Source organism: Bos taurus, chromosome 22, assembly GCF_002263795.3.
Source record: "Bos taurus isolate L1 Dominette 01449 registration number 42190680 breed Hereford chromosome 22, ARS-UCD2.0, whole genome shotgun sequence".
Taxonomy (NCBI): Eukaryota; Metazoa; Chordata; class Mammalia; order Artiodactyla; family Bovidae; genus Bos; species Bos taurus.
This window is the reverse complement of record NC_037349.1, coordinates 27,712,224-27,784,312: the sequence shown is the minus strand read 5'-3', so window position 1 is coordinate 27,784,312 and position 72,089 is coordinate 27,712,224. Positions and strand designations below refer to the sequence as shown.

At 39.1% G+C, this 72,089-nt stretch overlaps 1 long non-coding RNA gene across 1 annotated transcript; it reads left to right on the top strand.

Annotated features, from left to right (window-relative positions):
- Nucleotides 1-35,905: 35,905 nt before the first annotated feature.
- Nucleotides 35,906-46,235, top strand: LOC132343494 (uncharacterized). The gene is made up of 2 exons (XR_009492359.1): nt 35,906-36,618; nt 45,903-46,235. It is a non-coding gene; the product is annotated as an uncharacterized lncRNA (long non-coding RNA).
- The last annotated feature ends 25,854 nt before the right edge of the window (nt 46,236-72,089 follow it).

The window sequence follows — 72,089 nt, the reverse complement described above, 5'->3', positions numbered from 1 at the left end:
CTTCAGACTATACTATAAAGCCACAGTCATCAAGACAGTATGGTACTGGCACAAAGACAGAAATATAGATCAATGGAACAAAATAGAAAGCCCAGAGATAAATCTACACACCTATGGACACCTTATCTTTGACAAAGGAGGCAAGAATATACAATGGAGAAAATACAATCTCTTTAACAAGTGGTGCTGGGAAAACTGGTCAACCACTTGTAAAAGAATGAAACTAGAACACTTTCTAACACCATACACAAAAATAAACTCAAAATGGATTAAAGATCTAAATGTAAGACCAGAAACTATAAAATTCCTAGAGGAGAACATAGGCAAAACACTCTCTGACATAAATCATAGCAGGATCCTCTATGACCCACCTCCCAGAGTTATGGAAATAAAAACAAAAATAAACAAATGGGACCTAATTAGACTTAAAAGCTTTTGCACCACGAAGGATACTCTAAGCAAGGTGAAAAGACAGCCTTCAGAATGGGAGAAAATAATAGCAAATGAAGCAACTACAAAGAATTAATCTCAAAAATATACAAGCAGCTCCTGCAGCTCAATTCCAGAAAAATAAACGACCCAATCAAAAAATGGGCCAAAGAACCAAACAGACATTTCTCCAAAGAAGACATACAGATGGCTAACAAACACATGAAAAGATGCTCAACATCACTCATTATCAGAGAAATGCAAATCAAAACCACAATGAGTTACCATCTCATGCTGGTCAGAATGGCTGCTATCAAAAAGTCTACAAAAAATAAATGCTGGAGAGGGTGCGGAGAAAAGAGAACTCTCTTACGCTGTTGGTGGCAATGCAAACTAGTACAGCCACTATGGAGAATAGTGTGGAGATTCCTTAAAAAATTGGAAATAGAACTGCCATAAACCCAGCAATAACACTTCTGACATACACATCGAGAAACCAAAATTCAAAGAGACACATGTACCCTAATGTTCATGGAAGCACTGTTTACAATAGCCAGGACATGGAAGCAACCTAGATGTCCACCAGCAGATGAATGAATAAGAAAGCTGTGGTACATATACACAATGGAATATTACTCAGCTGTTTAAAAGAATGTGTTTGAATCAGTTCTAATAAGCTGAATGAAACTGGAGCCTATTATACAGAGTGAAGTAAGTCAGAGAGAAAAACACCAATACAGTATATTAATGCATAGATATGGAATTTAGAAAGATGGTAATGATGACCATATATCCGAGACAGCAAAGGAGATACTGATGTTAAGTACAGACTTTTGAACTCTGTCGGAGAAGGCGAGGGTGGGATGATTTGAGAGAACAGCACTGAAACAAGTCTGTTACCATATGTGAAACAGATCGCCAGTCCAGGTTTGATGCATGAGACAGGGTGCTCAGGGCTGGTCCACTGGGATGACCCAGAGGGATGGGATAGGGAGGGAGGTGGGAGGGGGGTTCAGGATGGGGAACTCGTGTACACCCATGGCTGATTCATGTCAATATATGGCAAAACCACTACACTATTGTAAAGTAATTAGCCTCCAATTAAAATAAATATATTTAAAAATGCTTTATATCATTTCATCTTTATGACAAACCTACTTCTTAGAAGTAGGCACTATCACTATTCCCATTTTATAGATGGAAAACTGAGGCCAAGTTAAAGTCAGCTGTCCCATATCAAGTAAATGGAATAAATGTTATTTCAAACTAAGATAGGTTAATTAAAATTACACACACACATATACGTATGCTGCTGCTGCTGCTGAGTCGCTTCAGGCATGTCCAACTCTGTGCGACCCCATAGACGGCAGCCCACCAGACTCCCCCGTCCCTGGGATTCACGTATGAATAGATATATATAAACATACACACATATCTATACACTTACATATATGTACACAAATATATTAATGTAACAACGTGTTTGGTTGTGGAAAACCAAAATCTAGAATCTGTACCTCTTTCCTATTGTACCTTCATCACCTCCACAACTTTTCCCACCATCATTGTTTCTACTTTTATTATATGCACACACTTGACATAGACTATATCATTTAAATGTCTCTAAACCCTATGACTTATGGAAACAGTGTCAGACTTTATTTTTGGGGGCTCCAAAATCACTGCAGATGGTGACTGCAGCCATGAAATTAAAAGACGCTTACTCCTTGGAAGGAAAGTTATGACCAACCTAGGTAGCATATTCAAAAGCAGAGACATTACTTTGCCAACAAAGGTCCGTCTAGTCAAGGCTATGGTTTTTCCAGTGGTCATGGATGTGAGAGTTGGACTGTGAAGAAAGCTGAGCTGTGAAGAACTGATGCTTTTGAACTGTGGTGTTGGAGAAGACTCTTGAGAGTCCCTTGGACTGCAAGGAGATCCAACCAGTCCATTCTGAAGGAGATCAGCCCTGGGTGTTCTTTGGAAGGAATGATGCTGAGGCTGAAACTCCAGTACTTTGGCCACCTCATGTGAAGAGTTGACTCACTGGAAAAGACTCTGATGCTGGGAGGGATTGGGGGGCAGGAGAAGAAGGGGACGACAGAGGATGAGATGGCTGGATGGCATCACTGACTCGATGGACGTGAGTCTGAGTGAACTCCAGGAGTTGGTGATGGACAGAGAGGCCTGGCGTGCTGCGATTCATGGGGTTGCAAAGAGTTGGATACGACTGAACAACTGAACTGAACTGAAACCCTATGACTTAGGCACTATTATTACTTCATCCAACAGGAGAGGAAACAGAGTCTAAGGAACTTACTCAAGGTCACAGAGCTGTTGAGTTACAGCATGTATGATTCTAGGAAGTAAACTCTAAATTACTCAACCGTAGCACCATGCAATGCTGAAAACGAAGCACAGTTTCCTCCAGGAGGCACTGAGGAGTCACAGAAGGTTTTAAAGCACGCGCGTAAGAAGATGCAAGGATGCTGAGTGGACATGGGCAAGCACGTGCTAGAAATCATTAACTGAATTGTTGAAAATGTTCTGTTCCCTGTTTTAATATTTCTCATGGCTGACAGCTGGTGTTCTCATTATAGGATTGTTAATACATCATTGAGCCTGGAAAAATGCTGGTCTCTGTTGGGTAGAAGCCAGTTGAAGTTTTGCCATTATCTGTATGGAAGACAGTTAGTTATTTATGTATCTGCTTTTTCTAACCAATAGTGAACCATCTGACACAGGGCCCTTTCCTTATTTGTGTTTGCATGCCAGGCCTCACTAATGTCAGGCAGAATTCGGAGCTCTGGAAATTTGCGGAAATTGAAGGGGGAAAAAAAAAGATGTAAAATTCATTCTTAGGTGACAAAAGAAGGGAAAGAACATTTTATGAGCATCTGTTGGCGATTTGGTCATATGCACGTGTCTTCTGAATAGCAGCGTTACCTACTTGCCAGGCTGGCAGATTTTTCATTTGTTCTAGAATCCTGGGAGACACGACTCATCTCTTTTCTTTTCCAGCCTCACTGTAGAAATAATGCAATTCTCGGATGAAAAGGGTGGAGAGTTTTTTTCTTAGAGAAATGTAAGAGGATCTGATTTATGTCAGGCTACCTCTTACCGATGCATCAAAGTCACTGCCTCCCTAAATAACCAAATTAAATGGCTGGAAAAGGGCAATCAAGGTGGCTGTCACAACCCAGTGAGTGGAAGTCAGGGCAACATCTGTTTTGCTGCTGTTTTGGAAGTCACTGGAACATTCTACAGTCTGGGATTAAATTTCTACTTTTTTAAAATACCTTATTGGTGGAGACTGTGTGTAAGAACTGCAATTACTTTGTGAAGATGTTCTTTCATAAGCTAATGTGGAAAGAGGAGAATAGTAACAGGCACATGAGAAACCTCCAAAAACTGTGATTGCTGTTCCTGCCATGAATTACGGCACATCCATATTTTGGCACTGGCAAAAATAAAGTCACCAGCATTGGCAGGCGGGTTCTTTACCACTAGCACCACCTGGAAAGCCCCCAAAAAATAAAGTGACCAAACTCAACAGCCAAGGCCACACTTGTATTTTTCACAGTTAGCTTGCATTTTCTTGCCTCTGTCCTCCTACTTAACTTCTCTCCATTTAGGATCACTTCTGTTTTCTTGAACAGTGTGCTGTCTGTGTGTTAGTCGCTCAGTCATGTCCAACTCTTTGAGACCCAAAGAACTGTAACCCACCAGGCTCCTCTGTCCATGGAATTCTCCAGGCAAGAATACTGGAGCGGCTTGCCAGTCCCTTCTCAAGGGGATCTTCCTGACCCAGGGATCGAACCTGGGTTTCCTGCATTGGAGGCAGATTCTTTACCATCTGAGCCACGAGGGAAGCCATTAAACATTTTTACTTACTTTTATTTCTTCGAATACAAAAGGATCAACAACTTATTCCTTCAGTGTTCACTGAATATCTACTTTGTGTCAAGTTCTAAGGTAGCAGTTAGGTATACAGTAATTAAAGTGGATCCTTAAGGAGTTCATAGTCAAATGCAGAGGGGAGACTTGGAAATAAGCAGTAGCAAGAGACTGTCCAAGTGCTAGAAAACTGATTTCATTTGGTTTTTATTAAGCAAAGGGAGATAACATGGGTCAGTGGGAGAGATTTCCCAACGGAGATAAAAAATATTCTAAGCTTTAAATGGTGAGTGGTATTTGAGTAGACTGAGATAGGGCACTTCAGGCAAAAAGCACTGTATAAGCAAGAATATGTATGCGGTGTGACCAGAGGTGCTCAGGAACTGTGCATACTTGAGAACGTACAAGGCAGGGCTTTCCCAACTATATTATGGGGAATTTTAGTATTAATCAGTGTTCCATGAAAGAATAATTTCCATGGTTTGGTAACTTTGGGAAATACCAGGCAAAAGAAATTGGACAGGCTTCTAACCTGAAGAACCTTGTGAATATGATAACATATTCCCAAGCAGGATAACACAAAAGATATAAAGTTCACTGAGCTCTTTCTTATAGAAAAAGGATAGTATTAATCTTTACTGGGTTTTATGTATGAAGTTAGTTAATGCAGTTAAAGTGCCTGCTTGGCACAGTTCATAGTGCACTAAAGTATTCAATAAATATTTGTCATTCTTTTTCATTTCACATTATCCTGAAATAACAAAATACTTAAAGAAAGTAGATTTATAGATCTGGATGAGATGAACTATTCTCATCAAAGTAGATCACTGGGGTTTGATACTCTGTATCAAATTCTGCACCATAAATCATTCTTTTCTTCTTTGAAGAGAAACAGGCAACGCTAGCTACATATCAGATATGACAGACCAATGAAAACTGCAGTGTATCAGCTCCCCCTCCCCCCACATTCAACCTTTTTACCCAGAGAAAATTTTTTAAATATTACAAAATGTTTAAAAAATATACTTCAACATAATCACAACAGTAAACAATGAAAGATGAAAAAAAAAAAAACCCTTTCTATGAAATCAAGTGTATATTAAGGCATTTGAGACAATTCTGGAGAGCACAGAGAGAAACTCACAGTCTGAAAACTGTCAGATTTCAAATTCAGGGAGACCATTCAACATCATCTCTTTGGATGAACAGTACAATGTCAAAGGACTACAGCAATAATTTCCTCTGCAAAGAGACCTTTCAAATCCTAGTGCGGAAGATGCACTGTAAAGTCATTAACCCTTGCAATACCTCAGAGGTGGAGAGTGACTATAATTTACTGCTCCCTGTGCACAGATCAGTAGGGAAAAGGTCAGCGTCTGAACCTGGAAGAGACCCCTAAGCTATCTCATATGGTGCCAGATCCGAAGCTTGTGGTCATTTAGTCACTAAGTCATTTATGTCCGACTCTTTGTGATCCATGGACTGTAGCCCTTCAGGCTCCTTGCCCATGGGATTTCCCAGGCAAGAATACTGGAGTGGGTTGCCATTGACTTCTCCAAGGGATCTTCTCGACCCAGGGATCGAACTTGGGTGTCCAGTATTGCAGGTGGATTCCCTGGTGGGAAGCCCCCAAAGCTCATGATCACTTTTCTAAAGCAAGATTATGACAAGGCCTCTGTTCTTTGGGCATATTCTTAATTTTTCTCCCTTCTGTAGTTCTTTACGCCATTTCTCACTTTCAATAAAACCAATTTACAAAATTCAGTCCCCAAAAGTCAAGGCTGATTCTCATTAACTGACAGGAGATGCTTCTCTGAAAATTGCCAATTTAACACAGTAGGAAGCAATGGGAAAGGGGGAAAAAACTCTTTCCACCAGGTCTATGGGACATAAAATTGAGGGTCAGTTGACAGATTCCTGCTTAGTTAAAAATTATCTGATCAAGTGACAGAAATAGAGAGTTGTATTTTTGACAGGACCCTAGAATTTAGACTGATTCTTATGGCTGCCTCCCCCATCAATTGTTTGAATTGCTCTAACAGGAGGTATATTATGAATACAAAGATACCCCTGTGATGATCTAGAAAAGGAGAGAAATTAGCATGCTAAGTTTTATTTAACTAGCCTGCATAATCACTAGGCTACATTTGTACAGCCTGCCTCTGGCATAATTTTGACAAGGTTGTAAAGGCCACCCATGATGTCCCAATCTCTGTCTACTCCCCCTGTCCCTCTGCCCTAACCACTGTTGTGCTGTGAATACACATCTTTACAATCTGTATGTTTTAGAGAATTTGCTAGGTTTAACCAAACCACAATTAATAGCCAATCTGGGCACTTGACTGAGGTGTCAATTTCAAGGAAGTGATAAACTATCACTGGAAAAGTAAAGGCATGGAAAAAATAAAAATCTACATTTACTAGACTGTCTCTTGGGGAAGTTCTGAACATCAGGATTGCAAACTTAAGTAATGCCAGGAGCAGTGGAGCAGTGAGGTCACAGAGAACCGAGATGCTGTGGGCAACAGGTGAGCATATGCACGTTTATGCATGAATCCTTTAAGGAGGTGATCATGACTAAATGAGGTCTCAGTGGTGGGGCCTCAGTGGTGGCCGTTTAAGAAGTGGAAGAGCTACCAGAGGTGCAGGAGTGCAGAGGAAAGGCCATTTGAGGACCCAGCAAGAAATTGAGTGTCTGCAGGCCAGGAAGAGAGGGTCTCCCCAAAATCAAGGCTGCTGGCACCTTCACGTGGGATTTCCAGTCTCCAGAATTATGAGAAAAGTACATTTGGTTGCTTAAGCCACTCAGTCTGTGCTAGTCTGTTGCGGCAACCAGAGGGGCCTAATACATGTTCTTTGTCTTTTTTCATTCCCTGAAGTAAATATTTCAGTAGAGGGAAGTGGGTCGTACTTTATGTCCATGTGGGTCAATGACTGCAAGGGTCTCTGGTCCCAGCTTTATTTCTGTCTGCGTCTAAACAGGGGATTTAATCTGAGGTCCACACCTCTGCAAGTTCATGGTGAAAATTCAGTGCCTGTGAATTTGGCCGGGCCCAAATGCCCTTGCCATGTTCACCAAATTTTAACTGAAATGCAGCATTTCTTTGTTGACAACAAACCACAGTAAGATAAGCAATAACCATGACTTTGTCACTGATGGAAATCACAATCTTTTTCCAATCATATTACAATTGTTTCTAATACCTCAAATAATCATTTATACTCAACACTATTTTGAAATGATGGTAATTATCGCATCCACAGCTAGTCCTCATTATTTTATTCATTAAAAAGCACATATTATTTTATAAATAGAAATTTATATATTTTGATAACTGTTTTGCTATAACTGGATCCCTTTACAATTTTTTGTATTTTATTTTGGTCATTTCTAAATATTATTCTTGGAGAAGGCAATGGCACCCCACTCCAGTACTCTTGCCTGGAAAATCCAATGGACAGAGGAGCCTGGTGGGCTGCAGTCCATGGGGTTGCTAAGAGTCGGACACGACTGAGCGACTTCCCTTTCACTTTTCACTTTCATGCATTGGAGAAGGAAATGGCAACCCACTCCAGTGTTCTTGCCTGGAGAATCCCAGGGACAGAGGAGCCTGGTGGGCTGCCATCTATGGGGTCGCACAGAGTTGGACACGACTGAAGCAACTTAGCAGCAGCAGCAAATATTATTCTAAGGGGGATTTATGGGCAGAGCTGTACTACAAAGTACCCATGGCACAGAAAATTTCAAGAGCTCTTTGATCTCAACTCTTATTTCCAGGTGACTGAATGGCCAGGCCTGTGTCACAGAGTAACCTGAACTCTATCCTCCAGGCACAAGGTCTCATAATGAATAAATTCATCTGAGCCGCCTGAGCAAGTGTATTTGACAATCTGGTATTGCCAATACTAGTTGATGGCACAGCACCCCTGGTAACAGCACCATAACCAGGAGAGTCCAGGAAACCAGGGCTTTCCATCCAACAGCTCACCAGGCTCTGAGTCATCCCTTCTATGACATGTGTAAAGGTTTCCTGGCTAAGTCAACCTCCCCTTTGTCCCCTCATTGCTTATTCAACTTTTCCAGCAGCATCATCAGCTCCAATAATGAAGGCAAAAATGAGACTTCCTTGTTTTTAGCAGATCTCTCACTGCACAGCAGAGTTCTAGAACCCAGCAGATGCTTAGGAACTGTAGATGTGTGAGTGAGAAGACAGAAAACCAGAGACAACTCAGCAGAGCACGGTGCTTGTCTGAATCTTCTTCATTCTGAGCTCATGTCCATATTTCTCTTTCCTCATCCAATACCTTGATTATCTTCTTTTCCCTGCCTCTCCTGTCTGGCTGCATGTCCTATTGGGTTCTAGGCCATATCCTGCTTCTTACCATAATTATAGGGTATTTTTTATTTTACCAAAAATGTGCTGCTCATTACTTGTCAAGCACTGGGCTAACAAGTCTTGCCCATAATACCTCAGTGTATCCTCCTAATAAACCTGTGAGTTATTATGAATATATCAATTTTCAAGAGGAGAAAACTGACTTAAAAGACTACCTAATTTGCTCAAAATAACATAATTAGCAAACTGGAGAAAGAGAAATCTACCCTAGTTCTCTCCAACTCAAGAGCCCATGTCCTCTAATCCCCACTCCAACTTGGAAATTTGAATTCATCACCTATTAGATGAGGAATTTCACTCATTTCACACACTAGCAAAACAATGCTCAAAATTCTCCAAGCCAGGCTTCAACAGTACATGAACTGTGAACCTCCAAATGTTCAAGCTGGATTTAGAAAAGGCAGAGGAACCAGAGATCAAATTGTCAACATCCGTTGGATCATTGAAAAAGCAAGAAAATACCAGAAAAACATCTATTTCAGCTTTATTGATTACGCCAAAGTCTTTGACTGTGTGGATCACAACAAACTGTGGCTAATTCTTCATGAGATGGGAATACCAGACCACCTGACCTGCCTCTTGAGAAATCTGTATGCAGGTCAGGAAGCAACAGTTAGAACCGCACATAGAACAACGGGTTGGTTCCAAATTGGGAAAGGAGTATCTCAAGGCTGTATATTGTCACCCTGCTTATTTAACTTATATGCAGAGTACATCATGTGAAATGCTGGGCTGGATGAAGGACAAACTGGCATGAAGATTTCCGGGAGAAATATCAATAACCTCAGATATGCAGATGACACCACCCATATGGCAGAAACTGAAGAGGAACTAAAGAGCCTCTTGATGAAAGTGAAAGAGGAGACTGAAAAGCTGGCTTAAAACTCAACATTCAAAAAATGAAGATCATGGCATCCAGTCCCAATACTACATGGCAAATAGATGGGAAAACTCTGGAAACAGTGACAGCCTTTATTTTTTTGGGCTCCAAAATCACTGCAGATGGTGGTGACGGCAGCCATGAAATTAAGACACTTGCTCCTTGGAAGAAAAGCTATCACCAATCTAGACAGCATATTAAAAAGCAGAGATATTACTTTGCCAACAAAGGTCTGTCTAGTCAAAGCTATGATTTTTCCAGTAGTTATGTATGGATGTGAGAGTTGGACTATAAAGAAAGCTGAGCACCAAAGAATTGATGCTTTTGAACTGTGGTGTTGGAGAAGACTCTTGAGAGTCCCTTGGGCTTCAAGGAGATCAAACCAGCCAATCCTAAAGGAAATCAGTCCTAAAAATTCATTAGGAGGACTGAGGTTGAGGCTGACTCCAATACTCTGGCCACTTGATACGATGAGCTGACTCATTTGAAAAGACCCTGATGCTGGGAAAGATTGAAGTCAGGAGGAGAAGGGGACAACAGAGGAGGGGATGGTAGGATGGCATCACCAACTTGATGGACACGAGTTTGAGCAGGAGTTGATGATGGACAGGGAAGCCTGGCATGCTGCAGTCCATGGGGTCGCAAAGGGTCGGACACAACTGAGCAACTGAATTGAACTAGATGAGGAAGGCTAGATGTCTCATTCGGAGAAGGCAATGGCACCCCACTCCAGTACTCTTGCCTGGAAAATCCATGGACGGAGGAGCCTGGTGGGCTGCAGTCCATGGGGTCGCTAGGAGTCAGACACAACTTCACTTTCACTTTCACTTTCATGCATTGGAGAAGGAAATGGCAACCCACTCCAGTGTTCTTGCCTGGATAATCCCAGGGATGGGGGAGCCTGGTGGGCTGCCGTCTATGGGGTCGCACAGAGTTGGACATGACTGAAGTGACTTAGCAGCAGCAGCAGATGTCTCATTAGATAATAGTCAATAGTCTGTAGCCTTCTAACAGGGAGAGACATTATCCTTTGTCATAACCTCCATATGTAAGCATTTTTTAGAGTATTTTTTGTTTGTTCAACACTTATAACAATACGATGAGTTGGATTAACTTATAACAACATGGGGAAGTGGGTTCAGAAAGACCAGGTGACTTACCCAAGTTTGTACAACTCATAAGCAAAGGAACTCAAATCCCCGGCCAGCCCTGTCTAACTTGAATCTACTATACTTGGATTTCTTTATGGGTCCATCAGTCTCACTTAGCCAGACCAAGCGCAGGATTGATGCCAATAAGCAAACAAACCAAAAGAGATTCTCCAATGTGCCCAATTTCCTGCTTCACTTTAGAAAACCAGCATGCTGGGCTGATGTTCCTAACTTTAGGAGAACGGGGTGGTTTCCTCAACATGTGCTATACTGGAGTGTTGTTTGCTCCAATTCTGTCCTGGGCTCTGTGCAGATTCTCACAGAGGAAGCCATGTGGACACAATCAATAACCAACTCAGTTTTCCATCTCAGACTTGACTCCTTGTGTTCTCAGGAGTACCACCCAGTTAAAACGACTCTTTCATGAATGCATGCCATCTAAATCTGCCCTGGGATTTGGTCCCTTGGTTTTCCTCTGGCACGTCTCCAGTCTGAAGAAACTACCCCCTGGACGGTTTGGTATCACTGCTGTTCTGCACCCTCTGAGCCTCCTCTGAGGAGGGCTAGATTTTATTAACAGTGTCCATCTAGTGAAACATCAGTGGGATGCCAACACTTTGTGCTCAACTTGTGATTAAGGAATCTTCGAAAGATCCGAGTAATTGTCCCTTTTAAAAGCTATCTACTTCCAGCAGGATTTTATCTATATGCTTTAACTGGCATCAGAGTAGAAGTTAAATAATCATAATCATTATTTTGTAGGGAAGAGGAAGGTAAAGAAATGCTTTATTTTCTTGAGGTTGGCGGGCCTTTGAGAAAGAATTTCTTTCTCCTCTGTCACTTCTATAAAAAAGAAAAATATATAAAAATCTTGTCAGGGAGAGCATTTCACATCCTTTTTGGCTATCCTCATGGTTTGAAGTGGTGGGTAGGGATTTAGATACAAAATTTCCCCAGATTTTAAGGCAAGTTCTTTCAGTTACACTGTAAGAATTGCTTACAAACCTGGTGTCCAATACCTGTGATATAAAGGGAACTGTTTTCCAGTGTCATTCCCTTTTATCACTTTTAATTAGACAAATAACAGGCATGCTCAAAAAAATGAAATGCAATTGTTAACTTCAGCCATTTTACAAGCCTCTGAATTTCTCAAAAGTTTTTTTTTTTTTTTTTTTTAAACTAGAACAACAACAAACAAACAAACTTGAGGGCAACATTGTGTGATCAGGTACTGCTCTCTGTGGATTTCTCCTACACTCTCATGAGATCCTTGGGGCACTTAAAAGTGACTCACTCATCTCCCTTTTTCTCTAATTTCTCATACAGTGTGGCCATTACTGGAATTTGAAAAGGAGTCTTGCATACTTCAGGGCTTCTCTGGTGGCTTAGACAGTAAAGAAACTACCTGCCAATGCAGGAGATGTGGGTTCAATCCCTAGGTTGGGAACATCCCCTGGAGATGGAAATGGCAACTCACTCTCGTACTCTTGCCTGGGAAATCTCATGGACAGAGGAGCCTGGTGGGCTGCAGTCCAGGGTGTCACAAAGAGTCAGACATGACTTTCTAATTAAACAACCACAACTTGCATTCGGTAGACAGCCTTACTCTAGCTATCCAAGGCTGAGGGTGTGAATAGAAGACGCATGTTAAATACTGCAGCGTAGACCACTGATGAATACCTGGCACTGGGGCCAGGCAGATCCAGTTTCCAAATTCTGCTGTCACTAGCAAGCTATGTCACTTTGGGCAAAGCCCTGGATGACTATAGTGCTCAGTATCCTCGTCTGTTTTGCCAAGATAATTCAGCCCCTTTGTAAAAGTGCTTTTCTGCACAACAGAAGCTCCATAAAAATCAAGGAATATTGTTTGCTTTGTTTGCTTTTACATCCTGGTGCTGAGCACAGGGTGTGGCACATAGCACTCAATAAATATTTATTTAGAACAGTGAATAAATAATTTTATATCAATTTTAGTTAATTCATAAAGTATGTAATCACTATAATTTCATCAAGATATTAAAATATTAGTGATAAGATTTAATGAGTAGTTATATTTGATAATGAATAAAAATTTATTTAGAATGAATGAATAAATATCCATTATTTAGAATAAATGAGAGATGATAGTTTTTAGTATAGTTGCTAGTCTATTAAGGCCCAATAAATAGTATTACTATTATTTTTTCCTCCGGGAGTTTCAGATTGGTCTCATACAGACTAAAGAGGTCACATAATTTACATCCCTTTCCTTCTTTCACCTGGAGATTTATTCTCTGTGTTTCAAGTCTTTGTGAGTTATATTTCAATGACAAATGCTAAATACTTCCTGAGCACAATCATTACGTTCAATGTCAGCAGTTATATATAAAAAGTAGACGAAAAGCATGTTTATATTTTAAATGGGAAAAATAGATGCTGACACTTCTCACCTTGCTAAGCTTTAATGATTCAAATAATTTCTTCATTGGGATTTTAACAGCTAACATAATGGAGGGCTTTAAAATTTCTTTAAATAAATAAATTCCTTACTCCAATTCACCTATTTTTCTAATACTGTTTCATTTAGGTTCTATGCTATGCTAAGTCACTTCAGTCATATCCGACTCTGTGCGACCCCATAGACAGCAGCCCGCCAGGCTCCCCCGTCCCTGGGATTTTCCAGGCAAGAACACTGGAATGGGTTGCCATTTCCTTCTCCAATGCATGAAAGTGAAAAGTGAAAGTGAAGTCGCTCAGTTGTGTCCGACTCTTAGCGATCCCATGGATTGCAGCCTAATAGGCTCCTCCATCCATGGGATTTTCCAAGCAAGAGTACTGGAGTGGGGTGCCATTGCCTTCTCTGCATTTAGGTTCTACTTTATTTATAAAAGATTTGCAAAACTTTGCTGAAATTTAATGGGAATTTCCCCCTATTTAGTTAGCTACAACTCAGATCTTTATAGCGTTTTCATATTCTCTGATTCATCTCCTATGTCCTATTTAAGTTCTACTCTCTGCTTACAAAGGAATGATTCTGTACTGATCCAGAGGCTTCAGTTAATTAGCAGTGACCAAAAGTGAGTTGAAGGCAAGGTGATGGCTGGGAGAAGGGAGGAGGCTAATGAAGGTGTTGGGGGAGTGAGACAGGTGGAGAGACTGTTTTCAGTCTGGCCCTCTCCAGAAAGAGACAATAGCATTGGATCAAGCTTCAGACACCAGGACTCTGCTTCTTAAAGTGTATTAGGAAGAGCCCTCATCAAGTACCTGTTAAAACTGCAGATAACCTGGACCATAGAGCAGGCATTTGGGGATACAATACAAAAATCTATATTTTTAAAGTAAGTCTTCATGTGGACACTTTCAGTACTAATGTACACAAACTTAAGACAACCTAGATGAGTGCTGGGACTTGCAGCCACTGGATCCCAGACCCCTTTTAATAGGAACAATTTTGTAACACTTCCTTGAGCCTCTTAGATCATCAACGAAAAATCTAACCTACCCATTCAAGCAGTGCCAAAAAATCCACATACTTTCCTAAAGTAATAAAAACTAGAAATGAAGCAAAAGTAATTTATATCAAATCAACACTTTGATATTTAAATGTTCATATCCAACTATGCCAGAAGACAATAGAGCAGTTTGTGCTTGCATTCAGACACAATAGTACCCTGACTATTACAGCAAGAAAAAATGTTGCTCCAGGTATGTTTTGTTGGGAATTCAAAAGTTAAGGCACCACTGCCATTAGTGATAGAATTTTCCAAAACAGTGAACAACTTTTAGTAAAATTTTGAACGAAAGACCATCTTCCCTAAAACTGCATTGTGGTTGCATTCTTGGCAAAATCAGTGATATAAAAACGGTGCTAGGAAGACTTTGTAGATCATATGGAGTTATTTTCGTAGCTCAAATAATTACAAAAAGGCTTTCAGTTACAAAAATGTCCAAGAGACATTTGAAGCTCATGCCAAATGCAGTATAGAGAATCATTTTTGTGTGGTTTCTCTCTCCTGTGCAGGAAATCCAACACCTACGGCTCCCATCTTTTAAATCCAAGAAGGATCACCTTCATATACCAAGTTCTGTAACAACCCAAAACAGTCCTTCCCCCAGTTTGTACAATCCTCTCACTTAGAGCCACTGAACTAGAAAGCTATGAACCAGGAAGAGACATCAGCGAGCAGAGTGCAAAGAAGACCTGTCATTCGGTTCCTGAGCCATGACTGACCAGTCTCTGCTCAGTGTCTAAGAGTCACCAGAGATTCAGGGTGCTAAGCTCTTTATACTCAGTAAGTCCCTTCCTTGTCATAAAAATCCTTTGAAGTAGGTTTAAAGCCCTTAGTTCACATAAAGAAACTGATGTTTGGAGTTAAACAGTGTGTTCAAGGTCCCTGGGTGGCATCGTTGACACCTGAACTAAAGTGTCTGAATCGAAGGCATGGTCTTCCCATGGCACCTGCCACTGCCTGGAAAAAAGGAGCAATGCTGACCATCAGCAGTGCCAGTCTATGGTGCAGGAGTCCAGGGGAAAAAGAGCAACAGGTGTAACTTGTAGCAATGAATGTGATAGCATTTAAGTCTGGAACTGAACATCAATAACAAGGTTGGAAATGGATATAACTTCTCTTCACTAAAACTTCCATTTCTGGGCCTGAATTAAGTTAGACAGGAGTGTCCCCTGAATTTAGGGTTTGATTTTTCTGGGGTTGCCTTTAAACACCCAAGTGTCCAAACTCTTGCAGCATTACTTGGGCTTTAGAGTGGGTGTTGGTTTGCCAGAGGGTCTTCTCAGTATCTGGTCCACCTGCAGCTTGACAAGTTTTTACACCTGTCCCTTGAAGGGCCTTTTCTCTCTGCTTTTGTTCTTGCTCCAAAGATAAGACTCTTATTTGTAACTTGACACTTGCTTGGTCCTGATGGTTGGGGCAGAGGAAGGGTATACCCTGCCTTTCAAGTTCAGCATCAGACTAAGCAGATGCTGGTCTTCTGTTGGCCTTTGCTAGCTTCCTCTTAACGGCTTGCTGGCTTTCTCATTTGCCATGAACTGAATGCTCAGATGTCATGTCTTCTTTAAAAGGCTTGTTTGTCTTTAGATTTCAGAAGATTGACAGCTTTCTGATGGGTTCAGGTAAAGTTGTGAGTTGGGTGAGTATCTGGTATTTTTTAGTATAGTGGCAAAAATGGAAGGGACACTTCTTTTCTGCTTTCTACATCCTCAGTAGAGGTGAAAAATTGCTTTATGAGAAACATGAAATATTTCAAATGATCACATGCACATGGATAGAACTTGAAATGCTGCCTAAGAACCCCGTGTGAAACATTAGTCCTTTGGGCAACTCTTTATCCTCTACATGCTATAACTCAGAAGGAATTATTTTTATTTAATTCAACTCTTTCTGGTGTTATTTCTTCTATTATTTAATTGGTAATGCTGCCAAATACATGTACACACAGATATTTCTTGATTAATTAATTTTCAGTTCATTTCAGTCACTCAGTTGTGTCCAACTCTGCGACCCCAAGGACTGCAGCATGCCAGGCCTCCCTTCCATCACCAACTCCTGGAATTTACCCAAACTCATGTCCATTGAGGCAGTGATGCCATCCAACCATGTCATCCTCTGTCATCCCCTTCTCCTCCTGCCTTCAATCTTTCCCAGCATCAGGGTCTTTTCCAATGAGTCAGCTCTTAGCATCAGGTGGCCAAAGTATTGGAGTTTCAGCTTCAATATCACTCAACATCAGTATTTCCAATGAACACTCAGGACTGATCTCCTTTAGGATGGACTGGGTGGATCTCCTTGCAGTCCAAGGGACTCTCAAGAGTCTTCTCCAACACCACAGTTCAAAAGCCGCATTTTTTGGCTCTCAGTTTTCTTTATAGTCCAACTCTCACATCCATACATATGATATATGGAAAAACCATAGCCTTGACTAGATGGATGTTTGTCAGCAAAGTAATGTCTCTGTTTTTTAATATGCTGTCTAGGTAGGTCATAACTATTCTTCCAAGGAATAAGCGTCTTTTAATTTCATGGCTGCAGTCACTATCTGCAGTGATTTTGGAGCCCCCCAAAATAAATCTGTCATTGTTTCCACTGTTTCCCCATCTATTTGCCATGAAGTATTGGGACTGGATGCCATGATCTTCGTTTTCTGAATGTTGAGTTTTAAGCCAACTTTTTCACTTTCCTCTTCACTTTCATCAAGAGGCTCTTTAGTTCTTCTTCACTTTCTGCCATAAGGGTGGTGTCATCTGCATATCTGAGGTTATTGATTTTTCTTCCGGCAATCTTGATTCCAGCTTCTGCTTCCTCCAGCCCAGCGTGTCTCATGATGTACTCTGCATAGAAGTTAAATAAGCAGGATGGCAATATACAGCCTTGATGTACTCCTTTTCCTATTTGGAACCAGTCTGTTGTTCCCTGTCCAGTTCTAACTGTTGCTACCTGACCTGCGTATAGATTTCTCAAGAGGCAGGTCAGGTGGTCTGGTATTCCCATCTATTTCAGAATTTTCCACAGTGTATTGTGAATCAATAAGGTCTAATCAATTTTAGACCTTTTCTATTGATTACTGATGTGACAGGTGAGGACTTAGCTCAGTAATACAATATTCTACCTCCCTTCCCTAAAATATAACCATATTTCTAGATTTAGTTTCTATCTGAGCAATATTTGTAATTATAGGCTTTGTACTTTGATTCCACTTTTATTTATCATTTCATTCACTACATATTGCTTTGGATCACCCTGTTTACATTAAGCTTTCTGATCACCTCTATTTCTTTCCAGTTTCCTCTCATCCTTCTCTTTTCCTTGTTTATCTGTACCCACTCAAATTATTTTTTAGTTTGTGTTTTTCAGAACCTTAATGAAGATTTTCTTGTTTTACAGGTAGCATGAATCCAATCATTGCCAACCAATGAGCAGGGATTGCATTATTATGGTGTTGCAGATATTTGTTACACAGTCAAGTAGTGTGTTATGACTATATTTCATTTCTTTTAGAAGTTTTTATAATTTCTATTTGTCATTCTTTCTTCAAGCATCATCTGCTTTTAATGCAGCCTATGTTCTTGTAGCATCTCATGGGTGGTACCAAGTCAATGACTGCTCTCCTGATTTCCTGAATCTTTGGCCTCAGGAAAGATTATAGTATTGTGCGTATGTTAGTTCCAGCCTTCCAATTTATCCCTCCTCCTGGAAACCATAATTTTTTTTTTAACATATGTGACTCTATTCCTGTTTTGTAAATAATTTCACCTGTGCCATTTTTAGAGATCCCATCTATCAGTTCAGTTCAGTTCAGTCGCTCAGTCGTGTCCAACTTTTTTGTGACCCCATGAATCGCAGCATGCCAGGCCTCCCTGTCCATCACCAACTCCCGGAGGTCACCCAGACTCATGTCCATTGAGTCCGTGATGCCATCCAGCCATCTCATCCTCTGTCGTCCCCTTCTCCTCCTGCCCCCAATCCCTCCCAGCATCAGAGTCTTTTCCAATGAGTCAACTCTTTGCATGAGGTGGCCAAAGTACTGGAGTTTCAGCTTTAGCATCATTTCTTCCAAAGAAATCCCAGAGCCGATCTCCTTCAGAATGGACTGGTTGGATCTTCTTGCAGTCCAAGGGACTCTCAAGAGTCTTCTCCAACACCACAGTTCAAAAGCATCTATAAACCATATCATATTATATTTGTCTTTCTCTGTCTGACTTCACTCAGTTTGACAATCTCTGGATCTGTCTATGTTGCTGTGAATGGCATTTGTGAGTTTATAATGGTATCCTCACTGTAGGGGGTTTGTACACTTCAAATTTCTTTACTACAGTTGTAATGGAGTCTTGGGAAGGGGAAATACATAAATGCATGGACTCAGTCATTATCCTGAATCATATACTATGGTACTGTTTCATGAGCTTGTCTGGTCAACATCCCAAGGGAAGAGCAGAAGAGCGTTTGTGTAGAGAGATGGAAGCAATCTGAAACTGTGTGCCATAAATTAGGCAGAGATACTTGTGATGAGCCTGGTAGGATGTAACGAAATGTTGTTTCTTAACTTCAGTTTCAGAGTTCTCAAAAATCTGTATTTACTGCTCACATAAGAAGACATAGACTATCCGCTGATAGTCCGAATCCTGAAGGAGACCAACAGAGGCGTATGTATCAAGTAATCTAGATGCATAAGAGCTACTGGAAACAAGAAAGGGCGCATATACAGGGAGCAGGTCGTTCACCATTAGATCTATCCATCCCATCAAAACTGATGAGGTGATAGGGCTGATTTATGTTGATGTATGGCAGAAACCAAGACAATTTGTAAAGCAATTACGCTCCAATTAAAAATAAACAAACTTAAAAAAACTGATGAAGTGAATCTTGATAGCAGACAGGTAATATTTCTTTCTGTTAAATTGGATAACAAATTTATAAGCCCTTTCACCTCAACTACATCTAGTTCCTTAGCTCATCTATTGCCTTTAATGGTCACTGGACACAAGTTGATCCCTTAAGAAAGGCACATGAGTAGAAAAGCCTTGTCAGCCATGGGGACATGAACAGTCACCCGTGGGGCTCATTCTTTCCTTTGACATTCACAAGATACTTATTGAACAACTACTCTCTTTTCAATACATCCAATTAGGAGAATCTTGAACAAGTTAAATTCTCATTGAGTATCTAATTGCTTTTCTGTGAAATGAGGGTTAAAATAGCATCTACTTCACAGAATGGATATGTGAATGAAGTGAATTTATTCTCATGAAGTGTGCAGCAATGTGTCTGAAATGACTAAATGCTTAGCTACTTTTATTACAAAGATTAACCAAAACACCTGGCCTTGAGGATCTCAAGTAGGAGAGAAATATATATGTAAACTAATATTGCCATTTAAGTATAGAATAAACTATTTGCAGGGAAGGAATAGAGACACAGAATAGAAAAGATGTACAGCATGGACTTGTGGATGCAGCAGGGGAAGAAGAGGCTGGGACAAGTTGAGAGAGTAGAACTGACCTGTATACACTACCGTGTGTAAAATAGATAGCTGGTGGGAAGCTGCTGTTAGCACAGGGAGCTCAGCTTGGTGCTCTATGATGAGCTAGAGGGGTGGGGTAGGGGAGGAGTGGGAGGGAGGCTTCAGAGGGAGGGGATACATACATATATATATATATATATATAGTTGATTCATATTATTGTATAGAATAAACACATTATAAAGCAATTATCCTCCAGTTTAAAAAAATAGGTGTTATGAACATTAAACAGATGAGTTAAATAGAAAATAATAATAAGATGGTAGATATAAGCCTAAATATGCCAATAATTATATTAGATATAAAAATTAAAAGACAAGATTGCCCAAGTGGATGAAATAATTCAAAAATGTAATGCTTATGAGATAAAACCTTACATATAAAGGATGCAGACAGGCTGAAGAGACTGGAAGAAGACATACCATAAAATGAGTAACAGAAAGAAAGTTTACAGTCAAAGAAGTATTTCTTCTTCACACCTAGTTTTGCAAAGGTGAGTGTAAAGAGCTGGGAGAGTGACTCAGCTTTCATGAGCCCTGTTCCAAGCTGGATCTTCCAGGTGCTCCCATTTCCCAGCCATGGGAAAGAAGGCAGAGTGTGCCTTCTTTGTACAGAGTGTGCCAGAATGTACACACTCAACATTTTCAGGTTCCAGGCACAGAACACCCATTACTTCTGCTCAAATCGCACCGATTGTACCTCTACCACATGGCTACAGCTAACCTGTAGGAAGACCACAGGATCTGTTCACTCTATCAGCAACCATGTACCAGGATGAATTTGTGGTGAGGGATAATTCTTTTAGAAAATAAAGACCATTGCATTTCTGTCTTAAATACAGGAAGGAGAATGGATATTTCAATGTCCCATTTTATAGGAGAAGAAATGGGGTTTCAGAGAAGTTCCTCACAGCCACTCTCACAGAGCTAGTAACAGTGCATGCATGTTAAGTCAGTTGTGTCCAAATCTTTTGTGATGCTATGGACTGTAGCTCGCCAAGCTCCTCTGTCCCTGGGGAATCTCCAGGCAAAAATACTAGATGGAATTGCCATGCCCTTCTCCAGGGGATTTTCCTGACCCAGGGATGGAACCCATGTCTCTTATGTCTCCAGCATTGGCAGTCGAGTTCTTTACCACTAGCACCATCTGAGAAGCCCAGCTAGTAAATGCAAGGCCTCAAATCCTTGGCTGTTCAATTCCAGGGCCCTTGCTCTTATACAGCCCCCTTAACTCCTTTCCACATCTTTTCACTTGTGCATCTCTCAGTTTCTCACCAAGTTTGGGAGAAGACTTGAAAGCCAGGAGAAAAACAGGACAACAAGAGAACCCATCAAGGTTAAGAAAGATCTCATCCCATCATACAGCCCACCAAGCACACCACAGGAATTACAAAGAGCAAGGCTGTTGGCATCCCGCCCGATTGGGTCCCACATTGGGTAACACTTTTCTGGTCTGGGTAATACAAATCCAGTTCAGACAAAGAATGATGTGCACCCTACTGTCTCAATTTTTTGTGGGAGACTAATTATGCAGAAATGTAGCCAAGATTCAAAGAGGAAATTTTCCTTTCTTATTTCACTATTATTATAATAAATTCATTTTTTCAGAAGCTTTATCATTTGGAAAGCATGGGGAAAAACAAAAAGGAAATCTGTTCAACCCGAAAGAACATATTGAATTATTACAGAAGAAAGAGCCCTCAAATTTTGAAAATATCCAGAAATTTCAATTTAATTCCAAAGTAGTGACAAAAGTAAAAGAAAGAAGCAGGAGAAGAGAAAAGAAAAAAAAAAAAAAAAAGGAGCGGTGAGGTGGGAGAGGCAGGGGAGGGGAAGAAAAGAAAGACCTGTCTTCCTATCATATCCTAAATTTCAAACTACCTTGATGTGATTCACCAAATTAAAACCAGTAGGTTTTCCTACAGACTTTTGTTGTAGTGATGATTATATTTCAAGTCTCCACAGAAGCCCCTAAATCTGAAAAGACTCCATGGATTATTTTGGTTGCCAGGGAAACTGCCTGGATTTGAATGACTCTCAGTGATTCCTGAAGACAAGCCCTGGCAGTTAGAAGGGCCCATGGTAGTACTAGTTTTCAAGGGCCACGGCTCGGCACCATCAGTCCTCATTCTATTTCTATATCCAGCTACTTGCCTCTCAAATTCTCTGAAGTCTGAACTTTTCCTGGGAGGCAGGGGGTGGAAGGGACATACACTGCAGGGTTGTATTATGGCATGATAATTCCAGTAATTTACAAGGGCCTTAATTGCACACTCAGGAATCTTCTGTTACCAATTTTGCTTTTGGTTGGATTTATTTTGTACTTTTTAAAGCACATCAACATGATGTCACAACTAAGAGATAATCTGAGAGAATAAAACTAAAGTGGATGATTGAAGTAGTAACAACTATTTGCTCTGTGTCTTCTAAGAATGATATATTTTAGTCATTATTTATTTAGTCATGCTTAGTCATTATTTTTTCATTATCAGTATAAGTAAAAGTCACTCAGTTGTGTCCAACTCTTTGTGACCCCATGGACTGTAGCCCACCAGGCTCCTCTATCCATGGAATTTCCCAGGCAAGAATACTGGAGTGGGTTGCCATTTCCTCCTCCAGGGGATCTTCCCGATCCAGGGATTGAGCCTGGGTCTCCTGCTTTGCAGGTGGACTTTTTACCATCTGAGCCACCAGGGACTCTGTTCTTAAAATCAGCCATAGAATACAACAGATTAGAGGGAAATGATGAAATAATTAAGTGACAAAATGTAGATGGATATGGTTACCGATCTGTAGGTCTAACTGATTAAAAACAAAGCCAATATCCATGAAGGCCCTCTTGAGGTGCAGGGATCAAAACTCTAATGTACATATTTATATTTAAATTCTATTTGTGTTAAATTCTCCAGATGTTGGTTTTGAAGGAGCAATGGAGAGAAGAATATTTTATTGCTTTGAGCTTGTTCTATGAATTCAAAGATGGAAAATGTTAAAATTACATTGGTTAATTAAATCAGATGAAGGCAATGTGGCTCCAAATACTTTATCATGTAACTGCTTAAGGGAATGAATTTCCTCATCAGTGAAAGATGAGAGAAAGGTTAACTTTCTAAGTTCTTTTCACTCTGAAATACTATGATTTTATCCAGTTATTAGGGGAAACGGGCATTTTGGAAGCAGCTATTAGACCCAGACATGGCTAAAGTATGGCATAGGGTGTGCGTTTTGTTTTGCTGCCCATAATCCACTTGTCTTTCTTCTAACTGTACCTTTTCCTTTTTTAAAAAATATTTTCTTCAAATTGCCACTCCTCTGAAACTCATTTAAGGCATATCCGGTGGATTTAACATATATATAGTAACTGACTTCCCTAGTTCCTCAGCCCAGATTTGTTCCAATTCTGTGATGAATCAAGCATCTGTGTGAGGAAGCCTATGGTCCCTCACTGACAGGCCTACTCAGAATTCATATCCTAGTGACAGCAATCAGGTTACCACTTCTAAATGTCCCAAATGGAAAAGACCCTGGAAATAATCCAGTCTATCTTCTCAGATCCCAGTTTAGGGAATCTGAGGCCCCCAAACATTAAGAGACTTGCTCAGCAACACAGAACTAGAAATGACCAAGATCTGGGTTAGAACTTGGCTCTCTGAATGCATGATCAGTAAATCACAACCAGATACGTAGGTTCATAAATTGTCAGGATTACCACATCCATAAATAAGTTTTAACACTTAATGGAGGTGTATTTTTCTGTACTCATCAAGTCATCTTGCTGAGTTCAATGGGCAAGAGAAGTTCAAAATTATCAAGACAACCTTTAAATAATTTCAAGTGAAGATCATACTATGAACGCTCCTCTGAAAGCTTCAGTCTCTAAATGGCAAATCACAAGAGCAATGAACTTCTTTAGTTCAGCTCTCTTATGTTCCATTTCTTTATTTGTAAAATAATGATAATAATAAATTTCCCTCAAACTGTATAAAATAATACAAGTCAGCTGCTTAGCACAGACCTTACTCAACCTTAGCACTCTGTTACGATCACTACAATCATTACTAATGCTAATGGTATTATTGCTCCCTGACTAAACCTGGGGAAATGTCCTTAAATAAAAAACAATGCCTAGCTACACATTCTTTACTTAACAATAACTAAAATATGTTTTTCTTGCAATTGGCTTAATTAGTTAAACTCTTATCAGAAGAATGTTCTAGTACAAGTGTAAGGATGCCCAGAATCTGTTGAATTGCATCATTCAAGCTTGATTTAATCACCAGTGTGACCTATCTCACTAAGCCAATCTAACCACCTTTTATTCGAACTGCCTTGACAAAAGAGAAGAGCTTGTGTAGCACTTCTGTGTCTTTACAATTTGATGAGTTTATTCTGTTGACTTTTTTTTTTTTGTATAAAAATGTTTTCTTACATACTTTCTAGTCACTAAGCAGAGGGGAAATAAAAAGAAAATGGAATTGTTTCGTAATAAGATTGAAAGGAAAGTATGTCTAACAAGCCTTGGAGTCCCAGAAGAATCAATACAAAACATGTCTGGTGATAAACACACTCGGTTATTCTTGAATAAAAAGAGGGGTGTACAATTTAATTCAAATAAATAGAAAGCATTCAGTCTACAGTTTAAATGCTATGTTCTTGGACACCAGAAACCATCAAAATGGTCCCTCTTGACCCAGATAGGAAAACAGCACATTCTTTGGGTGTAAAAACAAAAGTTAGCGTCTTTACTTGTGTCGTCCAGCTTAGCAGCTCTTACAGTGAGGCCTTGACAGGAAGAGTCTAAGTCCTGAACCCATGAAAACGTTTTCTGAAAAGCCAATTGTAGTATGTTTTCTTCCGTGGTCTCAGTGGAATATAGAAGAAGAGAAAGAAAGGGAGGAAGAGAAAGCTATTCTCTAAAAGGAAATGGAGCAGAGGTCTGTAGAAATGCAAAACTCCACAGACATACTCCACGTGGTTCTGATAATGAGAATTCAGAGGTCTGGTCCTTTGATTGTTGAGCTTCCAAATTATGAAGGCCCCTCTTCCCTTGACTAGAAAAATAATATAGAAAACTGGAAAGATTGAAGCATTCTCCAACCACCCAAAATAACCAATGTGATTATTCTGGAATATGCCCTTGAAGGAATTTTTTTTACAAGTCTACAAAATCATGACAAACTTTCATATTTCTTTGCTTGCTTTTAAGTAATTATCATGGTAATAATTTTCCTACAACATGGTTTCCAAAGGCTTCTTATCACCACCACTGCTATCAAGATAATTCAAAGTACTATCATCTTTCACCTGGATTGTGGTCTCCACGCTTCAGCTCTTTTCCCCTTTTAGTCCCCTTTCAGCCAGCCAGAGAGAGAGCACTTAAACCTATGTCAGAAAGCTTCCTCTCTGCTTAGACAGAATCTTTCAATGACCATGGCTTTGCATTACACACAAAGTCAAAGACAAAATTTAATATGCCTCCCTAAACATCCTCAGCTTTATTCTGTCCTGACCTCATATCTTATTAGCTTTGGCCTCATTTATTCTACATCAGCCATACTGACTGCTGTCTCACCAGGCATTCCGCTGTCTCAAGGCTTAGTGAATTAGCATGTACTGTCCTTCTGCATGAATAGTTTTCTTTCAGACCTACCCAGCTCCCTTCCTTCCTTTAGGATTTCACACCTGCCTGTTTCTCACTGTGACTTTTATGGGCTACCATATCTAAAACATATCTATCCCCATCTACCATTTTTTATTATTTTTGGTTCAAGTTGTGTGAAGGACAACCCAAGAGATGCTGTGGGGAAGCAAAACTGGGGAGGGAGGGGCTATTAAGCAATATGCTACTTAGAGGGTCAATGCTGTGGGCAGTTGGGCTGAATTTACTGGGAAGCCCCTGAGAGACTTCACTGCATGTGCCTTGGAATTGTCTTCCTGAAATGCCAGGAAGCTGAGGTGTTTATCTACTCACCCAAGCTCTTTCCTTGGGCCAGATGGGACTTTTAACAGAGACACACAGGAAACCATCAGCATGTATGGGGACTGGCTGCAGATCTCTCTGGGAATGGGTGTGTGTGTGTGTGTGTGTGTGTGTGTGTGTGTGTGTGTGCACGTGTGTGCTTGGCAGCAGTAATACACAATTAACATCTACTAACTGGTGGTCCTGTCTCCGGGTTTGCTCCCTCCCTCTCACCCCCATCTACAGCTCCCAAAGTAACGTGTCTAAGACACCAACTAGATTAAGCTATTCACCTGTTTAAATCTGTCAATGACTCCCCACTGCTTTCAGAATAAAATCCAAATTGATTCTGTATTTCACCACTCTTCAAGCTTCATCGCTTACTCATATGAGGCTCCAGGCAACCATACTACTAATAACTCTAGAGTATCTCTGACACCACACTCATGAGGCCCCCAAACACAGCAATCCTTCTGTTTGAAGCCCACTCATAAATGTTTAACAATCATTTACTTGTTCAGCTACTACATGCCGGGCTCTGAGCAAGACACTGCAGATGCACTGAGGAAGAAACCACAGCTCTTGTCTTCAAAGAGCTCACTGTCAAAAAGCCTACTTCATGCATTTTCTCTTTTTATGTCTTTTTCTCTTAGCACTTAATTATCTAACATACTATACTATATTGTTTTACTTATTTATCTTGTTTATTGTCTTTCTGTCTCACTAGATTACTGATTTTCAAAGAGAGAGATTTTAATTTGTTTTCTTGAATCTCCAGTGTTCAGAATGGCACGTGGCACATCATAGGAGAGGAGCCCCACAAATATTCATGGAATGAGTTCTTTATGAAAACTAGTTAATGAATGGCTTCCTAGTATTCACTTGCGTTCAGGTACCATACTTTACTAATCACCTATTTTGGCCATTTAGCTTGCTTCCATTTATACTTTTCCAATAAATGACACTTAATGAACCTCTGTGAACATACATCTTTGTCTATATTTACAATTATTTCCTTAAGTTTAATTCCCAGAAGCTAAATTGCTGGACTAAACTAGTTTACAACTCTCTATCAATTGTGTATCAATCTTGCAAGATGTGTAAGACACTATTTTTTTCTTCACACCCCATCTGGCACTGGATATAAGCATTGTTCAAGCCAGTCTGACAGGCATTTCATTGTGATTTTAATTTGTGTAGTTTTGCAAGTCACATCACTTTTTGAAAAAGCTGGTTTTGGTCTGTCCTATTTTATGTAGTTTTCTAGAATGCACATGGAGAAATAATTAGTAAAAGAAACACACTAAAGTTCACTTGGTCCCCTCTTGGTCTCCGTCCATTTTATATTAAAATACGACTAGCACCAGCTGTTATACTTAGAGATGACAGCATATCTGGATACCTGATGATGTCATTTTTGGAAAGGGCACTGCATCAGTTTGATCACATAGAGAACGGAACAGATAAAGTTTTGAGCCAACTACCCTAGGAAAGAAGAGTTTCTGCAATATCTCCCACTTTGGACTTTGATGAGGATCTCCTGGTACCTCCAATATTGGGTCACCTGCTTTTGAGCTCAAAAAGCCACTTAGAATACCTGGAATAAACTCCATTTTCCAATATTAACAAACAAACCAAGAGCCCACCCAGAAATTCAAGGTATTATATACTTTTCTTTCCCAGAGTAAATACTGGCAAGCAGAGTGAGAAGTGTTAAACCAATCCGAAAGAAAGAAGTCTCTACTTATTTTCTTAACTTTGAGATAAAACTGACATGGATATCTGAGACATCAACATGGTGTTTGAAATTCAAGCCCACTGCACAAACTCATCCCATTTTGTAAGAATCGACACCTCCAGGCATCAGGGCTGGACAGTGAGTCCCTAGGCACGCCATTCATGCCTCACCCAGCCCTCCTTGATGCCGGTGTATGTTTTCAATGAGTCACATCAAAATTCTAACCACAAAAATCCAGAGCTGATGCTCATTTTGGGAAGCCAGTTTCTCTTTCCAGCTGAAAAATTTATTAGTAAAAGAACATCATCAAAGAACCAGCTGCTATGATATCAACTAGCACAGGAATCTGCAAGAGCGGAATTTTTCTTTAATATTTTCTCAGAATTCCTCCCTTTTATGAATTTGCCTGAAAGGTAAGTTATATTCTAAAGTTTTCTTTAGGAAAACATTATCCTCTTCTTACATTGTGAGTTTTTTTTAAGTAAACCCTTAATTTTGACATATTTTTTGAAGAACTTGTTTTCTCCCTGGATCAAAGTGGAAATAATCTCTTCTTTCTACTTCTATTTTAGCTGAAGTTTGAGGTTGGGGCTTATCAAAGTGATCTGTACGGAAAGAGAGAAGCAGTCCTTGCTCTCTGTGCCAAACTCATCATGTTTAACCTCCAGGGATGCTAATGAGAATCAGAGCTGACTGGTCCCAAAGGAATGCCACAGGAAGCCAGGCTGTGTTCCTTCTGCATTTGAAAGGGCATTTAAATGAAACCTGCAGCTGTTTAGAATGTGGTTAGGAAGACTTCCTATGGACTTTTTGTCAGACCTCTGGGGCAGATATAATGAGAGATCTAGATCTAAGTTTTAGGGGAAAAAGATCAAACCACATGAATCTTAACCTTTGTTCTTCCAGTGAAGTGAGAGAAATATCCAGAATACAACTGTGAAATGCACCTTATGTCAGCGAGGACTCACAGCTCTGTGCATTCTGTTTGCTTCATTGCCCCATTCTTTCATGAGATGAACAGGAATTTGAAGTATGCACCATGTTCTAGATATGAAATTAGATGCCTTAGAGAAAGTGACTAATGTGTTAGTGAGGGTGATAATCCCAAAGGGAAATAAACAGGACCCTTTAAAGTTAGCATTTAGTGGAAAGTTAGAGAAGGAAATAAGAAATGCAAACCAAAACCACAATGAGGTACTATCTCACGCCAGTCAGAATGGCTGCAATCCAAAAGTCTACAAACAATAAATGCTGGAGAGGGTACGGAGAAAAGGGAACCCTCTTACACTGTCAGTGGGAATGCAAACTAGTACAGCCACTATGGAGAACAGTGTGGAGATTCCTTAAAAAACTGGAAATAGAACTGCCATACGATCCAGCAACCCCACTGCTGGGCATACACACTGAGGAAACCAGAATTGAAAGAGACACATGTACCCCAATGTTCATCGCAGCACTGTTTATAATAGCCAGGACATGGAAGCAAGCTAGATGTCCATTGGCAGACGAATGGATAAGAAAGCTGTGGTACATATACACAATGGAGTATTACTCAGCCATTAAAAAGTATACATTTGAATCAGTTCTAATGAGGTGGATGAAACTGGAGCCTATTATACAGAGTGAAGTAAATCAGAAAGAAAAACATCAATACAGTATATTAACGTATACACATGGAATTTAGAAAGATGGTAACGATGACCCTGTATGTGAGACAGCAAAAGAGACACAGACATAAAGAACAGACTTTTTGACTCTGTGGTAGAAGGCAAGGGTGGGATGATTTTAGAGACTAGCATTGGAACATGCATATTATCATGTGAAACAGATCGCCAGTCCAGGTTCAATGCATGAGACAGGGGGCTCAGGGCTGGTGCACTGGGACGACCCTGAGGGATGGGATGGGGAGGGAGGTGGGAGCGGGGTTCAGGATGGGGAACACATGTACACCCATGGCTGATTCATGTTAATGTATGGCAAAAACCACTACAATATTGTAAAGTAACTAGTCTTCATTTAAAATAAATAAATATATATATTTTTTAATGTGATGTGATGGAGAATAGCTGAGAAGGATACACTTTATAGGTGCTCAAGGAGGGTTTCCAGGAAGAGGAGATATTTAGATAGAGATGTGGTGTTGCTTATTGAAATAGCTTTTTATTCACAGTATAACAGTGACTTAGAAACTCTGGGGTCTTTCTTGAAAAAGTCAATATCCCTTTCCTGTCTGAATAGGACAGCTTGTTGTTCAATTTCTCAGATAACTTGAGAGATTTAGAGATGCTCCTAGTTACCTGCTGTTCTAAGGGTTTAGAAGACAATCATGGATAATGAGTTAATAGAGCTTTTTTCCCCTTCTTCATAAGAACTTAACCTTTTGGTTAATTCTCTACTCTGTTCCCCTGGTAACCTCATAAGGTAATATGTCAACTGTTGCTAGGCAATGTTGTTAATAATAAAATGACTCCATACAGGAAGGTTACATTTAGACTGGAAGAAGTGTATCTACCTGATGGGAAGTCACAGCTCCAGGCTCTCCTGAGTGGCTCTGACAACTCAGCGTGGCCCTTGCATGGACCCTGGAAACTCTGCCTGTGCTGCAGAGTTTGAGCATATAGGCTCCTGTGAGGCTAGGCTGCTCAGATACCTGCCCCATATGCTTTTTCTGCACTCGAGCAATCACCTCAGGAGAGATGCTCTGAAAACCACAATAACTGTCCCACTCACACTGCAAGGCTTTCCACAGGAGGAGAATGCCACTGCCTCCCTGCTGGGAGCTTTGGATTCTGAATCCCAGCCTTCTCAGCACACTGTGGCCTATGGTGGCTCTTGAGTCTGAACCTAAAAAAATCCCTGGTAGGCTCTGCAGAGTAATACTCAGTGGAAGAGAAAGTTTTAAAACATTGAGAGCTTTGGGTGCAAAAGTCAAATGCAGAGTGATAGCCCTGAGTTGGGAGGAAATCAACACAATCTCCGTTTGAAACTTATTTCTCTTCCTTCCATCTACATGGCTTTCTCTTCTCATTGATTTTGCCTGTTGCCAAATATAGAAGATATTGAAGCAATGACTAGCATCCACTCTGTTGTGTAATTCCAAGTCTCGTGGATTTCACAGCACAACGAACATAAAAAAATTATTGACCGAGCAAACACTAGGTTTGTTAAATTTTCTTCTGCTAACGAAGAGTACAAATAATTGCAGCACCAGCACACACACTCAATTCTCTGTGTCATTTCCAAAAGAAGGGAAATATTACACAAATGTAAGAAGGAGAAAACATTTAGGTTGAATAAATTTAGCTTTATGAAGCTTACCAGGTATAAGAGGACACCGTCCATGTTACATAGATCTTGGGAAAGCCCTACCTTAAAACTTGTAACCCACTTGTGATTTTTTTCTCTTTTTGCCAGTAATTAGGGAAAAACCCATCACAAGCTCACACTGGCCCACAGCACAGTATCTGGGAACCCCCAAATCAGATGTCTTCAAAGCTGCTTTCCAGCTCTGAAATTTTCCAATTCTAACCTCACCCACTCTACGAAGACCATTTTCATCACGCAGTTTTCTGCAATGGTACCAGCCTAATCCTTCCTCTCTGAATTATTTATACAAATGCAATCAATACTGCACAAGTTTGATATTTATTCAATTCTGTATTATACCATTAACTAAACATCTTCTCTGTGATCAGCTTCCCAGTCTAGTAAGATGACACATTCTTTAACATGTAAGGGGAGCTCTTTTCCATTCACTTAGCAAAGTTCTAGGCTAGAGGTTGGCAAACTTTTTCTCAAAAACTCCAGGTCATAAGTATTTTCAGCCTTAAGGGTCACGTGGTCCTTGGTGTAATGACTCAGTTCTGCAGGAGTAGAGTAAAAGCAGACATTTGGCAATACATAAGCAAATCGGTGTGGCTTTTTTCCCCAATAAAACGAAATAGGCTAGATTTGGCCTTTGGGCCATAGTTTGCCAACCTTTGTTTTAGGCAATAGGACAGGCTCTTATTTAGTCGTTAAGTCATGTTTGACTCTTTTGTGACCCCATGGACTGCAGCCTGCCAGGCTCCTCTATCCATGGGATTTCCCAAGCAAGAACACTGGAATGGGCTGCCATTTCTTTCTCCAGGGGATCTCCCTGACCCAGGGATCGAATCCAGGTCCCCTGTGTCTCCTGCTTTGGCAGGTGGATTTTCTGAGCTGCCAGGGAAGCCTATAAAAGCACAGGCACTCTTTGCCCTGTTTGCACAGGAACTAAGGATTCCAGTTAAACTATTGACATCCTACCGTTGCTGCTTGGTACTCCATCGATTTATGAGCTGTTCATTTGGATATGGGAAAGTCATTTTCCCAGCAGAGTTCCAGATGTTGGAAAGAGGGAGAGAGAGAACACCCACTTAGTAAGCAGATTGACAAAATTAACTTTGGGTTAGGATGTCATGGACAACTTGCCCCCCATTAATTATAGCTTAATGGCAGAGTCTTTTCACAGATTCTGAGGGTTATAGAGTGAAACCTAGTTCTTTCGTGGCACTAACGATGAAGGAGAAAGAAGAGTGGGAGGCAGGGTAGAGAGGGAGGGAGAAAGTGATGAAGGTGAAGAAAAGGAGTACGAATTGCAGACGGAGGGTTTGGTTTCTTATTCTGGGGGATTGTTTAAAACTGTACTATTTTGTTGACTTTCCTATAATCCTCTAATAAAACACTTACTATGGAGAGAATGTTGTGGGTAGCAAGTTCTTATAATGTCTTTCTCTGAAATTAGACCGATTCCTTACCAGAATAGATATCCATGTTGTCGAAAGGGTTGATTTGGGGGTTTGGTCTTCACGGAGCTTAGTTTGTTTTGTAAAGCTCTCTACATTGCTATTCCCTAGGAACACCATGCAAATTCTGGTGACTGACTACTGATCTGTGGGCTGTCCTGCTGTATTCTAAAACACTTTATGCTGCCAGCAGTTGTCATGACCCACTGTGTAGAAATTAGGAGGCAGTTACCTGCTTCTTTTTTTAAAATGACAGCCTAATGCAAGCCTATTGTTTTAAGGTCTTCTGTCCTTACAGGCTTTAGATGGGAACTGATGGCCAGACAAGCAGTAATAGTCAACCCTGTTTACCTGTGTGGGAGTCCCAAGACGGCACACCTTCACAGCCCCCGCCTCACAGTTCATGTTCAAGGTAATGGCAGGCCATCAGGCCATCGCTGCATATATTTGAAATAATGTGTTCCTCAGCAAGGTGTTTATTAATAGACCAGCAAAAGGTAGTGTTTTGTTCCTATTGTTTGACACAATACCAGTGCAATTCGCTACTGCCTAACCATTATGTCCTCCCATGAAAGGCAGTGTGGCCACAGCTTTCAGAATATTTTCCTTTAAGGGAGCTATTCAGACTGTCTTACTGATTCTCAGCAAATAGTCTCCAATTAGGAATAAGTTTTCTCACCCAGTTAACAGGTATACGAGATACTAATGAATAAACTAATATTCCCTACTATAAACAAAAGTAAAGCGGATGCAATGAGCTCAGAAAATGAATTGCAAGGCCATTCTGGGGGCTGACCAGCACTCAGGCCGCCTTTTGGAGAATGATAAGACCATCGTCACAGACACCCATGGCTCTTCTGGTGAGAGCTCTATCAAGAGCGCCTGTCCACCCTTTGGTGTGTGTGGGTCAGTCGCTCAGTCAAGTCTAACTCTTTGTGACCACATGGATTGTAGCCCGCCAGACTCCTCTGTCCACGGGATTTCCCAAGCAAGAACACTGGAGTGGGTTGTCATTTCCTTCTCCAGAGGATCTTCCCAATCCAGGAATTGAATCTGGGCCTCCCGCATTGCAGGGAGATTCTTTACCATCTGAGCCACCAGGGAAGCCAACTCAAGTTAAGCCAAACAGAATTTATCTTCTGGAATTCGAATCTTTGGGAAGCTGCACAAAGATGGAAAACCCACAGGATGTCTTTCACTGGGATGCTCATGTCTTGAAATGTTCAGTGAGTTTCTGGGACCACATTCTCAGGGCTATGTATCTCCTATTCCCACCCGATGTCATTAGTATTCTTTGGATTCTGTGAGCTGCCCTTCATACAACCAGTATATTCCTTTTCTGCCTGGATTAGCCAGAATCCAGGTTCTTACCTGCAACCAAAGGGCCCTATCTAAGACAATAAGTAAGAATTTTAAGAAAAATAACAGAGTTTATAGTTCTTGTTTCACTTTTTTCCTGCCAGAGAGACCTATAAATATAACATGGCAGTGACCTTTCCAAGTGTGAAAAGATAATGAAAATGTCATAGGCTACTAAAAATGTTTAGGAACTAGGTTTTAAAAGTCAACAATCTTTTAAAATAATAATCATTTTGCCAACAAAGGTCCCTATACTCAAAGCTATGGTTTTTCCAGCAGTCATGTATGGATGTGAGATTTGGATCATAAAGAGGACACATGCCAAATAACTGATGCTTTTGAATTGTGGTGTTGGAGAAGACTCTTGAGAGTCCTTTGGACAGCAAAGAGATCAAACCAGTCAATCCTAAAAGAAATCAACCCTGAATATTTATTGGAAGGACTGATGCTGATGCTCCAATACTTCAGCCACCTAATGCCAAGAGCTGACTCATTGGAAAAGACCCTGATGCTGGGAAAGATTGAGGACAAAAGGAGAAGGGGGCAATAGAGGATGAGAACATTGAATGGCATCACCGACTCAATGGATATCAGGGTAAGCAAACTCCAAGAGACAGTGAGGACAGGGAACCCTGGCGTGCTGCAGTTCATGGGGTCGGAAGGAGTAGGACACGACTTAGCGACTGAACAATACTCATAGCAAATGCTGCCTATGGTCAGCAACGTAGGCTGCTGTGTTTGGTGAACCTGGTGAAACACTGCTTTAAAATAGAGTGTAACTGTTGTGAAAACCACAAAGATTGGTATCAATATTTTCTATGGCTCAATTGTATAGGAAAAATAGATAGGAAGTTGAGTGACTTATTCTCATAAGCAACCTTCAGTGGATGTAGGAAAAGAAATCCGATTTCATAACCCCTGTTCAGGCATCTGTCTTTAAAACACTCTCACTACTGAGATCAAGTCAGTAGTGAGTGATTTATTACCAATTTTGGTTCCTATTGCTTTAACTGTAACCTTTACCTTCAAGTTCCTGTCATTTCTCCTTTCTTTTGAATTATTACTTCAACTACCTGGAGCATGTACCTCTTCTTTAACTTTTGGTTTTTTTTTTTTTTTTTTTGGTTCAGTATGATTTGATGTGGATTCAATTTTCCAAAAATATCTCTCTGGCTCAATAGTTTCTACATGGAATATGGTAATGTGAGTCTTAATGAAAGCACTTCTCTCTCTCATTCTGGTGAATCCTTATCTCTGCTGAAAAATGATTAAATAACGGAAATCACGATGCCTTCTCTTTAGGTGAAAATGAGCTGTATGTTCACAACTTAAATATGTGAGCCTGGAAATGTACTTCTTCACTTGTTGTGTACTGCCTTCTGTGAAGAGTAATTATATGGTTTTGCTTTTAACAGCAATGAACTTGTAATGCATTAATACTCCAATCAATGGCTTATGCTTATATGCAGCCAGACTATCACCCCCTTTAATCTGCAGTATACTGACTTCTCAGAAGAGCACAAAAGAAAGAGGGCCTGTTTTCCTTAACTATAATTATGTATTTATTTTCAACCCTAGGATTCAATCATAACAAAGGCTGAGTCACTCCTTAGCCTTCAATGGGGCTCTGTGTTCATGGGTAAGATGCCTAATTGCAGATGTATCTGGCCACCTGAACTCACAAAGATTAAGCAATTTAGAACTAAAAGCAGCCACAGTGGTGCTTTATAGGGTCTATTATGAAAGTAGTAGTTTGATTTTCTGAACCAGAAACGCAATTACAACACAATCTTTATCTAATACATTTTCAAAGAAAGTGAGGAAGAGTCATGGTGAAATAAACAATTTGCTAGTTCTGCCACTAACCAGTCTGTGATCTAGGGCAAACTCCCTAACAACTCTCAGTCTAAAATATATCTGTAAAATACATACAATAAAATATGTATTGTATATCCCAAAGAATCATTAGTGTATTAATACATAATAATATGTGTGTGCTTGGTACTCTGTCATGTCTGACTCTTTGCAACCCCATGGACAGTAGCCTGCCAGGCTTCTCTGTCCATGGGATTTTCTGGGCAAGAATACTGGAGTGGGTAGCCATTCCTTTCTCTAGGGGATCTTCCTGACCCAGGAATCAAGCCTGGGTCTTCTGTATTCCAGGAAGATTCTTTTACTGTCTGAGTCACCAGGGAAGCCCATTAATAACACATGAAACTATAAAGTCTTAGAAAGTCTAAGGCACTGGGTAACTGGAAATCATTCTTAAGAGCCAGGTTGCCATGGCACCAGGAATTAGTTTTATGTATCACTGAATTCTGACATGGATTCTGGATTCTTCTTCTACTCTGCCATTTGAGTGGGTCTGATGAGCTCCCAAGTTGGCATAAGCAACAGGCAGGCACAAGGCCATCTCTCTTGCCAAAGTGTTAGTTCAGGGATGAACAGCCAAGCACAGAGCAATTCTTAGCCACAGACACTGGTTCAGGGTAGACACATGACTTCAGTGCTCCAAAGAGAGAGAAACTCAGGGCTTCTAGTATGATGACTTATATCCCTGCTCCGGAGGGTGTGCTGTACAGACATAGGTGTGAACTCCTGCAGTCATTTTGGTACCATAAGGGATACTCATCTGAGAAACGCAGAAGTTAAAGAGCTCCAGGGGACCAAATCCAGCTGTACATAAAGCCTGTCCTCCCGCTGTACTGTTGGCATCATGGGAACCAAAAAATTCTCTTTTATTGTTCAAGCCAATTTAAACTGGGCTTTTTTGATATTTCAGCTAAAAGCATTTTGGTTTATATATTGCCTCAAGGACATAATATGGAGAAAGACGTGGAGTGAGGATTAAGAACTCATCAAAGGAATGCCAATCAAATGAAAGAATAAAAAAACAGCATTAGAGAAGGAGGGATGAATATTCCTTCATCTTCTTCCTCCTTTTTCTTTCCTCCAGATTACTGGTTGTGTTTCCTGAGAGAAAGCGTATAGAGATGGAAGGAAAGATGATTACATCTTGAATTAATTAAGGTAATGCTTTAATTCTCAGTGACTTAAGAGAACATTCATTTAGAATACAGTTTTTTTGTGTGGAGGGGGAGAATACGTGAGTTGGCTCCTGACCCCAGGTTGATGGAGTCTTTGCACTTCTGCATGTGTAGCTTTTGAGATGACCTAGGTGGTTGCCAGTGGACACAAGAAGAAAAGAGAGTTACAATCCCTCTTCCATTAAATAAAACTTAATGACCTAGCAAGTGATAGTTGCTCAGTTGTGTCCAACTCTCTGTGACCCCATGGACTGTAGCCTGCCAGGATTCCTGACGTAGCAGAAGAATCTGGGAGAGGAGTCTAGCTATGTGCTAAGAATGAGTAGAACGGTTTGGTGAACAGCTGTCTGGTCTCTACCTCACATTATAAGGGCTGTGGTTTTTGGTTTATAGATTCAGTATGACATACTTTATGCTACAAATTTAAATAGGTACCACAGTCAGGCAGATAACACAGAGTAGCGAAACCATCCAGGCAGAATACAGTAAAGAATGGCAAAGATTTGGTCAATACAGCAATTTAGTCATTTTGACTAAAGGAGGGAACGATTGATCACTCAGCCAACTGTTATCATGGATTTAAAAACATACCTGAGGCCAAGTAGATAACATAGTGAAACCAATCAGGCAGAATATCGTGATGAATGGCAGAGATTTGCTCAACACAGAGATCGAGTTATTTTGACAAAAGGAGAGAGCCATTGATCACTCCGCCAGCTGTGGTCACATTACAATCTGAATTCAGTGTTTCTGTAGCTTTGCATTTCCCAAGATCAATTAGAAATCTAGATTTTTCTGTTAAACATTTTGATTCTTAAATGTTGGAAAATACTGTATTTTTTAACTACCAAGAAAACCAAAAGAGACCTGTTTCTGATACCCAGTTTCATCTGCTGATCACTAGCTCATGATATACATTAGTATTTCTAAAAATACTTAACTTTATATTGGTGCACAGTTGATTAACAATGTTGCGTTAGTTTCTGGTATACAGCTAAGTGATTCAGATTATACATATCCATGTATTTATTCTTTTTCCAATTGTTTTCAAATGTAGGTTAGACTTCTTAGTCTATCAAGGAGTTTCTTTGAATGTTAAGCTCTAAGGCAAATGTGCACACATTTATTAAAATTATATAAATAAATCCATCTGTAGCTCAAATATTACTTAATGCTCATTTCTAACCGTTTAGATGTAAAACTGAAATAAACACTGGTTGCCACACTCTAGGGGAGTGGGACGCACACATCGTGTTTTGAATCTCACAGTTTTATGAGTTTGCTATTCTTCTTTTGACATTTAGTTTTTTTCTTAGGAAATTTTTGTTCTCTAAAAACCTTTACCTTATGTTGATATATTTATGCATATAAAATCAGTTACACAGTTGAGTTACTCTAAAGTGACCAGCCCTCCCAGGAGGCCCATCAGTAACCGTCTCTTAGTGATTTCGGGTAGCTATGACACGGACAGCTTTACGGCATTGTCGTAAAGGCCCATTGTCTGAGGTCCATTTCTCCTCCACATCAAATGGCTGCAGTTTATTCTCATGTTGTGAGACAACAAACACTAAGGGATTTGTCTTTTTCCTTTTTTACCTCAAAGCCTACGTACATATTTTTGCTATTTGCAGAAATCCACTTCTGACTGTGATAATAATACAGAATTCCAGGGATGACATATTTTATCAACCTGAAAAACTAGGAAGATACATGCAACATAAAGAGTCTTTATAAAATGTGTTCAGTAGATAAATACCATATATTACTCACTCAAAACGATATTCAGGCTTAGAAAGATGTTTGCTGATGATTTCCTTTACTGTTACCCTAAGGTATTTTTGAAGTATATTTTTCACATTTAAACAGCATCATTCATTGGGAAGACTCTTTCCACTGCAGCCAGAGTTCAGTATAATTGAGAGTTATATAAGAGAACCAAACACTTAGCAACAGGCAGAGGCTGTCATTACATACTATCCCTTGGGCCTGATCATGAACTTGATTATGAAAAGGAAAGTAATAGGAAAGGTCTGAAAGAATGCTTTCATGTCTGGTAGTCTTTGAATTAGAGAACTAAGAGAAAAGAACGTGTATATTTGGTTTAAAAAAAAAAGAACAGATGTGTCTAGGTCACTGAGATCAGTGTGAACACTGAATACTATAGACCCACTACTATTAATAACAATTCTTCATAACACTAAAGGGCAGCTTTGTTTTCATTTCTTTAATTTCACTGACTACCCAAGAGGATGACATTAAATCTTAGGTTGTGCCTGTTTTTAATACAAGCTTTGTGAAGATTTTATTCATGTCTCATTCAATCAACTCATTAAACGTAAAATTCATCTCAATATTGCTAAACATTAGAGAAATGCAAACCAAAACTAAAATGCGGTTATTACCCCACAACAGTCAAAATGGCTACCATTAAAAAGTCTGCAAACAAAAAAGCTGGAGAAGATGTGGAGAAAAGGGAATACTCCTAGACTGTTGGTGGGAATATATAATAAATGGGAGCAGCCACTATGGAAAGTGCATGACATTTCCTTAAAAAACTAAAAATAGAGTTGCCACATGATCCAGAAATCCCACTCTTGAACACATATTTGAAAAGTGAAGTGTTAGTTACTCAGTCATGTCCAACTTTTTACAACCCCATGGACTGTAGCCCACCAGGCTCCTCTATCCATGGAATTTTCCAGGCAAGAATACTGGAGTGAGAGCCATTCCCTTCTCCAGGGGATTTTCCTGACCCAGGGACAGAACCCAGGTCTCCTGCATTGCAGGCAGATTCTTTACTGTCTGAGCCACCAGGGAAGCTCATAAAAAAGTGAAATAATAGCATTTTCAGCAACATGGATAGATACAGAGATGATCACACTAAGTGAAGTAAGGTCAGAAAGAGAAAAATAAATAGTATATGATATCACTTAAATGTGGAATCTGAAAAATTGATACCAATGAACTAGTTTATAAAACAGAAAAAGATACACAGACGTAAAACACAAAATTAGGGTTACCAAAGGAAAAAGGTGGTGAGAAGGATAAATAAGGAGGTGGGGACTGACATATAAACACTAACATATATATATATATATATATATATATATATATATATATATAATAAATCATCCAAAAAGACCCACTGTAGCCCATGGAATACATATTATATATTACAGAACACTCTGTAATATCCTACATGGGAAAAGAATCCAAGAAAAAATAAATATATGCATAATTGAATCAGATTGCTATCCACCTAAAACAAATACAACATATACAACTATACTCCAATCTAAAATAGAAGTTAAACAAAACAAAGAAAGCAAGAGAAAGAAAGAAGAGAGATAAACAAAGAAATAGCTACTATACTTCCCTCAGACCTTGGTCACCTGGGCTGGAGTCACATCCCTGGAGCCTGAGCTGCTCTGGGGTCCCCACAGCTGGGCTCAGGCCGAGACGAGCTGGGGAGGATGTATCAGTAAAGGAGGGCCCCCCCCCACCCCGCCCCCTGAACATGCAGTGCCTGGGCCCCTGTGGATGAGACCCCAATCTCCAGATCCAGGTGGGCCCTCCCAAAGTTCCGGCAAGTCTAGTGCACTTAAAGGATGGTGGACCCTCTGGTCTGGAAGAGCTCTGAAAAATCACTTGGCCGCCAAGTCTCCCAGTGGTCGGGTTCCCACCAGCATGGTCCTTCTTCGGAGTTGCTGTTCCTAAGTAGGACAGCATCCTCAGCACTGCAGTTTTGCCAGGGTTTAAGGTTTGCCTGGGAGGTGCAGGGTAAAGGGGAAAAAGTAATGGGACACAAACCCTGGCACATTACACTCTAATCTACAAGCCAATAACACGGCTTTCTCTAGGGCTCTTGGAATCCAAAAGGAGCATGGACAAGTGCTGCCGCCTTGTGGACATTTCCCAGAACAACAACTGGAAAACCCGGGCTTCTGGGTACTTTATATTCCTGCGGGCCGTAAAGAACACTTGCCCTCAAGAAATGTTCTGGGGTAGGTAGTTGAAAAACAATTCAATTCAGGGCAGACTTTCAAGAAGTCAATCTCTAGAGGTCAATTTAATGCACTTTTTTTTTTTTTATATAAAGCATATGAAAAGATGCTCCATATGGCTAATTATTAAGAGACCTGAAATCAAAACTGCAATTCAAAACTACCTACAAATCAAAACTACCTCACACCAGATACAAAAACCATCATCAGAAAGACTACAAACAGTGAACGGAAGAGGGCATGGAGAAAAGCGAACCCTCCTATGCTGTTTTAGAGAATGTAAATTGGTTACAGCTTCGATGGAGAACAGTATGGAGGTTCCTAAAAAAAACCTAAAATAGAGCTACCACATGATCTGGCTGTCTCACTCCTGGGCCATTTCATGGGGAAAAACCATAGTTCAAAATGATACATGCAACCCAACCTTCACTGCATCACTGTTTGCTTTAGCCAAGCCATATTAATAGAAGCAACCAAAAAGTCCACCATCAGAGTGACGGATAAAGAAGATATGGTACACATATATGCACCATGGAGTATTACTCAGCCGTTAAAAAGAATGAAATGATGCCATTTGCAGCAAGATGGTTGGACCTAGAGAGTGTCGTACTGAGTTAAGTAGGTCAAACAGCAGGAAAAATATATACATCCCTTACTGAAGTATGTCTCAGTGAAATAATGCCTTTTCTAGCAAATATGGAGGGATGTGGAGATGATCATACTAAGTGAAGGAAGTCAGACAGAGAAGGACAAATTGCCTACGATATCACTTATGGGTAGAGTTAAAAAATCAAATTGATACAAATGAACATTTACAAAACAGAAACAAACTCGACGACTTGGATAACAACCTTATGGTTAGCAAGAAGGTTATCATATACAGAGTAATATATATGAAATAGATAATTAACAAGGACCTAATGTGTAGCCCAGGAAACCTTTCAATGCTCTATTATGTATGCCTTAAACCCATCACTTCTCTATGTTGTGTTAAATGCAGCTGGTACCCTGAAGACAAGGTTCCCACCTCTACCGTTTTCTCCAGCCAGAGGCCCTCACTTTTTGTAGTACCTTCTCACGATCTCAGATCATTTCCACACGTGATAATTAATTTCATTGTCATGGAAAACCCAGCAAGTTCAGTTCATAAATGATAAAACAGAGGTTCAGAAGCTTATGTGAGTTTGCAATGATGGAGCCAAGTCTGGGGTTCATGATTCCCATATAATTCCTTCTGCCCATTAGGGTGGGAGCAAAACAAAGTCTGCCTGTCCTGACTGCCTTCTTGGCATCTTCATTTTTGTGCTCTCCTGCAGTGAAAAAGCACACCGGTCAGGCAGACACGTGTTCAAATCCAGATACTCACCTTTTCTTAATGGGTGATTTGAGTAAAGTATCCTGCTTACTGAAGCCTCACCTTTCTCATCTGTAAAATGGGAAGGTAATTATAAAAAAAACCTCTATCTCACAGAATTGTAGTATGCGTTAAATGAGACGGGGCACATGAAGAGCTCAATACTTATTAGCTATCATCATAACTGGAAACACAGGCAAGGCATACCGTTGGCTATTATGTGAATTATTTGGTAGCCTTCAGTCAGCTCAAAGCGATACCTGAAATTCATAACCCACTGTACCACTGGGATAGAAAATTCCTGCATCGGTAGCTATCTGTGTCTCATTTCAAGGCGTTTTTTTTGGTGAATTCTATTAAGGAATACTATATTCTCAGGAAGGACTGCCAAGGCAGGGAAATTTTGACTTCCTATTTCTTACTCATAACTTAATGAAAAATGACAAGATACTCTCCAGCCGTATATATAGTTCCCTGCAAACATACCTTGGAAGCATTTTAACTGGCATCAGATTTGTGGGCTTTCTAGCACCACACTTGAATTTGTGCAGGATCCCATTTTGTAAAAGCTGACAGACAACCTCAAGAGATGGTCTGACGATCATTCCCTCCAACCCTTCCCTGGTGATGTTCTTCCATTAACGCTCATTTTAGTATTTCAATAGCTTTTCCAAGACACACTGGGGAAGAAGCCTCTGTGGTTACACTTTCAGTATTATGAATGAATTATTCATATATGTCATGGTAATTCATAAAAAAAGTGAAAGCATTAGCTCAGACCATTCTTAGAAGTATAGCTTTAACATACAAGATACAAGCCCTACTCAAACACACATCAATGCTTTATGGCCTTCAGTGACTCAAAATTAAGTGACGTATTTTGAGCTGCTGAAACATTGAAGATGAGAGACCTATGTTCTATAACTCTGTGTCTTATACTGAGATAGACTTTGGAAAACTCCTTACTACCTCTTTAATAACTACATAGACTTCTCCAAAGTCCTGAGAAACCCTTTCTAAAGTCCACCTGTGTGTCACTGTAACCACTTTGAATACAGTCAATCTCTCAACAGGCTCAGAATATATATCCAAGAAAAATACTTTTGCAGGCAATCAAAAGAGCTCAGCTGAAACGCCCTGCAATTCTTCCAAGGGCTTATGTCTCAGTAACATCTCAGCTCTTCAGCTGAGCCAAATCAAGCATAGATGAAAAGGAGAGGTAACCAAAGAGGAAGTTAATGGACCTTCCTGTCATCGCGTGACTACAAATGTAGCTCCCAGCGGACTCCTTGGTTCTGGAACATCTATCACACTTAGCAAGAAAGTTATATTCCTAGTGAGTCTTTAGTTACACGACGTTGAGGAACTGATCTGAACAAAGACATGAACATTCTTGCTGCATGTGGAGTTTTCCCCAAGAAGCATTAATAACAAATCTTGACTCTATGATTATTAACATTTTGTTGGCAAAGAAGAGCTATGGAATCTGAAATCCATCTCAGCTCTTAAATCAAGGTGTCATGCTAATGTGACCAGCAACCTCACCACACTGCCATTTTCCCAGACAATTAAGAATACAGGATTTTACCTTTTTTCCAGTTGTGTTCCACAGTTTGAAATAGTTTTGCCTATTAAGCAAAAGGTCACTGTTGTGTAGTTGCTAAGTTGTGTCCAATTCTCAGTGACCCCATGGACTGTAGCCTGCCAGGCTCCTCTATCCATGGGATTATCCTGGCAGGAATATTGGAGTGAGTGGCCATTTCCTCCTTTAGGGGATCTTCCTGACTCAGGGATCAAACCCATGCCTTCTGCATTTCTTGCATTGGCGGGTGGATTCTTTTACCACGGTGTCACCTGGGAAGCCTTGAAAATACCATTACTAAATAGCAATAATATTAACGGTTTTTTGCATTAATATCCACATTATTACATACTAGGTATCTTATATGACTTTTATATGGTTAGCTCATTTAATCCTCAAAAAACTGTATGTAAATGGGATTTTTACATTCCTGTTTTGCAGATGAAGAAACTGAGGTCTCAAGAAATAGTGTATAGAAAGAGTTGTTGTTTAGTTGCTAAGTTGTGTCTGACTCTGTGACCCTGTGGACTTTAGCCTGCCAGGCTCTTCTATCCTTGGGGTTTTCCAGGCAAGAATACTGGAGTGTGTTGCCTATAGAAAGAGGAACAGTTTTAATTTAAACCCATGTTTCTAAAGACAGTCCTCTTAAGCACTCTATGAATCATCCTTTGGTATCTCATGATTTTTAATGTTTTAGAACAAAAAGTATGTAGTTGTAAATATGACATTTTGGACCACATAATATAATCAACTTTAGCATATTGAGTTGGTAGAATTTTAGGTAAAAGCAAAATATTTCAAGTTTTTATAAATATACAAAGAGTTTTTATTTTCTAATATAACTTTTTAGTTGGATATGTTTTGAAGTATTGAAAATAAGTGAGAAATATTTATTCCCATCTCCTCCGCCACTGCTTTCTATATTCTTAAAGTTATAAGCGCTTCAGTTAGTGAACAGATTATTTAAGGTAGATGGTATGAAATTTACTAACTCAAATGAACAAAAAGCACTGTTATACGTCAGTGAAAAGTTTTTAAGTTGTTGATGCTTTTTTTTTAATGTTGCTATTCACATACCTCTGTCCATCAGTTTTAAGAATGTGCAGTAGCACTCAGATTTCAATGTGCATAAGGGTTCTGCTTGTGATTCCCGGGTTCTTCCCAAACATTTTGATGCTGCTTAACTTAGGGACCTATATTCTTTGCACGTGGGCAACTGCGTTCTTAACAATCCTCCAGCAAGATTCTGGAGCAGATAATCCTCAGACCTAAACTCCTTACTCCTCAGTGAGAGCTCCTTGCTTTCTCTTATGCCATCCACACAGCATCAAGAATGACCCTGGGGGTGGCCCGCGTAAAAGCCTCCTTTGGCTTCTGCTGTGTTAAAGCACATTCCACCTCATGAGTTTGGCCCTGAGGGCTGTACGTTTGGCCTCCCTCTCCTCCTGAGTCCATCTCTTGTCATTCTTCCCAAACTCACTCTGCTCCAGCACCTTCAGCTTCTTCCGTGGCTCAAAAAGGCCTGATGTGGTCTGATTCTAGGCCCTGTATGTGCACTGCTGTGATGGCTTTGCAAAGTCGATTCCTTCTTACCACTCAGCCTGTGCTGTACAACTCGGGAACTGCAACTACCGAGCCCACGCGTCACAACTATTAAAGTCAGGGCCCCAGAGCCTGTGCTCTGCAACGAGAGAAACCACTGCAGTGAGCAGCCTGTGCACAGCAACTAGAGAGTTGCCCGTGCAGCAGCGAAGACCAAGCACAGCCAAAAATGAATAATTAATAAAGAAATAAAATCTCGGTAAAAAAAGAAAAAAAAATCTGTTGGATGAATGAGTAAAACACAATACCTCACAAACATGCATAAATAAGACATATGAGAAAAGTACCAACCACCACCACCACCACAAATATTATAGGAGCCTTTCTAGGTATACTTTGCATACAAGGCCCCCTTTACTCTTTAAAACAGTTGAAGTGGGTGCAATGAAAACCTCTACTTTTGCAGACGACACAGAAAAGCTAAGCAATTCGATTAACATACAGCCAGGAATAGGCTCAAGCAAATGTATTCTGTTTCATGATGAAACACTGGGTAGGTGAGGAGGTGTATGAATGAATAAATGATTGTATAAGGGTGGCAGGGTAAACAAGTGAATGAATGAGTATCATCAACTCAGGATCCCAGATTGAAACGAGAAATCTCTTCTTCATTCAGATGTAAAGAAAACAGCGCAAAATTTACAATTCAAATGCTATCCAAAAGTATATCATGTGAAAACATTCATGTGAAAGCACTCACAGATACACAGCCTCTTTCCCAACAGAATGAACTTTCCCAAGACTGCTAGGAATCGACAGCAGTGCAACAAGGTGAGAGGGCAGCTTGTCAGTGTCACAGGTGGTGATATACAAGCACCACTTGAAGGGTTCAGACCAGCATCCTTCCAGCTGTGGAAACAACACACTGCTTTCGGAGACTGCCCGGGCTTTGGAAACTTGACAACTAGAAAGATGTGAGCATTTGATAGATGATGATCTGTATTGCGTGCCCCTGGCTTTCTCAGGCCATATGATACCTAGAGCTGGGCTTCGGGATATCACTATGCTAACCACTGACTTTTAAGTAAAAATAAAATCAAACACCTGATCATCAGTCAGCACGGACTACTGGGGTTCCCACACACATTCGACCATAAGACCTTGGCCATGAAGACAGTTTTATTTCTCAGTTTAAATACAAATGGGAGATTTATTACAGGAGTGGCAGATAGCATGATTAATAAATATCTGTCATCTTTGATTTTAAAAGAAAGGCGAAATGAGAAGAGGAGGGAAGTGGAGGGGAAAAGGATCAGCAAGGGAGGAGACTAATGGGACGAGAGGGCAGGGAAAGTGGGAGGAAGGAGAGGGAGGAAGGAGAAAATAGGGCCTGTTACCTCTGGCTGGGAATATGCGACCTCAGAATCCTCCTTCCTAGAACCCACTAATCACTAATGTCTCCACTCCTCACTTGAGTAATTTCAGCAAGGTAGTTGGGTCACCTCCCTGTAACCAGCAGAGCACCATGATGCACAAGCCTCCAGGTCCAGAGCACCAGCTACTATTCTCATATTCCCCCAGCCCCGTCTCTTGGCCCACAAAAAAAGAGACAGAGAGAGAAAGTTGTATACAATACATACCTATTGGGTTGCCCAAAAAGTTCATTCAGATTTGTCCATAACATCTTAGGAAAATACCCAAATGACATTTCGGCCGACCCAACACATGTTTGGTTTGTTTTTAATATTTTTTTTAAATTTTGTTTTAATATGCATCACTCCATACAGTCACTCAAGATAATCGAGATAATTCAGTGAGTTAACTGGAATGGCCCAAAAGATTGAGAAGCGCTGTTCACTGTGGCAAAATATAGTGAAGAGATAAATATGCAACTTTCTTGTTACATATCTATATTCTGTTGCTGCTGCTGCTAAGTCGCTTCAGTTGTGTCCAACTCTGTGCGACCCCATAGATGCAGCCCACCAGGCTCCCCCATCACTGGGATTCTCCAGGCAAGAACACTGGAGTGGTTGCCATTTCCTTCTCCAATGCCTGAAAGTGAAAAGTGAAAGTGAAGTCGCTCAGTCGTGTCTGACTCTTCGCGACCCCGTGGACTGCAGCCTACCAGGCTCTTCTGTCCATGGGATTTTCCAGGCAAGAGGACTGGAATGGGGTGCCATGTTTCTATAATTTTATTGCTACTACTAGTACTATAATGATCAGCACAATCATCATTACTATGATAATGATTATTCTGATTTCTTCTCCGTCTTCTCCTTCCACATTTATTTTCATGGTTCCCTTTTTCTATCACATTAGCTTTTGTTCATCAAAGTGGTTGCTTAACTGTTTTTCCATCTTATCAGTTGATTTTCTGTCTTAATGGTTCAAGTTTTCTCCTTACTGCATTATGTGATGGAGTGTTGATAACTGGATTTTTCCATAATTTATACAATGATGTATGGCATGAAGATTTATCTAAACTTAATATAAAAATGTATAGAAACATAAAATATAAAAAATATTTTCCTTCTTAGCCCACTCTCCATTTTCTTCCAGGTTATCTCAATTTTATTTGCCAGAGGAGTAGAAATCTTAATGTGTTTCATACATCCTTCAAGTTATTTTATACATACACACATATTTGTACTTCTTTATATAGTCACTAAAATTGGCTCATGTTACATATACTTTTTTATAACTTTCTTTTTCCCTTAAACACTGTGTTGGATCTCTTTCTAGGTCATGAGTAGTCATCTCATTCTCATTCTTTTTACTAACTTTCTGGTACTGTGTTGTATAAATACACCCTATTGAAAATAAAAATCTCTATAATACTTATGAACATTTAAATTCTTTCTGCTTTTCAATGGTTTAAATCAAACTACAGTGAATATCCATTCATGTTTGGACACACACACTTATATAAACATAGAGACAAACTTTTTTAAAAAATGAGATAAAGTCTTATGAGTAAAATTATAGCAGTAAAAGGTATTCTTATTTTGAATTTTAATAGTTTGCCAAATTTCCTGATGTAAAGCAAAATCAATTTATAATTTTAAAACTAAATTTATGTTCTTAAAATCTGAGATTAAAAATTAATGCATCCTCATTTTAACAAATAAAAATCATATAGAGATATACTGAGGGCCTTCTTTCCCCCACCTTCCAATTACAAACAACCCTTTAAAATACCCAGTGTTAATTATTTGGTTGATGGATTAGCAAAAGTCAAGAATATCTATCTAAATAGACATTATTTTTTCAGAGAAGACATATAGATGGCCAAGAGGCACATGAAAAGATTTTCAGCATCACTACTTGTTAGAAAAATGCAAATCAAAGAGGCATCATTGCACATTGGTCAGAATGGCCATCATCAAAAAGTATACAAACAGTAAATGCTGGAGGGGATATGGAGAAAAGGGAACCCTGCTTACTCCTGATAGGAATGTAAGCTGGTACAGCCATGATGGAGAACAGCATGCAAGTTCCTTAAAAAACTAAAAACAGAGCTATCATACGATCCAGCAATCACATTCCTGGGCACATATCCAGAGAAAACCATAATCCAAAAAGATGCATGCACCCTAATGTTCATTGCAGCACTGTTCACAAAAGTCAGGACATGGAGGCAACCTAAATGTCCATCGACAGAGGAGTGGATATAGAAGATGTGGTACTTGTATACACTGGAATATTACTCAGTCATAAAAAGAATGAAATAATGCCATTTGCAGCAATATGGGTGGGCCTGGAGATAATCCCGCTAAGTGAAGGGAATATAGAAAAAAGGTGATAAATATCATATGGCATCACGTATATATGGAATCCAAAATATGATAAAAATGCTATTTATGAAATAGAGGCAGAGTTACAGATACAACAAAACAAAACTTATGGTTGCTGAAATGGAAAGTGTGGGAGAGGGATAATTTAGGAGTTGGGGATTAACGTATACTTACTACTCTATATTAAATAGAAAACCAACAAGGAAATACTGTATGGCACAGGGAATTATACTCAATATTTTGTAATAACATAAGATAAAGGAATCTGAAGAGGAATATATCTATGTGTGTACACACACACACACACACACATATATACACGTATGTATAACTGAATCACTTCGCTGTACACCTGAAACTAATACACTGTAAATCAAGTATACTTCAATAAAAAATTTTAAAAAAAAGTCAGTACCATAATTTTTTTTAATATCTTAGTTTCAACATAAAATATAACAATATAGACATTCTAGTTCTGAAGTGATGGAGTCATTCTATTCCTGATACTGAATATATTGCTGAGATATGCCATTTGAGCAAATAATGTAAAATCAGAGAACTAAACTATTATTAGTAGTTTCCCCAAAGAGTGGTTTTCGTTGTTGTTGTCATTCAGTTACTAAGTTGTGTCTGACTCTTTAAAACCCCATGGACTGCAGCACGTCAGGCTTCTGTTTACTTCACTATCTCCTAGACTTTGCTCAAATTCATGTCCATTGAGTTGGTGATGCTATCTAACTGTCTCTTCCTCTATCGCCTCCATCTTCTTTTGCCTTTAATCTTTCTCAGCATCAGGATCATTTCCAATGAGACGGCCCTTTGTATCAGTTGGCCAAAGTATTGGAGCGTCAGCTTTGGCATCAGTCCTTCCAATGAATATTCAGGATTGATTTCCTTTAGGGTTGACTGGTTTGACTTCTTTGATGTCCTGGGACTCATAACAGTCTTCTCGAGTACCACAGTTCAAAAGCATCAATTCTACAGCACTCAGCCTTCTTTATGGTCTGACTCTCACATCTGTACAGACCACTGGAAAAACCATAGCTTTGACTATATGGACCTTTTTCATAAAGTGATGTCTCTGCTTTTTAATATTTGTCTAGGCTTGTCAGAGTTTTCCTGCCAAGGAGCATCTTTTAATTTCATGGCTACACTCACCACCTGCAGTGTTTAAGGAGCCCAAGAAAAGAAAATCTAACTGTTTTCACTTTTCCCTCATCTATTTGCCATGAAGTGATGGGACCTGAGGCCACGATCTTTGTTTTTTGAATGCTGAGATTCAAGCCAGCTTTTTCACTCTCCTCTTTCACTCTCATCAAGAGGCTCTTTAGTTCTTCTTCGCTTTCTGCCATTAGAGTGGTATCATCTGCATATCTGAAGTTGTTGATATTTCTCCCAGCAATCTTGATTCCAGTTTGTGATTATACAGCCTAGCATTTCATATGATGTACTCTGCATACAATTAAATAAGCAAGGTGACAATGTATAGTCTTGGCATATTCCATTCCCAATTTTGAAGGTTTTTGTTTTGTTTTGTTTTTCTTTTTCTTTCTCTTTCATTTCAAACTTGTTTTCTGAACAACTTTATCTTGAAAGCCAACATACTTCAGGGTAGAAAAGCAGAATCTTACATTCATTTTCTCATCTATGTCACCACTTGCACTTTTTTTTTGTTTAATTTGAATCAAAGTAGAATTGTTGACCACCAAATTTTCTTTGCTAATAATATGTCTTCTGGTTGGCACTAAGGTGAGAATCCTTTTCTTTGCAAAGCAAACTCCATCCATGCTACGTATGGGTTGTTGGAGTCCAGTGGGACTGATTTCATTGCACATTTTCTAGTCTGGCTCACAGATCATGAAAAAGAATTGTAAAACAACAGACACCTCCCTTTTCCTATATCCTGGATAAACAGAATAAAGCATGTCAAGCACTTCGTCTTCCTTTATGTACTGCGTTTATGCCAAGAGCAGCTAATTCATACTCTCTCCATCAATGGCATCACCCAAGTCTACAGTGAAATATCTACCATTAGACACACAAGAGTGTAATTGCTCTTCCACAACGTATCCCATTGATATTTTGCAACATCCATCAGTGTTATTTGATAAGGAATTTTGCCAATATCTCATTCTGCTTTGCCTGTGATCACACTATTTGTCATTAACGTGGCAGCTGTTGTTATTAGCTTCTTGGCACTGGTGTGACTTGTACCTGTGTTTTGGCAAGATGAATGCAACCTTGAAAGATGCCTCTGTAGTTCTGGTCTTTTTTTTTCCACCACTGACAGCAGAAGTCATCAACTTTGCTTCAGAAAGTATTATTTTGAGCTTGTTTAGGAAAAACAGAGAGGTCGAGGTCACTTAAAAAAAAAAGCATAATATGAATAGTACTATGGGTTTATTCCAATATTGAATAAAGTTTTATATGGAAATTTTCTATATTTTGCTAGTTTAAGTACATACAATATTTAGGATATTCATGAAATTGTCACTTAAGATTCATTTTTCCTAAAACAATACCTATTCATATTACAGATTTGTACTAGAGTCTCATCACTCTTTATGGTTGTGATGCTTTCTGAGATGTATGTAGTGTTTATGTTCCAATTTAATCACCACTTTTATGCCCCAATGAACTCCTTTTTTTGTGACTTGAACAATTTTGAAAAAGTATAACATATTCAATAGGAATAAAAATGCAAATTTCACAGTTAATTTCACATTAGCCGAGATGAACTGACCATCAGTCTGGGTCAAACATATAAAACCCTAAAATGTAATGAGAATTCTATAACTAACACAACAAACCTTACATCTCATTATTTGTGAAATTCATATGAAAAGTGTGTTTACTGGAATCGCCCCAAAATACATGTACCATGTGTGACAGTTGACTGCTGGTCAAGAGTCAGCAGGGTTGGAAAACCCCACTTTGAGAAACGCTACTGCAGTGCAGTGATCGGTTGCTTCCACAGAGCTGCTGTCATCTAAGAGCTTTGCTGACTTTGGGAGAAGATGCCATCAGTACAGAAAGGGAAGGCCACAAAGAGTACCGCAGCGTGGTTACAGTCTCTGTTTTTTCACTTTCCCTGAAGGCAGTCTTTCCATCTTTACCTGTGTTTCCCCATTCTGACACTAAGCTCCTTTAAGCGTCATTTACTGGATACCTGAGTGTAAATGTATACGAAAATACAGGCCTTTTATGTTGACTCTACAAATTTGTATTAAGCTCACTTTAGAGAAAAGGAAACTGAAACTGTGAAAGGTTTTTAAGTTGTCCCCTAATCACTTACCATTAACAGGCAGAAGCGAAGTGAAAGTCACTCAGTCGTGTCTGACTCTTTGCGACCCCGTGGGCTATACAGTCCATGGAATTCTCCAAGCCAGAATACTGGAGTGGGTAGCTGTTCCCTTCTCCAGGGGGATCTTCCCAACTCAGGGATGGAACCCAGGTTTCCCACATTACAGCAGATTCTTTACCAGCTGAGCCACCAGGGAAGCCCAGGCAGAGTTGGGCCCAAACCCAGGTCTTTTGGGCTCTAAGTCTGGCCCCATTGGTCTGCATGCTCACTGCCTTGTTAGAATGCACATAAAATGTCTTTTTACTTTCTTGTTCTAAAATCTTCAGTGATCTGCTACTTCCTATAGGAAAAGGACAATCTGGCCTTCACCTACGCTTCCAGCCCTGACACCCTCAGAATGCTCAAGTTCCCCAAGAGCACCATGTCCATCTCTGCTCTCACGATAAGTTCAGGGTCATTTGTTTCACTTGCCAGCCATTCCTAGCTTTGTCACCTATCAAAATCCAGCCCGCCCGCCTTCACATATCTCTGCCCCTAGGTCATATAGCATGAGCCTCTGCAGGTAACCACTTATCTTTCCGTTGGAGGAAAAAGCATGAGACTGACACCCAAAAAGGTACATTTATACCATAACTGTCCCGTGATTGTTATTAGGTGGTTAACTAACCACCAGCAAAATGATCATCTGGGAGGGCTTTTAAAAATGCAGATATCAATGTTTCTTTCCAGATATACTGCTGGGCTGGAGTAGAATGTCTGAGTCTTCAATAAGCTTCTAAAAGTAGTCTCTTCTATCTTAAAATTTGAGACGCTCTGTCTATACACATAAGTTCAAGGGATGCTGGCATGAACAGCGACTCAGTGACTTCAGGAAGGTTGGAGGATCACATAAGCCTGGGTATGTTCCATTATCCAAGCAAGCCCCCTGAGGTCCAAAGTTGAGCCTGTATCTCTCAGGGAGGGGAGCCTGAGCAAAGGCAATGAAGGTGGGGGGAAAGATGAGGCTCTACCTGCTGGACACCCCGAGTCTCTCACTGTCTTTCCTTTGTCACCTTCCCGCACTGCTTCCTGAATCCATTAATGCATTCCCCTCTTGATAGCATCTCTTATTTTTCTCATTACAAATTGGCATATATTTTTGGAGAAAAAAATAATGCAGAATGAAAGAAAATATCTGCAAATGATATGATTGACAAGGGCTTAATTTCCAAAATATACAAACAGCTCATACAACTCAACAATAAAAACAAAAAAACCAATTCAAAACTGAGCGAAGACCTACATAGACATTTCTCCAAATAAGAAATACAGATGGCCAATAGGGACACGAAAAGATGCTCAACAGTGAAAATCAAAACTACAATGAGATATCACCTCAAAACAGTCCGAATGGCCGTCACCAAAAAGTCTACAAATAATAAATGCTGGAGAGGGTGTGAAGAAAAAGGAACCCTCCTACACTGATGGTGGAAATGTTAGTTGGTGCAGCCACTGTGGCAAACAGTATGGGTGTTCCTCAGAAAACTAAAAAGAGGACTACAATATGATCCAGAAGTTTCACTCCTGGGCATATATCCAGAAAAAACTATAATCAAAAAGATACACACACCCCAATATTCATATTACAGTAGTAGTATTCACAACAGCCAAGACATGGAAATGACCTAAATGTCCACTGAGAGATGAATGGATAAAGAAGATGTGGTACATGTATGCAATGGACTCTTACTCAGCCATAAAACGAATGAAATGATGCCAGCTGCAGCAACATGGATGCAACCAGAGATTATGACACTAAGTGACGTAAGTCAGACAGGGAAAGACTAATGCCATACGATATCACTTACATGTGGAATCTAAGATATGACACAAATAAACCTATCTTCGAAGCAGAAACAGGATCACAGACATAGAGAACTGACTGGTGGTTGCCAAGGGGGAGGGTTCTGGGAGAGGGCTGGAGTGGGAGGTTGGGCTTAGCAAATACAAACTGTTATATATAGAATGGATAAATAATAAGGTCTTATTGTAAAACACAGAAAACTATATTCAGTATCTTATGATAAGCCATTCAGTCTCAGTTAGGGTCACTGTTGTTCTCAAAGGACTTTGTGCTCTCTCTCTTTTCGAGTTCTCGTAATCTCCCTCTCTCTTGTCCCTTTTGGTCTAGAGGCAGGAATAAACTGGCTGCTATGTATCAAGAGTTCTGGAATGGAATCTCCTACTTCCTTTATACCCCACATATGCCTTTGTAATTTACCCCTTTGCAAATAAACCTCCTCAAATTAACCTTATTTGGATATGTCATTTGTTTCCTGTAAGAACTCTGACAAGACAGTCCTACGCGTTACAGGTGAGAAAACAGAGGCTCGCAAAGGAGGAAGTAGAAGAATACAGATTCAATTACAACTCACCAGCCTCCAGAACTTGTGCTCTTATCCACTTTTATCACCTCCTTGCAGTACAGAGAGAGGTAGAAGAAGCATACAGAGAGAACAAAGTTGGCCAGTGCAGAAGGAACTTTTTAGTTTCCTGAATAAGCCCAGCTTGTGCCCAACTCTGGGTCTTGTTTTTACTCTGCAATTTGTATGTAATTCTCTTCTGAGTTTACTTTTTCTCATCATTTGCCTCTCAACATAATATCATATTTTCAAAGAGACTTCTTCAAGTTCCTAATTTATTGTATGCACCCATTGTTACTCAGCTACTTTATCATACCACCTTACATTACTTTCTTTATAGAATTTATATTCTCTGGATTTATTCTCGTCATGCATTTATTTATTGGTATTTTTCCTCTATCTCACCCTCTGGCAGATAGAAAGTCTAAGGGCCAGGGACCATATGGATGGTAGTCTTACTTTCCCACGGATGAGGACACTGCCTGATACACACAAGCAAATGCTTAATAGTAATCAATGAATGACCAAAAAATAAGAAATGAATAAATAAATGCAATTATATAATTTTAAGGTGAACTAAGAGGACAGATTGCAATGGGGTGAGTTGTGGCCAGCTAGGAAAGAAAGCAAATACAGATTTTTCTTTCTAGATGTTTCACATTGAAGGCAGCAGGGTAGCACAACAGGAAGCAGTCCTCACATCCCAGTTGAATTTATGATTAAAATAAAACTAATCTATGTTCCTGAAATTCTACTATTTTAAAGAACCATTTCACCATGATCATATGCTATTTTAACGCTTTCAATTATAGAACAAAAATAAATGCTTTAAAATAAGAATCAGGAGAAATCAGATTATATAATTATCAATTTTCAATGCAAATTGGTCTATCTCACACTTGGGAAGGTATTTCTCCTCTTTTATTCTCATTGTGGAATGGCAGTTTGTTGCATTTCTGTTGCTGCTACAAGAAAACACACGAACATCAATCAAATAGTTTATTTGGGGATGATGGTCCTTGTAAATCTTTGTCTTTTGAGATTCAAAGGTCAATGATATTTTCTGTATGGAAGTTTATTTGTTAAATGCATTACACATTACTAGTCCTGGCATCAGTGAAAACTACAAATTTATCACTGCAATAACTTCATAAATATGATGGGTCATTACGCACACAGTGTGACAATTTTAATTCTCTTATTTTCAGTGGCCTCTTACATACACACACACAAAGCTAAAATCTACTTTTCCCATGTGTCAAAACCAAATTCAATATCTTTTCAGACACTTTAATGGCTTGTAATCCTTCATTCTGCTTAAGATTAAGCTGAACTTCTGCCCTTTAATAAAAAACTTTAATAAAAACTCTCCTGAAAAATTTTATGTAGTCAAGATGTATTTTTAGATTTGGATGCTTTATATTGAAACTAAACAATTCAAAATGACAGGAACCACTGCTATTGCTATATCTTGAATTTGATATGATTTTTTTCTTTAAGGAGCTTAAAATGCCCTCACATACAACTTTCCTTATTCAAAATGTCAGTCTAAAATGGAGATGCTGATTTTCACTTTACATTCTTTCATGCTCAAAAACTGTTTGTACCGCTCACACAGACACATTAATTTGTAAAAAATTAAAGGGATAGCAAGAGGGAAATGGAGAAATGGTAGAATCATGGACTACCGAAATTTTGGCATAGAAGACACATACTCTGTTATTCTGTGTTGCATAGTGAAGAGGATATGGAATATTGTTTTAAATCACTGAAGCTTGGGGCCTCTTTGTTATCTTAGCATCACCTCACCTAAACTGACCATATGGTATGAATATAGGTACCTATACTAAAAAATATTTTGTATCATCTATGAAAATTACAACATTTAACAAAAACTCTAGACTCCAATCCTATTTCTAATATCTACTCACTGTGTAGCTAGAAAAAAGGACAGAAATTTTTTGAATCTGTCCCTGGTGACTCAGCTGGTAAAGAATCCACCTGCAATGCGGGAGACCGGGGTTTGATCCCTGGGTTGGGAAGCTCCCCTGGAGAAGGGAAAGGCTACCCATTCCAGTTTTCTGGCCTGGATAATTCCATGGGCTTTATCGTCCATGGGGTCACAAAGAGTCAGACACAACTGAGCAACTTTCACTTTCACTTTTCTGAATCTCAATTTCCCTTTCTATATAATGAAACCAAAACTGTATCTCTCACATGGCTGTTATAAGAATGAATAGAAATCGTTGCTCAGTGACTGATATCTATTAAGAATGTACTAAATGGAAGCCATAAACACAGAACCCACAATTTCAGTATAATGAGCTATTGACCATTACTAACATAGATCAGATTGGCAAGTCATACTTCTTGCTGTTTTCCCCTAATTGTGCTTCTTTCTCAGAAACCCTAAGCCTTCAACCCTAGCAGTTTCTTCTAAGTTGCTGTTTCTTCAGTCATGTTGGTTTTCATAATTCTTTAACTATAGTGAGTGGCAACTAGTAACTACTATTCCTTTATCTTGATCTTGGCCTTGCAGTCTGAAATATCTAGTTCTCTTTTTGAAGACAGCTCTCTCCTTATTACATCTTTTAGGGAGTACCTAATTTCAAGTCTTCAATGTTCTCATTCTATCCCACTGATGGTTTAGTCCTTCTTATTCCCCAAGGAAAGGTGTCTCTAGTTATCTCTTTGTAGTCCTGTGTGGCTGACTCTAGCTTCCCTTTCAATATTAATCTGTCATTTTCTCCTACAGAATACTAAGAGATCAATGGGAGCTTTATACATTAAAGAACTTCTCAAATAGATTTCATTCTACTTTTCTATTTTCAGTTTTTATTAGTTGCCTAAAATAATCATGTGGTTTTCTATGTTTAAAAGTAATACGTCGTTTCAACAGTGAAAGCCTGAAAGCTTTCCCCCTAAGATTAAGGACCAGAGAGGGAAGCCCACTTCACTACTGGTATTTAACTCTCCTGTAGAAGTTCCAGCCAGAACAATTAGGCAGTAAAATTGCCTAAGACAAAAGGCATTCACATTTAAAAGTGAAAGTTGCTCAGCTGTGTCCGACTCTTGGCGACCCTATGAACTATACAGTTCATTGAATTCTTCAGGCCAGAATACTGGAGTGGGTAGCCTTTCCCTTCTCCAGGGGAGCTTCCCAACCCAGGGATAGAACCCAGGTCTCCCGCATTGCAGGAGGATTCTTTATCAGCTGAGCCACCAGGCAAAGAAGTTAAACCATGTTTTTTCACAACTTACACGATTCTATGTAGAGAAAATCCTAAAGAATTCACACACACACACACAAGCCTATTAAAGATAATAAATTCAGCAAAGTTCAAGGCTGCAAGATCAATATGTAAATATCTCTTGTATCTCTACACACTAGCAATAAATAATCTGAAAATGAAGTTCAGTTCAGTTCAGTTGTTCAGTCGTGTCTGACTCTTTGCGACCCCATGGACTGCAGCACTTCAGGCCTCCCTGTCCATCACCAACTCCTGGAGTTTACACAAACTCAGGTCCATTAAGTCCGTGATGCCATCCAGCCATCTCATCCTCTGTCGCCCCCTTCTCCTCCCGCCTTCAATCTTCCCCAGCATCACAGTCTTTTCAAATAAGTCAGCTCTTCGCATCAGGTAGCCAAAGTATTGGAGTTTCAGCTTCAACATCAGTCCTTCCAATGAATATTCAGGACTGATTTCCTTTAAGATGGACTGGTTGGATCTACTTGCAGTCCAAGGGACTCTCAAGAGTCTTCTCTAACACCACAGTTCAAAAGTATCAATTCTTTGGCGCTCAGCTTTCTTTATAGTCCAACTCTCACATCCATACATGACCACTGGAAAAACCATATCCTTGACTAGACTGACCTTTGTTGGCAAAGTAATATCTCTGCTTTTGAATATGCTGTCTATGTTGGTCGTAAGTTTTCTTCCAAGGAGTAAGCGTCTTTTAATTTCATGGTTGCAGTCACCATCTGCAGTGATTTTGGAGCCCCCACCCAAAAAAAGTCTGCCACTGTTTCCACTGTTTCCCCATCTATTTGCCATGAAGTGGTGGGACAGGATGCCATTATCTTCGTTTTCTGAATGTTGAGCTTTAAGCCAACTTTTTCACTCTTCTCTTTCACTTTCATCAAGAGGCTCTTTAGTTATTCTCCACTTTCTGCCATAAGGGTAGTATCATCTGCATATCTGAGGTTATTGATATTTCTCCCAGCAATCTTGATTCCAGCTTGTGCTTCTTCCAGCCCAGCATTTCTCATGATGTACTCCGCATATAAGTTCAATAAGCATGGTGACAATATACAGAAAAGGAAGTTAAGAAAATCCATTACAATAGCATCAGAAAAAATAAAATAATTGAGAATAAATTTAACCAAAGAGGTGCAAGATTTGTATACTGGAAACTAAGGAAAAAACATTGCTGAAAAAAAAAAATTAAAGAAGATACAAATAAATGGAAATTTCCCTGAAACTTTACCCAACACATAATTTCACTGTTAAAATTATGGTGTATGTTATTTTAGGCTTTTTCTATTCAGTATGAATTATGATTCTTGATTGGAAGCAATAGGAAATTTCATATTGAATGACATTTGCCTCTCTGAGTTTCAGTTAGCTCATCTGGTTCCAGTCGTTTGGAGGGTTTGCTTTAATATTAAGAAGCATCTTACTTAGTTCCTCTTTTGCAAAACCATTTGTATAACCTGTAACTGTTAGGATTTTTCTGGTTACAGTCTGTGACTCGTGGATATGGACAAGTACTGCAATAAAATAAAGTGAATTGTTTTGTAACATGGTTAAAAAAAAAAGATATTATCTGGACCTATTGCATCTGGTTATTGTGAAGATCAAAGGAGATATAGCATGTAAAATACACAAAACAGTACCTATTACATAAGAAAGCTATTTTCATATTTTAATTACTATTTTTATAGTTGGTTTTTTAAATCAACTGTAACTTTTCAGTCAAGACTCTCTGCTACAGCTGGCCTTACATTACATCCTAATTTAACACTCTCAATTAAAAAAAAAAAAAAAATTCCTCTCTTGTAAGAATGCTTTTCTTATTTTTTATTCAAAAGTATTTCTTCAATACTTTTCTTACTGTTATTCAATACTTTTATTTGTTTATTTTCTTCATTGTACTTCAAATTACAAGGACATTTTTTTCTTAAAGGCCATTTCCTTCTATCAGCAAATCCAACTCAATATAACACCTACTCAAATCTCAACTTCTCTACCACATATACTCTCATCACCATGACCCCTAATATCTACCTAGTGGGAATAATATGTGTGTTAGATTGCATTCTTCTTCATAGCATTTGCCTTCCGGTATGAGACGCCTCTCTACAGGAGGCTTTCCTTCTCAAGGTTATATGACTTGCTTGAACCAATGGAAAGCAAGTGGAAGTGACAGTACTACTGATACTGGTGATGGTTGCACAAGGTTGTGAGCATATTAAAGCTGAATTATACATGTTAAGTGAGTAAATTCTATGACATGTGGATTATATCTCAACAAATCTGTTACAAAAATACAATACAATACATATACAATACTAAAGTACAACAGAATTTAATATACATAAAGTAGAATTAGTGAGAAGAGATGATAAATAATTTTTTAAAGTGTGTGAACTATTTAAATGAAGAAAAGTCACATGGAAAACATAATTAATGCAGATCATTAATTAATGTGAATGTCAGAGATGCCTATTTCTATAAATTATATAGGAAATGTATTATCAACATAATAGTTGATATTAAATGTGTCATATCAATATATAATAGTATCAGTTTTATTAATTTCATCTTTAAGTGTCAGAAATTCCCAAATAATGGTGGCATAAACATTACTGAAATATATACTTCTCTAATAAAAATGTAGGTAGTCCAGGACAGGTAAGTTGGCACAAAGAGTACCAGGAATCCAGGTGCCTTTTAATTTGTTGTTTCATCATCCACAACTCTTGCCTTCTACTTCATTACAAAATGGCTACTCCAACTTCAGTCATCATACCCACAGTTTGGCCCCAAGAGGACAAGTAAGGGCAGGAGAGGGGCATGCCTCTTTCTTTAATGACGTTAATCAAGAGCTACATATATATCTTTCACTTATTCACATTATCACGCCAAACTGAGAGGGATACTTGGAATTTTTATTTTGTTCAGCAATGAACCCAGCTCATATTAGTTTTATGCCAGAGAAGCAAAGCAGAATTCATGTTTGGTGACTACTTGCAGTCTCAGCTCAAACACCAAAAGGCAGAATGGCCAGAACTCCTCCCCAAATCATTTTATTATGTTTCAGGACAAAGACCATTTACAGAAATGCTGCTCTTTATATTAGTTTCTATTCTAAATACCTTGTAAACTTTAGTGCATCTCATTTATGGAGATCAAGCAGCCTCATGCAGGGTCACAGATAAAGCAGAGGACAGGAAGGATAATGAAGAGTTCCTGTGCTGGATGAGGGTGCCTCTCAATTTGGTGTGGGGAAGGCAAATAAGATAGATGGGTCCTGGTAAATTGGCAAGCATTGCGCTACTGAACATGATAGCTAGTTCATAGCTGCCTCCTGTTAAAACACATGGAATCCTGAGTCTACACCTAAAAGACATTCCAAACATTTAAGACAGGTGTATGACTTTTTACTGAACTCTGGATTCAATAGGAAATCACTTTTTCCTTAATTTTGTTTTTAATGTTTAAAAACTTCATGCTGCTTTCCTGTGGACCATCAGTTTGAGACATCTGGCTGAGAATAGTGAGGTAATGTATCAGGTATTTAACAATGGATAGCCCATCAGACTCTGAAAGTAACCTTTGCACCGAGAATTATTATAAAGGGTGGTGACAATTTGATACCTACTATCACTACCAACTTATTGAGTATCAAAATGTCACCTTTACTGAGCATTTCCTGTTGGAAGGTATTGTACTCAACCCTTTTTACATTCATTATCTTGTCTATACAAAATTTCTTGTGATATTTCTTTTTTAAAAGGGGAGTGGATGGAAACTGTGGGCCATAAATCTTTAATAACAGACCCAGGGTCACACAGCTGGTAAGGGAAATGGCTGGAACTTCAATCTGGCCTTCTCAGATATCCAAGCCCATGTTCTTAATCCTCATTTAATATCATAAGTAATTTTTATGCCTTTCCTGGAGCAATATAAGGGAGGTTTGCCACAAAATAAAAATAAGAATGTGATAAGTAGGGAGGCAGAATCTCGACATTTAAGCATAGAGTCATCCCATCAGAGAAGCAACACAGAGGATGGAAGAGAAAGATTAACCAAAGTCTGAAAAGCCTCTAGAGGAATTCCCTGCTCAAAACATCATGCATTATCTTTAAACAACATCTGGAGGGCCCTCACACTATTTATCCCATTAAATGAAAAAGAGATTTTGATGGTTACAATTTCGTGGCTTTAAATCCACAGTGGAGCTATGCAACTTATTTAGCACAGGTGTTTAATTGTGATAAATTGGAGGAAGTCCTGGTATTCAGTGGCCTCAAATGAACATTACCATCTGGGTAGAGTAGGATAGTAATTTTCTGTCAACAAACTTGCTTGTAAAATTTCAAGGGCGGTGGCCTGTAGGAGATCTACAGGCATGGATCAGGAGGTTGGGCATGCATGGAGGGACAGAATATTTAAACCATCCCCAGGATGACAAAATACTACAGAGGATAAACAGGAAGACTTTGTGCTTATTATGTTTTTGATTATCTATTTCTTTTTCAATGCAACATCAAATATTAAATACATGTGGGTGTCTCAGTCAGTGACAGATTACATTGCCATTTGTACGTTAAGGGAAATTTATGTGGACAGCTTTTGGCAAATCTTTCTGTTCATGAAGAGTGCACAAATGTTCCTATGGTCTGCCACAAGAAATCAGGGCATGTTTTAGTTAATCAAAAATGGATTAAGGGAGACTTCTGTATCCAACTGATGTGAAGTAACTGGGACTTCTCACCTGGAATAATGGAAAAACCAAATATATATATGAACCAATGTTTTTCAAGACATTGGACATGAGGCAATGAAGGAAAGTAATTTCAGAAAGATATTAAAAAAATAAAGTGAGCTTTACAATTGACCCAGCATACTGACTTGAGAGTTTCCAGGCCACAATACAAGGAAGAATTGATGCAGAACCTGGTGGACTCCCCAGATGAAGAGACAGAGCTGAGAGTCTGGAGAGAGTAGAGCTGCTAGAGTTGGCAGAGTACCAACAAGGAGGGTCTACATAGAAGGTAATCAGAGAACTGGAGGGACTGTCTCTCAAATATTCAGTAGAGGACTAATTTATGTGATGTGCGAGGAAACTACCAGAAGCCCCACAAAGGTCACCGGAAAGGTGTGTAGCACCTTTACAGGGCACTGAACCCAGGCAGGGCCAATAATAGCCTATTCTCTCCAGCCACATGGAAAAAACTCAAAATTCACAGGGCAGTGGGTATAGTAACCAAAGGAGCCTTGCCTAGTGGGTAAAATTAGCCCTGATTAAACACTGGTCTGGTTCTGCTTAAAAAGTCTTAAAGAAAGGAAACTGGAAAAAAAAAATTAAATGATTTCCAAATAACTGAACTGTACATAAAAAGAAAGCTTAATAATATTTATAGAAATATAAAATAGCCAATATCCCACAAGATAAAATTAACAATACCTGACATTAAAAAAAAAATTACCAGGAATGCAAAGATATTAAAAATAAGACAATAATGAGGTGAAAAATCAAATGACCAAAATTGAACCAGAACTGACATAGATGTTGGGGTTAGAAGACAAAAATATAAAAAGAGCTAGTATAACTGTATTCCTTACATTTGAAAAGTTAGGTAATACATGGAAGATTCAAAAACTCAAATCTAACTTCTAGATGTGAAGACTGTAATATCTAAGAGGAAAAAAACACTGAATGATATTAGTGGATAATTCACCATGCTAGGGAAAATGTAAATATACTTGAAGATTCAGCAATACAAAAGTATCTAAAATGAAATACACAAAGAAAGGTGATTTTTTAAAAATGAATAGAACATTATTAAGCTGTGGGACAAATTTAAGCAGCCTAATATACATGTAATTGGAGTCCACAAAAAAAGAAGAGGGATAGAAAAAATATATGAATGGCTAAAAGTTCCCAAACTTGTTAAAAATGATAAAACCATGGATCTAAGAAATTCAACCAACTCCCAATGCAAGGAACATGGAGAACATCACACCAAGGCACATCATAATCAAGTTGCTTAAAAGTAGGAATTAAAAAGAAAAATTGGAAGAGCAGCCAGACAAAAAAGCTGTATTACATTTACAAATAAAATAAGGAAATCGCATATTTCACATTGAAAATAATACATTTGAAAAACAATAGAGTAACATCTATATAGTACTGAGAGAAAAGAAGAAAAAAAAACCCATCAACCCAAAATATATAACTATATTCAGTAAAAATATCTTAAAATGAAAGTACAATGGAGCCTTTTCAGGCATACAAAGCTGAAATAATTCCCTACCATTAGTCTTGCATTACAAGTAATGTTAAAAGAAGTCCATTAGGCAGAAGGAAAATGATACCCAGTGGATATATGGATGAACAAAAAGGAATAAAGAGTTAGCTGGAAATGCTAACTACATGGGTAGATATACACTATATTTTCTTATTATTTAAACCTCTTTAGATGATAATTAAGTGTTTAAACAAAAACAGTCACAATGGGTGTGAGGTTTATAATGTCTGTAAAAGAAAAATATATGATAATAATAACACAAAGACAAAGAGGAAAGAAATTGAAGTATATAATTATGAACTTTCTAATACGTGAAATGTAGCACCACCACTTGAAGTTAAATTTCAAGGTAACAGGCTGATAAAAGAAGCAAGGCACAATTTAAAAACTAAATATTTGATCAAAAGAAGGAAGAAAATGTGAGAAAGGAAACAAAAACCTGATATTTTCATAAAGAAAATAAATAGCAAGATGAACAAATTAAATTTTAATCACATCAAATGTTAAAATGCCTTTAATCTCCACTTAAAATGCAGAGATTGTCAAACTGATAAAAAAGCAAGATCCAACTCAGAAGAAATACACCTCAAATATATAAACACACATACATTGAAATTAAAAGATGGTAAAAAAGATACACCATGCTAACATTTTTCAAAGGGAAGCAAAGGGGGCTGTACTAATATCAGACAAATTAGATTTCAGAGCAAAGAATATTTCCAGTGATAAAGGTCACTTCATAATGATAAAGGGATCAATTTATCAAGCAGGCAAAATAATCCAAAATATTTATGCACCTAATAACAGAGCTTCAAAGCAACTGAAGCAAGAACGATAGAACTGCAAGGAAAACCAGACAGATCCACAACTACAATGGAAGATTTTAATACTACTCTCTTGATAATTGAAAATCCTAGTCAAAATCCCAGCAGGCCTTTTTGAAATTGGTAAGATTACTTTAAAATGTGTACAAAAATGCAAAGGACCTAAAATAGCCAAAACAACTTTGAAAAAGAAGAACAAAGTTGGGAAACACACTATCTGATTTAAACTTATTAAAAAGTTACAGTAATTGAGACATTTTATTTCAGCATCAAGTTAGACAAATAGATCAATGACACAGAATAGAGATTTCAGAAATATGCCCATGCATATAAGGACAATTGATTTTTGACATAGATACAAGGCAAATTCAGAGGTGGAAAAGAGTTTTTCAACAAATAATACTAAAACACTGAAATATTTCTTTTCTTCTACCATACACAAATATTAACTGAAAGAACTTAAACTAAAATTTCCAGAAGAAAATCTTTGCATTCTTTGGGTAGGCAAACATTTCTTAGACATAATATCAAAACCTTGATTTACAAAAAACAAACTGATCAAGTAGACCTCATTAGAATTAAAGTGTTTTCAAAACACATTCTTTAGGGAATGAACGGACAAAGTCACAGACTGAGAGAAAATATCTGCAAAGCAACATATCTAATACAGGATTTGCATCTAAAATATATAAATAATATATAATATATAAATAATATATGAAAATTCTCAAAAAATGTAGGCAAAATTCTGAACATACACTTCAGAGAAGAAAACATACAAATGACAAATAAGCACATTAAATAATTACAAATAAGTACATCATTATTCATTAGTGAAAGGCAAGTTAAAGCCGCAGTGATATATGTACCTTTAGGAATGACTTAAAAGGTCTTACCATTGCGAGTGGTTAAAAGACAACTGGAATTCTCATGCACTACTGGTGAGAATGTAAAATTAGGCAATCTTGGAAAATGGTTTGGCAGAATCTTGAAAAGTTAAACATACACCTACTAGATGATCCAGCCATTCTACTCCTAAGTATTTACCCAGCAGATATTAAAGCATATATTCACACACCTATGATCACAGCAGCTTTTTCTGTAATAGCCCCAAACTGGAAACATTCCAGGCCCATCAGTAGATGAATGAATGAACAAACTGCTACATATCCAAGCAATGGAATGTAACTTAGCAATAATAAGAAATGAACTATTGATAAACGCAATACATTTCCCATGGACAAATACTAAATAGCTATGCTGAGTGAAAGAAAGCACCTAATCTTTTCAATGAATGATGTGTGAAAAATACTCACATGTGAAAAAGTAAAACTGTTCCCTCACATCACACACAAAAATTAAGTAAACATGCATCAAAGATGTAAATTTAAGGATGAAAACTATAAAGTCAAGAAAATGCGAGGGAAATTTTCACAACACTCAATTACTTTCTTGGATATAACACCAAAGCACAGCCAACAAAGAAAAGAAAACTAAACAGGACTTCATCAAAAAATAGAAACTTTTGTGCATTGAAAGACTATCAACAGAATGAAAAACAACCCATAAAATGGGAGAAAACTATTGGCAAATCGTATTTCTGACAAAGGATTAATAGCCCAAATACATAAAAACTTCTACAACAAAAACCAAACAACCTGATTTAAAAATAAGCAAAGGACTTGAATAGATATTTATCTAAAGAAAATATACAAATGGACAATTAGCACATGAAAAGATGCTTAACTTCTCTAATCATTAAGAAAATGCAAATCAATGAAATACTACTTCACACCCATTAGGATGACTGCTATAAAAACAAACAGAAATAGAAAATAACACATCTTGGTGAGGATGTGAAGAAATTGGAGCCCTTGTGGATTATTGATAGTAATGCAAAGTGTTGCAGCAACCTTGGAAAACTGAATAAAGCGTCCTCAAAAAATTCAACATATTAATAGAATTATTATATGATTCAGCAATTCCACTTCTGGGTATATGACCAAGAGAACTGAAAACAGAGATATGAACAGTTACTGGTATACACTTACCGTCCATAGTAATATTATTCACAAAACCAAAAGTTGGAATCAACCCAAGTGTCCATCGCAGATGAACAAATAACCAGAATATGATATATCCATGCAATGGAGTATTATTTAGTCTCAAAAAGGAAGGAAACTGGAAATGGGCTACAACCTGGAGGAACCTAGAAGACATTATAATATACGAAATTAGCCTGTCACAAAAGGACGCATACTGCATGACTCCACAATGGTAAAACGGTACAGACACTTTGAGAATAGTTTGGCTGTTCCTCAAATGACAAAACAGAATTATCTTTTGACCCAGCAATTCCCCTCTGAGGTATAGACTCAAGAGAAATGAAAACAGATGTCCACACAAACACTCGTACATAAAGGTTTATACCAGTATTACTCATAATAGCCAAACTGTAGAAACAACAAAAATGCCCATCAATGAACCAACAGATAAGTAAAATGTGGTGCCTTCATATGATACAATACTACTCCACCATAAAAAGTAATCGAGTGTTCATACATGCTACAAGGGATGAATCTTGGAAACACCATACTAAATGATAGAAGCCAGTCATGAAAGGCTGCGTACTCCATGATTTTATCCATATAAAATGTCTAGAATATGGAAATCTATAGAAAGTAGATTAATGATTTCTTACAGCAACCAAAGTGGGGAGGAGGTGGCATTAGATAGTGATAGCTAAAGGGTACAGGATTTCTTGGTGAGGTGATGAAAACATTCTAAAACTGACTGTGGTGTTGATTACATACAACTGTGAATATCCTAAAAACCACTGAAACATACACTTTAAATGGGTGAATAATATGGTATGTGAATTACATCTCAATAAAGCCATTTTTCAAAAAACTAATTAAGTAGACTTGTATGTTAACACACGATAAAATTTGGTTCTGTCCCTATATTTTAAATATGAGGATGATCAGAGTTATAGTTTCATCAGTCAGGATGTACTCATTTATGCTGTGGTAACAAACCCAGAGAAGGCAAAGGCAACCCACTCCAGTACTCTTGCCTGGAAAATCCCATGGATGGAGGAGCCTGGTGGGCTGCAGTCCATGGGGTCGCTAGGAGTCGGACATGACTGAGCGACTTCACTTTCCCTTTTCACTTTCATGTATTGGAGAAGGAAATGGCAACCCACTCTGGTGTTCTTGCCTGGAGAATCCCAGGGATGGCGGAGCCTGGCCGGAAGCCATCTATGGGGTTGCACAGAGTCGGACACAACTGAAGCGACTTAGCAGCAGCAGCAACAAACAAACCTCAAATCTCAGCAACTTAAGATAGTAAAGATAAGTTTTTCACTTACATGTCCACTGCAGTTGATTGGGAGCTCAGCTCTTGCATCTTCATCTCAGGATTCAGACTGCTGAAGCTGCCACAAAATGGAACATTTCCTGGAAGAAGGAAAAAGGAACTCTATAGGGTCTCACTCTGGTAACCAAATGTTTTTCCTGAATTCTTTCACTCCCAACTCATTGGGCTTCCCTGGTGGCTCAGACAGTAAAGAATCTGCCTGCAATGCAGAAGACCTGATCCCTGGGTTGGGACGATCCCCTGGAGAAGGAAATGACAATCCATTCCAATATTCTTGCTTGGAGAATCCTAATGGACAGAGGAGCCTGGCGGGCTACAGTCCATGGAGTTGCAACGAGACAGATACGACAGCAACTAACACTTTCTCCCAACTCATTGGCTGAAAATTTTCCAATCACAGAGATCCATGATATTCAACTGGACTCTTATCCCAAGGCAGGGAGTGGGGACTATTTGATAAACAGCTCGAATATAGCTAATAGCTATTTAATATAGCTAAATAGCCCACGTAGCTAATAGTCATTCAGGGTTTACTGTGTATCGCGAGCTGTTCTAAACCCTTGCATCTATGTTCTCACTTAATACTCAGCAAAAAAAAAAAAAACAACCAACAAAATATAAAACCTTCTGAGGCTGGTGCTAGTATTATCGTCAACAGCAATATTTTATACAGGAGAGAATGAAGGCACAGGGGACATTCCTAAGCTTAGTAAAGTTGGCTAGTGGTTGGGATCTGAATTCAGACAAGGTGCCAGAGCCAATGTTCTCAATTTCTTCACACGACTGACGCCTGGCATTCACATATTCCCCTACCTCTTATTCAGACAGAAATCTATCACAGAATCCAAAAGAATGTAAGAAAGCTAGCATGCACACATTATTAGATAATGACAGGTTGGTGTTCAGGTCTCCTTGCTCCCATCTGGTGTCTTTCTGGCATCAGTGCTTTCCCCACTGTCCTTGGCAGAGCCCTGATTCTCACGCTTATCTCAGGCCTGCTGAGGCATCTGGAAGCTTCAGACAGAGCACCTCTGATTCATCCTTTGTGCTCTCACTTATTCCACTTATTTCTTGGCTGATGTCTCCATCCCCAGGAACAAATTTAAGCAAATGGAAAAACCGGGCTAATTTTCTATTTCTGTGGTCCAAAATGCTTACTTTTCTGTCAGAATAAGGGCACAAGTTTTGATAGACACAGCTATGTATGTGAGGTATTGACTAAAGCAGATTCTAGCTTAGGCAAAATAAAAATACATAATTCATAGAAAGGCATCATTAAGCTGAGGAGTTAGTAAGGAATGATACTAACAAGAACCTAGTTTAAGAACACCAGGGCTTACAGGTTAAGAAATAGTGGCTTTGATCTTTCAACACAGCCTATCATTCAGACTCAGGATTCATAGCATTAATTCTCACTGACCACTTACAGGGCCTAGCACTCGCCAACCTCATGGAAGATGTTTAGTGATGCCTGGTGAATTACTTGAGGGAATGAGTAAAAACCGGGCATAACTGAAATGTTCCAGGGTCACCAGGAATAGGAATACACTGGGTACACAGGACACCAGTAAAGCCTATTACTAAAGATACTACACAGTCCTGTTCCTTTGTTGTTTCTGACAATATAGATGCTGTTAATTTTTGCAAATAGAGCATTTGAACAGGTTAAGATCAGAAAACAAGTCTAGACTGCATCACTGGCATCAACTGATGGGGTGAGGGACCAGTGGGAGGAAAAAATGGGGAGTCTTCCCCAAACGACAGGCAAGAAAAAAGCATCTTGTTCAAGTTGGTGTTCTCAGTCTTCTGTTAGCAATAGGAACCAGCCCAATGTGATAATAACCTCTCTCTGGGGTGGCTTCTTAAAAGGAAACAAGCTACCCGCTTCTGTGACCATTTGGAAGAGGAATCCTGGCAGGTATCAGGGGTCTTGGCAAACACCCCCCCTCGAGCACTAGGACATCTTTGAAGAGACCAGCTTTGAAGAATGCCTTCCGTTATTGTGAGCATGCATACACAATTAGGGAGAAAATCACCCAACTCTGACTTCCAACCCATTTGAACTTTCCCCTACTTCTTTTTGATAAAAGGCGACCTAACCCCCTTAGAGATTGTTCAGAGGCAGTGAGGAGCCACAGAGAAAGCACATTTTCATCAGGCTGTTATTATGGGAACACTGCCAACAGGAAAAATAATGGGCAAAGAAAGAAAATTCTGATTATCCAACCAAGAGGCTTGAAGCATCTGTGGCTTAAGGCCAAGAGACGGAAGGGAAATTAAATGACAAAATAAATCAAAGATGTCTTCACCCACCAACGTGTTTGAAAGGGCAGAATGCTGCCTGCCTGTTTGTGCCGCCCAAGGTTTTCTCCATGTAACATATTTAGAGTTGATTTTTAGCTCATTATTGCAATTTTCTTTCAAGAGCTTTAACAGTCACAATTCAATTTAACTTCTCTTTTTTTTTTTTTTTTGGCCGTAGTAAATCAAGTATTCTGGACGGGTCCCATCTATGGTTTTCAGTTATCTTGGAGACTTTTCCCTCGACAAAGATGAAAAAGAAAGACTTGAAAAGATTTTAGAATCCAGGGGATGCCACCTTTCATATAGGAAAGGAGGATGAGTTCAAAGATGGGCAAGTACATGGCTGTCCATGAGAATGACTAAAAACCTAGTCACCAGTGCTGAGTGCGTGCGAAAATCAGAATAATTTGTATTACTATTACAAATATTTCTCAAACAGTACTCAGTCCCAGGCACTCTGCAATGAGTTTTATATTCACAGTCTTACTTAATTTGGATGAGAAACATGGTGGTCTGCTTTCCAAAGGATTGCATTCCATTAAAAGGCTTTTAAACAGGAAGCAATTTGGAAATTATGCTATGGTTTACAGATGTTAGTTATTAATGTGATGTGCACATCATGGGATCATATTTTAATTTATCAATCGATATGTTTTTCATTTCTAATAACGGTTTCTCATCCTCTGGGCATTCTCCACAGATGCAAGATTAGAGAGGTCTCATGGCCTGAAAGAACTGTTAGTATAACACAAAGGCAGAGAAATGAATTTTTGAGTATCAAAAGCCCTGAAAAGTTGACCCTTTAAACAACAGATCTGGAACAATAATGATGGTAAGAGTCACCTTTTCTATGTCCAACCAGAAGCTGGACAGCTTTCTTAAGTGACCCTGAGAAGTGACCTGGGTATTAACCCCTTGGTAGGGACAGAGGAGCCTGGCAGGCTACAGTCCATGGGGTCGCAAGAGTTGGACATGACCTGGCGACTAAACCACCACCACCACCAGGGCGCAGTAGAAACCTTGGGTCAATTTGGAGGAGTTGAATAATTTAGAAGGCTGTCCTTCCTTCCTCTGATTCTCCCTGGGGAAGTGACATGCCGCTCACCACCCCCTTGCCCTCAGAATTACTGGGGAGTTTTAAGAAGAGGTAGCTTCAGAGGGTCTCCATGAAGTTGAGACTGGGATCTCATTAGAGAGATTTTCTCTGGGTTTCATTTGGCTCCAGGAGAAACCAAATGTTTCTCTCATCTCTGGGTGGTCAGGAAAATGGCTGAAAGCCCGCCAACCTGAAAAGCACCAGGGTTAGGCTGGATAAGGAAGGGCAGAGGTGAAGTGACCTCTCCAAGACTCTGCAGTCAGGCGGACTGTTTATTACATATCAGAGTGGACGGGGGACAACATTTGACTTCATTCCTTGGCATGTCACAC